At 37.3% G+C, this 64057-nt stretch overlaps 1 protein-coding gene and 2 long non-coding RNA genes across 6 annotated transcripts; all 3 read right to left on the reverse strand.

The window, feature by feature from the left end:
- Window positions 1-8038: 8038 nt before the first annotated feature.
- Window positions 8039-9597, reverse strand: LOC147523685 (uncharacterized). 3 transcript variants are annotated; one of them, XR_015196749.1, is made up of 4 exons: window positions 9556-9597; window positions 8641-8673; window positions 8403-8507; window positions 8039-8185 (listed from the first exon to the last, which is right to left on the reverse strand). It is a non-coding gene; the product is annotated as an uncharacterized LOC147523685 (long non-coding RNA). The 3 variants fall into 3 exon arrangements; XR_015196747.1 differs by having other exon boundaries at window positions 8040-8185; window positions 8641-8670; XR_015196746.1 differs by lacking the exon at window positions 9556-9597 and having other exon boundaries at window positions 8045-8185; window positions 8641-8916.
- A 5176-nt stretch (window positions 9598-14773) lies between these two features.
- LOC147523686 (secreted RxLR effector protein 161-like) lies at window positions 14774-15139 on the reverse strand. Its single transcript, XM_086571992.1, has one exon. It carries the CDS (start codon window positions 15137-15139, stop codon window positions 14774-14776), a length of 366 nt encoding a protein of 121 aa, XP_086428118.1.
- A 34446-nt stretch (window positions 15140-49585) lies between these two features.
- Window positions 49586-59886, reverse strand: LOC147523687 (uncharacterized). 2 transcript variants are annotated; one of them, XR_015196751.1, is made up of 3 exons: window positions 59260-59886; window positions 50277-50441; window positions 49586-50113 (listed from the first exon to the last, which is right to left on the reverse strand). It is a non-coding gene; the product is annotated as an uncharacterized LOC147523687 (long non-coding RNA). The 2 variants fall into 2 exon arrangements; XR_015196750.1 differs by having other exon boundaries at window positions 49586-50441.
- Window positions 59887-64057: the final 4171 nt, after the last annotated feature.

Genomic DNA, 64057 nt, shown 5'->3' on the forward strand with positions numbered 1-64057 from the left:
ATTATACTAGAAAGCAATAAAACTAACTATGATGCAACTATACTAAGAATGAAATAAAAAGAATGAAGATTTGACTAACCTGGATGGTAGATCTTGTCTTTGAGATGTCCTTCAAGCTTCTTTCTTTCTTAAAATGATGGATGATGCGGCTAAAATTACCTCAAGATCCAAAGTTCTAATCTTGAAAGAAAACGTTAAACATAAACAACTTAAAGCGGCAGCGGCGCCATTTGACAGTCGCTTCTTTTGTGTGTGTAGATGGTGTAGATGGATAATGTAGATAGATGATGATCGTTGAACAAATAGAAGCGTATCAAAACCTAATTATCCCTCAATAAGTAAAGGATGAGTAGGGTATCGTTCCACTTTTAAGTGTATATTATGTGAAGGACAGGATTGGAAAGGGCGTTTGAGAGATTAAAAACTAATATTGTAGAGATTGTAGATTCTAATGCTAAACTAAACTAAACTATTGAGAATTTATAAGAGAGGGAATTCAAGAGATTAGAATCCACCAATACTTTTGATCTATGACCTTCTGCTTCATGGTTGTTCTTACAAGTAGACTACAATTAGGTAATCGAGCAAGTGTCGATGCCCTCTTGGACGAAACATCGTTAACAATTAACTCTACTTAAAGTTGTTCCTATGTTTATGCTATTAATATCTTCTTTCCATTTATGTAAGCTCGGGCAGCCATTCAATGTATTACCGAGAGCAACATCAAGGAGTACTTCCTAATAGGGCGGCCATTCAATGAATCACCACTTAAGGCAAACACAAAGAATACTTCTCCTAGGCAGCCACTCCCTGAGCTACCTCTTCTAAGGCAACACAAAAAATACTTCCCTAACTCTAAAGAACTATACTACTAAAAGAAAAGTAAATAACACTAGCATGATATTAATATTGCAAAACATAAACCCTATTCTATACTTCCATCCCCTGGTGTGGGCAATGGAACTAATAACTAAAAACATAAAGAACTAACCCGATTGAAGAACACCATGAACCGGAAGAATCATTAAACCTTAAGCATCGGGTTTCATCTCCTCCTTGAAGGAGAAGATTAGCCTTCCATATAGAAGGAAGAACACGAAGAACGAGAAGAAGAAGAAGTCGAAGAACATAAGACTAGAAAGACTAATTTATTAAGATTCAGCTAGTTAAAACCGATCTTTTATTATTAATCTCTCTTTGCCTCAAGTTCTAGAGACAAGAATATAAGTGAATTGGAAAATTACATGAGGCACTTAGGTCCTCTATTTATAGGGGTTACAATGAGCTCTAGAAGCATTCCAAACCGTCATTTGTTTCCTAATACAAATAGACTTCTTCCAGAGTCCGACTTCGTCTTCAAAACTGAGAAGGAATTGGCTGCAATGTCGATTCATGCGTCCCGGACTTAATCAATGCGTTTGGACGCTCGATCCATGCGTCCCAAACTTGATCAATGCGTTTGGATGCTCGATCCATGCGTCCCAGATGCGTAAGTCTATTTTGTCTCTCCTGCTCTATCCTTTTATCCTCTTTTGCGGGCTTTGGTCCAAGCAACGAATCATTTGGCATTGGGCTTCCAAATAGGCTTTAAAATAGGTCAAAGTCGCATCTTTAATAGCTTCAATTCCTTGGCCTTTTCCATGATTGTCCACGGGCTTCCCATGTGATCTTTAATGCTCCGTATTGCTCTGTTTTACCCATTTTTCTCTAATATTCTACAAAACTCTCTTTTTCACCTGTAGAATCTTAAAACATAACTTACAAACACTATTAGCCTACTAAGATGGCTAAACAAGAGGCATAATCGAGGGTTAAATTGCACTTTTTGAGCACTTATCAGCGTGTAATAAGGATATTGTTACTTTTAGCAATTCTGGCATTTTTGCCTAAACTATCATGAAAAGTTAAGTCCCAAGGATCTAATTACCACTTTTCCAATTTAAAGCTTAGTTGTTTCCATTTATGTATATATATATATATATATATATATATATATATATATATATATATATATATATATAGGTATGCAGGAACACCACATTCAATATATTAATTAGATACTCAGATAGAAACAGGAAACTCCATTATAAACAAACTTCATAACTTAGACAGCTCATGATTTGAAAAGCTGCTCTAATGTTTTTAGTTTCCTCGACAATCTCTCTCAGCCGATCAGGCCCAAAAAAAAACAATTATTACAAGTGTGTCATTGGTCTCAAAAAATCTTTTAAAAAATAATTATTATAAGTATGCCATTGGTCTAAAAAAAGTTGGATTCGAAAACCCCAAATTTAAACAACCTGGCTAGCTCGTTTGGACTAAGTCAGCAAGTCTCTCAAAGTTCTATCAACTGCCTCAAAAGAATTTCTATGGTTTAAAGGAGCTTCATCCCATATTATGAGGCTAGCTTTCTGTATTAGGCGAGATAATTGTGATTTAATTGGAATGTCGCAACATGAATCGTCATCAGTTATGGCTGGAATTTTAAACCTTGAATGTGCAATTCTCCCCCCATGTAATAGAAGATAAGCTATCCCCGAGGACGCCACCACCAAAACTATTTTTCCTTCAGAACGTAACCTTGATATTATTGTCTTCCACAAATAAGTTTTTCCCGTTCCTCCACTCCCATAGACAAAAAAAACGTCTCCCTTTTTTTAATGAATGACTTCAACGACAGCATCGAAAACAATATTTTGTTGAATATTTAACCCATTGTGCAATTTAGAAAATTTAGAAGCAAGAAGATCTTTGTCAAAACTTAGTTCCTCTCTTAACAATCTATTACGTGGTTGTTGATAGGATGAAGAATCCGGTGATGGCATGCAGAAGTCCTTCAACTTTCTTCCATGGCCGCTTAGAATTCTCTCAATATCTATCAATGCTAAATTCTTAATTCAACCTCACTAAGTTGCAAAGTAAGATCCCCCGATTCCCTCCATTCTCTATGCAAAATATCATCTAACAACAACTCCCAATGCCTACTCCAAAGTTCAAGTGGATTTGTGACTTCACAAAATAACAAAAGCGTGACAAACAATTCACGCAAAGAACTTCCTGTAGACCAACCCGCTTCGACCAAAGTTTCATCCCATTCTTGATCATCTTCTAACAATCCCAAAGCTAAGCAAGCCAGTTTAAAATCAGGATATGTGACACCACTTACTTTCCGAATATCTTCATAGCACCATGGACCTCTAACATAACAACATTTAATAACAAACTAAGATAATCTTTCTCCGAATGTTGGATGGGCATAATATAATCTTCCATTTTTCTCCCACATTCCCTTCTTGTCCATATTTTCTCATCCTTGTGCCAAACGCTACTATGATTTATTCTCATAAACTCAAGTGGGGTTAACAAATTTCTTATGAACCTCAATTTCACAATTACCATGTCATATGTTATTTCAATACTACAAACTCATAGTTTCAAATTCAATCACTTAATTTAGAAAACATCTTTTTAAAACCAAATATCTATGGAATGAGGGAAAGAGCCATAACAATTGTGCATGACGGAAGCCAAATAATTGGAAAAAATTATGGAAGCTTACCATGGTTCACTTGTCGTATCCTTAATCTCTTTGGCAGATATGGATTATCGCTTTGCTGCATTTAATCACATGAAGCATAGCCTAAATCAATTCATTCCCCTTGTCAGGCCAAGTATTAAAAAACATTGATATCAAATAAAAAATGTTGTTCACATCAAACGAAAACAAAGATTAAGGAAAACAAAATGCAATTGACTACTCACCTGGAATATTTTCGTTCAAAATCTTTAAGAACTTACCTTTAGAATATTCACTGCTATCATTTATTTGACCTCGCATTGCATCGAGGAAAAATGGATCAAAAAGCAAACTATGATACTGGAATTGATTAAGGGTCTATTTAGATGATAAAATTATGGCGCGCATTTTAAAATTTTAGAATCTGTTTTCTGATAACCAAAATAGATATAATTTTAAATTTGAATATGTGGAATCCATGATCATTATTAGAGCTTATTGGGAGTAGAAACTCTGCAAGTACACTATCAAGGGGTTACACAGGTAGGCACATGAACACTATATATCGAAATAAAACTATACAGTTAAGTATGAAAATATGGAACTCACAGAAACAACACAACCCAATTTAACAAAATGCAAAATTTCGAAAGCCCAATATAGTGAAAGATGTAATTACGAAATATGCAATTGGAATTAAAGGGACACCCTTCATCAGAATTGAATCGTCTGCATATGGGAATTGGTACACCACCTTCATTGCCTATTTGATTTCGGTTTGCCCGAGAATTACTTTTTTCCTCAGAATGAAATCTCTTATGTTGAGGAAGCTCCTTAATTACCTATTTGATTTTGGTTTGCCTGATAATTACTTTTTTCAGAATGACAAATAGCATAAACTATTATTAACCACATTACACCAACAAAGAAACATCCATTAAAATAATTCCTCAACACAAACCATAACAAACGGACAATAAGGAAAAACTTTGATACATAACATACCCTTGCAATATAAAATCAAGTATCAACAACAGGTAACTAATTTCAATGGGCAACAATATTTGTTAAAAACATGAAAAGTAGAAATAGTAAAAAATTACCGAAATGTGATAATCAAATTCTCAGAAGTTCAAATGCAATGACAAAAAGCGCAAAAAGAATTTAAAAGTAAAACTACTAAAATCAGTATTCCATTTAGTGGGCTTGTTGGTGTGCGTGTGTTAAGGACCAATCTATTGTACTCGGTATTCTCCAACAGTTGCAACTTAGCAACTCAACTGTTTTCAAATATAATTTGAAGTTTTATCTACTTAGAATGACCTAGAAACAATTTGTCATTAAACCAGTATACACCATCTACTTCTGCTAGAGTAATAATTCCTTTTCTATTATTAGTGCCTTAAGAGTAAGTCATGTCTTTGACAACTCTGAACAACTCTCCTACTCCATACCCTGCCCATATGAGGAAGACCCAATGCTGCAATTAAAGAACAACCATTCTCGTTTTGAATTCTGGGTCTTCATCCAGAACTCCGTTAGTGTTGTGGGCATGAGCTTGAAGAGGCAACACCATCATCATCATCTACTGCACACTGCTGCTACTTCGGGATGGAGATTTGATGAAGGGTTTTATTATTATCATTTGTTTTGGTTATTAGGTATCTTATTATACGCGCCCAATACAAAAAAACAAATGTAATTATTGACTATCCACTCCTCTTTGGGGATACCATCTACAACTTAATAATTTAAAATACCTAATATTTTTCTATTACTAAATGTCAGTACCTTTTTTCCTGGTTTCACTAATCTCAGCTCAATGCAACTTCAGCAGTAGTGTTGGTAGCCACAATGCCTTCCCATTATCGGTCAATCCAAAATACATAAGTGTGAGGTACTATAGCAATGAATCCATCAATGTACACCCCATATCTCTGAAAACAACTCAAATCCATTACCAGTAAAATAATTAAAGAATAATAATTCAAATTAATGGGTATTAAACACTTACATCTTCAAAACATCCCTAGCTACCAAAACAGAATCATTGCTAGCAAGCGGAGAAAAGTGACATAAGGTATTGTTCACGGAGAAAAATGTCACTCCCCTCTCTCAATCTTTTTCTTAACATTCATGTACACATTTCCAGTTTGCCTATATCAACAAAACAAATTCTAACCATGAATGTATTCAACATGGAGCAAGCCACTATTTAAACTTGATCACACAAATCCAATCCAATTAAAATGAGCTTTCATTGTTCTACAGTCTGATACTAATCTTACACTAATGCTCAAATGACAATAACATTAAAATAAAAACATGGAAAAGATTGAAGCTTACTCTGATAAATGAATCATTTTTTTCACATAAATCGACGATTGATGTTATCTTGTAAATGAGATTGGAGGATCACCATAGCTACTTAGATCGACCAATGCACGTCAAAAGGAAAAGGGCACACATTTCGAATAGCTCTGCTTTGACAATGGATTTGTGTCAAACTCATCCCACAAAAAAGTATTTGGATATACATAAATCAACCAAACATCAACACTAGTTTTCAGAAAAATACTGAATGGATGTCAGCCTATTTCATACACACCTATGCCTATCACAACGTGTCATACCAAGTTTACGACTTAACAAATAAGTTGGACAACATTAGGTAGGTTTGGGACAAATAATACAATCTCTATGGTGAAGATGATCGTCAATGCACAACAACAAGACTTTAGAAAACCCAAGTGGCATGTGTAAAGTGCATGGGGGTATTGGGGTGGCCAAGTGGTTAGAGACTCTGCGGCCTTTTTTGGATTATATAGGAGACCCATCGCCTCTACCAACATGTTTGGTGCCTAATTGATTCGTCTGGGAAAATCCAAGGCAACTTCGCATGTCGGATACCTGTCAATATGAACTCTTACTAACATCCCATGAGTAAAAAGAAAAGACCCGAATTTTCATTTCTAAAACCATAAAAACTTTTAAATATGTAACATAATGAAAATAAAAATTTGGCGGTTTCTAAAGTCCTTGTCCTTACATTACAAAAATTTCTAATCTCAATAACTACAGCTAAAATTCTTCCAATTTCAACAGTCTCACCACAATATTCTACGATTTAGCTACTTAGTGATATCCGGTTGCCCCAAAATACTGCTTGAGAACTATAGTACATCAATCGAGAAAAACTTAAAGGCGGGAAACAAACTATTCAATATAGAAATGGGTACAACATTGAATGTTTCTCCAAATACTAATCCTCACTCCTTCACCCGACAAATAAAATTAAAATCCATAGCTGGAAGTAATAAATCTATGCTCGGAAAAGGAATTTGGTGGTGTTTACACTGAAACAAAACTTAAATAAATCTATATGAAAAAAATATATCTATAATAAGTTTCAACCCGGTACACCTTAGAGGTATGCGTAGTGCATGGATCAATTGAAACAGGTTAAGTACCATTAGTAATTGTGCATGCTTTCGTCTACGGATGACATCAAGGTCGTTGGGCATGGCTTTACTTTAAAGACAATTATAAAAAGCGAAATATAGAAACAATTTATAAATAAACAGCTAATTGCAAATAAGAGAGAGCACTAAGACGTAAAGCATAGCTTGTAGGTTTAAACATCGTTGACATACATAGTTCAACCAAAACCTTATAAACCATAGCTTATAATATGCAATTTTATAGTATAGAATATCAACCATTTCTTAGTATATATATCTAAATAAAATCAACGCTTGAAGAGAACCTGTTGGAGGAAATCTAAATCTAACTAATAGTAAATCCTTCCGGTGAACTGTGGTGATTGAGTGTGTCAAAGCGTGCGAACAATAGATGTTATGCCTCAGGTTCAGTTTGGATACATCCTTAAGCTATGGTTGGGGTCTCTCCAAACATACACAAAGACACAATGTTGTCAAAGTAGGGGGGGCTATCACAGGTATGCTTCCAAACTTTCATAAGTTATTTGAATAGACAATATTGTAACACAGTACATCAAAAGCACACAAAAAAATCTAATCAAAATTAAGAAGAAACTGTTGTGCAAGTTCACGAAGGCTACCTGAGTCGAAGAAACAAACTTTTAATTCATATCATTATAAGTCTACTTAGAATTTCAATCATGGAACTTAAGTCTTAAATAAATTCCAAAATGACATGAATATGGGACTGTCACCCATGCACATTGATAGCAAGGTAAAGGAATAAATTGGAAAGGAAAAACAGTTTCAGACCAAGATATTATAATCCAAATAGGTGGTGCATTCAATGAAAATGCAATCTCCCTAAAGCCTGAAGATACAAATGATCGAAAATCTATGCCTAGGAAATTGCTTATGTCATGATGGTTTGTTATTCTGCTTAATGCATGTGAATAACATCATGAGAATATGTGTAAAACTATAAAGTCGATCTTAGACTCCAACTATAAGCTCAAATAATTAGTATGAAAATCTTTTGATAGCGGTAAATAATGATCAATCTATTTAGCTCATTGACATGCTAATAGCAAATGAGAAACATAGATATTTATGGAGGGGCTTAATTCTTACCAAAAGTACTCTGACTTTTCTAACAAAACGATAAGTCTGAAGTCCTAAATACAGCGGCAACACATGCATGCATTCACTGTTTTGGTTGGCAGATTCCCTGGTCCATATATTAACACCGGTTGATCATCTAAGTACACATGATGATCAAATAACAACATAACTTCTAAATTTAGTATTACTTATTTATTGGGTTGTAGACCTGCATATATACTCGGAGATATATATGTCAAATTAGTCTACAACAAAATGCACGTCGTGTCCTTTTTTGCCTTTAGGTTGCAAACAATACTCAATCAATTATTGAATTTTGTTACCTTTAATGTTGCAGAGAATTACTCTTCGTCCTTTGCTAGAATAGCAGCAATGTTGCTTTTCGAGTTGTCATAGCTGCGGTTCACCCGTAGCATTGGAAAAGCAATCTGCGATATCAATACCGAAAATAAAACAAGATTGGAAATATATTCATACAAAAGTAATACACATACCAACATCTACAACTTCTAAAAAAAAAGCAAATCAATGGTAATAACAAGATTGTTTCAAGTATCATACCTGAGCAAAAAATATTGACTTTCCACCATGCTACTGTCATTGAAATTACAGAAACATTATTAAGTAGGAGGAGGTAACAATAATGCTATTAATAGGGAATAAATTTATATTTTCATTTGAAGCAGGCTTTTCGCGTTGTACACAAAAAAAAACGTAACATGTTATAAGACTTGGTCAACGCCCGATCCTAAACTTGGCAGGTCTTCGGTAGAATTTGTATAAGAAAAGTTAGGTTTCCGGTAGAATTTGTATAAGGTTTATTTAATTTGTTTTTTTTTTTTTAAAAATTGAGGAGACCATAGAAAATTAAGAATAGATTAGGGAGATTTAAACAAATATGGGGAGGTGTTTCTAATTATTAGGACCTCTTCTTTTCTAGGAACCACTAATATTGCTTGGGTTGGAAAATAAAGCGATATGGTGAGGAGAGAGAATATCTTGAGAGCTTTATATATATATATATATATATATATATATATATATATATATATATATATATATAGACCTAATTCTCATTAACCATTGCAAGTAAAGTTGAAGTGCCTCTGAAATTCGCATGCGAAAAGATCCTACGCAAATATGGCACATTTCTATATAGAATGATAAAATTCTACGGGAGGAATAGTGTCGCCAACAGATTGATAAACATAAACACACCTTTTATAAAAAATAAGTAAGTAAACATAAATGCACCACATGAAAGTAATTCTACAGAAAACCAGTAAATCAAAGTCGAACAACATAAATGTAATAGGAACTCAAAATCAATCAGTTGATATAATTTTTTTTCATATTTTGACCATTATAGTTTAACAATCTCTTACAAGGGCAAAACTATGAAAACCACAACTGATTAAAAGTTTACTTGAAAAAAAACATTAAATATCCATAAATAACATAAATGCACCACCTCACCATCTTCGATGAACTACAACGACAACAAGAAACTCCCATCTCGATTCTGACATGAAAACTTAAATCCCATTCAAGTAAAGAACCATTCCTTGTGACCTTCAAACCTAGGACACATAAAGCTTCTTCTCCCTTTTGCAATTTTCTCTGCATCTTCTTATCATTTTTCCTCTCGGCCAATATTCCCGGACCTTTTAAGCAGTTTTTCAATCCTAACTTTATCTCTACTCTCAACCTGTCACCTTCCTAAACACTTTTTGTCATTCTTTATTTACTTTTTCGCATTAATAATTAGTATTGGAAGAAGCGGTTGTTAACTGAATTTAAGCTATCAAGAAGCATTTCAATAAGCTGGAGTCTTTGTTAAGCTATATAACCTGTGAGAAGTCTATTCAGAAAAATTCTCAATGTTCAATTTGCGGTATCCTTGAGACCATTCGAATTGAGTGAATTCAATCACCCATTTCCTTAAGCTCTGTGTAGAACCACGACCTCACCGGAGATGTCTAAATAGTATGCTACCTTAAGCAATATTAAGAAATGCATATATATGAAATAAATCCGGACAAATCATGGAAATGGATGGAAGCTAGCAATTATGATCTTAGGATGGGGTTGAAAGCTAAAGTCGACCAATAAATCCTCAATCTTAGCCTCTCACAATATTCCATTATTCCAATATTGTTATGCTCTTCTTTGAACCTAAATGTCCTTTCCCCAAGCAAAGATAATCTAAGTATACCTTGGCTCTTCCGGAAAAAATGGTAGTCATGCAAAACAAACCTGATTCCAACCCCCAACTTCATCACGGTGTCTGCAAAACAAAAGCCAAGAAAATCGTTTGTTCAGCCTATACAAATCTTCAACTTCTTGGCAATGGCTGGAGTTTGGGATCTGATACAGTGGTAACATATGGCAATTATTATATCTCGAACATCTGCCCAATCTAGGACTCGGCTTTCTGAAACTCCCCAAATTTGAACTTTCCGTCGATAGAGCCACTGATAAAGTAGCCATCATTAACAAGGTTGAATTGAATGCACGTCACTATAAACAAAAGCACCCTACATTAGAAGCAAGTCCGATTTGAGGGTTTTTTTTTTTTTTTTTTTTGAGAGAGTTTGGGGCGATTTTCTTTATTTTTTGGGTTCTCCGGACGTGTAAAATATGTTTTTTTTTTATTATTCAATCTGAGGAGACCATACTAAATTAAGAATAGAATAGGGAGAATTAAACAAATACAGGGAGGTGTTTCTAATTATTAGTAACTCCTTTTTTGACCCTTTGTATATATACATAGAAAAGTAATGATAGCGAGTAAAATCTATTGACTTTAGCTCTACTTTGTTGACTTTAGCTCAACTTTTAAAAGGATAGGGAGTCATTGGACTCTGCCTTAGACCATCTACATACATTTACATATGTACAAAGAAAATTAATATCAACCTACTTCTAGTCAAACCAATTAATATCTTAGTGATAAACACGTATAATTTGTTGACTAGGTTATTAAAGAAGTTTAAGCTTAGGGATTTTCCTCCTAAGAAAAACTAGCATGCAACTCAAGGCAAGAATATCACCATATAATCAAACCAAAAGAATTGCAAAGAGTGAAAGAATACGATACCTAACCGATTGAAAAACCGGATTACCATATTTTCCTCATTCTAGAAAAAATAGTTCCAAAGAACTGTAATTATGAACCAGCTCAAGACCAATTGGGTATCAAGCCTTATACCACTGAAAAACTCTTTGAATCAGCTATCCAACACAAGAAGCGGATTGCAAAACCGAGCTCTGAGCTGAAAGTTACAACAGTTTTCGTAACGAGTGACGCAGCTGTCAAAAAGACGAACTTTGACGTTTTTCTTGATAGAAATCTCATATTTGACTCCCACAAACGTAGGAGAAAAGTCTACAACCATATAGGGTTTGATAAACCACAAAAGATCAATAAATATTCAATCTTTAATTGGTTCCCCTAACAAAAACGAAATTATTAGAAAATTTCTAAAGTTATAACCCAATAACACAAACAATAACTCAAAGTAAAAGACTTATCTTTTGATTGCCATATTAAAGCACTCTCCTTTGTTCTACTACGAAATTCTTTCCTTAAGATTGTTAGAATATTTTTATTAAAACAACAACTAAAGAAGAACGAAAAGAAAAAAAAAATAGTAGCAATGAAAGAGACAAGGACAAAGAATGGCGGGAATAACCAAAGGCGGATTAGGTCATCCTTAAGGAAAGATTTTGCCCCTTCCAGTGGTGCAGAAAGGCAGCAGTGGTGTCTTCCTCAAAGGATTCAATAGTTAACAGCAGTCTGACTTTGCATTAGAACAGACTACCCTCTAGAACAACAATATAACTCTCTCTGGCGGCTACAGGAAGAAGAGAAGAAGAAAAGGACCGGTTTGAGTTTCTGTTTCTCTGAGTTGAGTTTCTGATCAAGTCTCTTCTCTCTATGAACTCACAGTCCTATTTATAGAGAGTAGGTCGGTCTCCTAAACAGATAAGGAAGAGAGACCAACTCCTAATAGAACACTGAAACTTGCTGGTCAAACCACTACCCACAATAGTAAGCCCAAACCCAAGCCCAAACCCTACCCGATGTGGTGGATAACCAATGTGGGACTATCTACTATGCACTAAAGTGGAGAGAACACCCTTTGTTCATCTCCTCCACTTTGCACACACACACTAGTATTTAAAAATGCACAAAAGATTCCAACATAAACTACAACAAAATCACACATCCCCTAAATGATTCTTGGCGGTCCATTTGGGATGTCTCTTGGTTTAACTTTTATGACTAGTACCATAATACAGATTTCTTAACACGAAAAATAAAGTGATAGGATAACCATCGAAAACCAAGCAACCAACATAACCACATTTGGAAGAGGAACCAGCCAAACAGAGTCACAGCCATTGTTGACAGGTATTTGCATATCTCTTGTGAGGGTGTGAGGCAGTCGACACTTAAAAAAAACCAATACACGAGAAGAGCTATCAGTTTTACTAATATGTATTACATCAACTCAAAGGGTTTTCTTCAAGAACTCGAGAAGAAAAGCAAGGGTCTGTAGCTTGTTGCAAAAGCACCCCATTAGAAAATGGAACACCATGGCAGGTTCCAAAGAAGAAAAGAGGTAGCCCACTAACTTAGACTAGTCTTCAGTCTCCACCACCAGTTCAGACCAGATCACAAGCTATCTATGGTACTACTCATCCAACTACTTCTTAATGAAGCTGATTATAGGGTTTTTACTGATATCTCATGCATGATTCCTACGATATGTATAATTACACTATACCACATGCATAAAATAGCACAGCAGAAACAGAAGATCGTACCTTGGTCACAGCTTTCAATTGAAGTTCCAAGCTTTGATCTATAGGATAAGATGATGTTCTTGGCACACTCAAGATCTTCTTCTTCTCAACTTAGCTAGAGTCAAGTTCCAACCACGAACGGGAAGCAACCTTTGTTCACGAACCAAGAACCAAGAACTGACAATGGCTAGCAATGGAGGTTACCACCTATGGAATCTCCACGAAAAACTAGTTTCTTCTTTAGAAAGCGTTGGAGGCCACCATTAAAGGGAGAGAGAGCTTTTCTTGTTTTTGGGATGATCAATATGTGAGGGGTGGGGGGTCTATTTATAGAGCTCTCCCACCTCCTCAATATTGGATAGGATAGAGTCTCATACTTATCCAAAATCGGCTAAGGATAGAGTCCTATACTCATCTAATATTGGCTAGGATAGAGTCCTACACTCATCCCAATACCTGGTGGTTATCCTTATCTTGGTGGTTTATCCTTATCTTGGTGGGCGTTTATCCAGCCTTATTTCCAACATCTCCCACTCGCCCACATTGGCGAAGAAAGTTTCTAAGAGAAGTGTTTAAGTAGAATGCTCAGCCATTTGTGTGTCTCACACGGCAAATGGTTCGTGTGACCCTAGCACACGTATCATGATATCTGTGAAGTAGCAAGTCGCAATGAAAAGCACGACACAGTGATCTTAAAGAAGACGAATACGGAAACCTAATATCCAAAGAGTGTGTGTATACCCCAAGATCTGTTTGTTTTATCACTTTGACAAATAGCACTCATCCCTATGAGTCCATACCATAAAGTCAAAAATGTATCACATGATTAACAATTATCATGAATTGTCCTGGCCAGGTAGAATCCCAGTGATTGTGTGATAAACTTTCAGTTCTTTTACCCTTTGCACGCAAGTCATTGTCGTCAGAATTCTACCAACTTCCCAATATGCATCCAGTCAGCCTTTTAGTAAGAGCTTGTGGGGAGCAAACCAAAGTTACGAGTAGTCCTCTTATTTTCTTGACAAGGTCAAAAGTTCAAGGAGGGTACCATTCGATATGTCTTAAACAAAAAACATATCAATAGAGCTCATATAGCAAGAATTTTTTAGGGATATTTATTTTCTTGCTCTCAGGTGGTCAACTATACACATGTTGTGTGAAAACATGTCATGGCAAGAGTATATAATTTTTTTACTCAGCAATAGATATCTGTATGTCCACTCATACCATGCAAGTGTTGTCATCCCTAATGACAATTCCAAGGATACTTTGCTCCCACTTGGCAACAACCGTTTGTAGGTTTAGACATTATCTTCCCTATGAAGCCTGTTTCTTCTTATCTAATTATAAGAAGGGGTATGACTCAACACTAGGTCCACCCTTCCCATAAGGTTTAGTGACTTGTCAAGCTAAACTCCCATCATAAAATGGAAGTATTTGTTCATGTGAGTGAACCAGTCAACCCTACTGACATACATATGAGATGATAAACAGTATAATGAGAATGCAATCGATCTGGAAAGAATGCACGTTTATTCATTAAACCATCAAAGTGTTCTTAGCATAATCACATCCTCTTTAACCCAAGCATTTTTACATATGCAAGGAAGAGTTCCTTTGGAATAGGTTTGGTCAGTGGATCCACAACCATCTGATTAGTGGATATATGTTGTAGAACCACTTTCTTCTTCAGTATCATTTGTCGTATGTAGTGGTACTTTAACTTTATATGATTGGTTCTTCCTTGGTATTTTGGATCTTTAGCATATGCAAGAGCAACCATGCAGTCAGTCCAGATGTGAAGTGGTTCAGCAGCTCTTGAGAACACTGACAAGTGTTTGATGAATTGTCTGAGCCACACAGCCTCCTGTGTGGCAGAGCATCATGCAATATACTCAGCTTCAATAGTCGAAAGTGCTATGGAAGTTTGCTTCTTGCTACTCCAGGATATAGCACCTCCATTCATTATGTAGGTATATCCTGAAGTTGACTTTCTCTCATCAAGGTCTCTAGCCCAGTCGGCATCGGAGTACCCAATCAGCTTAAGATCTTTCCCTTGGTAGACAAGCGAGTAGTCCATGGTGCCTTTGAGATACCTCATTATCTTCTTGACAGCCTTCCAGTGTGCGACCCCAGGATTTGTTTGGAACCTTGATACTAACCCAACTGCATAGCAGATGTTTGGCCTTGTACACAATATTGCATACATAAGGTTTCCGACAGCGCTTGAGTATGGTACATTTTTCATAGCCTGAGTTTCAGTAGGATTCTTGGGAGATATTTTAGAACTCAAAGACTCTCCTAGACTTACTGGGAGATCCACTTGCTTGCAATCAGTCATGTTGAATCTTTCCAAAACCGTTTGGGCCGATCCCGAGTTATTTTAACTTCTAAGACATAACTAGCTTCATCCATGTCCTTCATTTCGAAGTTTAATGACAACCACTCCTTAGTGGAATTTATCAATGCCTTGTTGTTACCTGCTAACAAAATGTCATCCACATATAGAGATAGAATCACAAAACCATTTTTAGATGTCTTGACATATATGCAATGGTCCTCATTTACCATTTTGAATTTGTCTTGAAGCATAGCTTCATGGAATCTTATATTTCACTATCTAGAGGCCTATTTTAAACCATATATGGATCTGTTCAGTTTACACACTTTGTGTTCCTGACCCTTGATTGAAAAACCGGTGGGTTGATCCATATAGATTTCCTCTTGCAATTCTCCATTGAGAAAAGCAGTTTTGACATCCATCTGGTAAAGTTCTAAATCTAAGTGGGCAACCATTGACAAGAGGAGACGTATGGAGGCAAATCTCACTACTAGAGAAGGTGTCCTCATAGTCTATTCCTTCTTTTTGGGTGTAACATTTTGCAACAAGCCTGGCTTTGACTTTGTCTATGTTCCCTTCCGTATTTTTCTTGATCTTGAGAACCCACCTGTTCCCAATAGATCTCCTGTTTGGAGGTAGATGAACTAAGTCCCATACTTTGTTTTTCTTCATTGACTCCAATTCTTCCTTCATAGCTTCCATCCACTTACTTGTATTGGACCCATAAATAGCCTCCTTGAACGTTTTAGGTTCATCAGATATTTCTGTAAGTGCATTGGTCATATTTATCTCCCTTTCAATCTCAAACCGACATTTGGGGATATGGCCTCTAGCACTCTTATGAGGTTGGGATTGATCAATCAGTTGACCAATGCCATTGTCACTGGAATCAGGGTTGATGAAAGTTTCATCTTCGCCTTGTTCAACAACAGTTATAAGGTTGTGAACTTCGTAAAGTTGTAGATCCTTATCAACCTCACCCCTCATTGAATATTGATCCTCTAAGAATCTGACGTTACGTGCTTCTATTTTTGTGACATGCCCTTGAGTATCCTCCCCTAGGAAGACATACCCCTTAGAAGTCTCACTGTATCTTATAAAGACACACTTCTTTCCAGGAGCACTCAACTTCCCAAATTCTCGATTTTGAGAAGTGACAAAGGCTGCACACCCCCATGGTCTAAGGTAGTTCAAAACGGGTTGTCTACCAGTCCATAGTTCATAGGGTGTTTTGTCAACAGATTTTGAAGGAACTAGGTTAAGTATGTGCGCAGCCATTAACAATGCATCACCCCATAATGAGATGGGCAAGTTAGCCTGAGCCATCATAGATCTAACCATGCCTAGCAGGATTCTATTCCTTCTCTCAGAGACACCATTCTGCTGAGGGGTATAAGGAATAGTTAGCTGTCTGGCTATACCCTTATTTTCACAGAGTTTCTTAAACTCATCCGAAAGATACTCACGTCCGCGGTTAGTTCTTAAGGCCTTTATTGTCCTATCAAGTTGATTCTCAACAAGGTTCTTGTACTTTTTAAAACAGTCCAAGGCATCTGATTTGTGAGACATCAAGTACACGGTCCCATAACGTGTATAGTCATCTGTGAAGGTAATGAAATACAAAGCCCCATGCATTGCTGTTACATTCATTGGTCCACATATGTCAAAGTGAATAAGTTGTAAATGATAAGTTGCCCTTTGGGCTTTCCCAAAAGATTTCTTGGTGGCCTTTCCAGCAAGACAACTTTCACAGGTTTCCATTTTAACAGAGGTTAAGTTACCTAACAACCCTCCCCTTGCTAAGCGGTCGATCCTACTGTGTCCAATATGTCCTAGTCTAGCATGCCACAATTGGCAACCAACCATTTTAGACATAAAAACTTCAGTTTGTGCTAAGTGTAATGTCATAAAAGAATTCATTAAATAAGCATGACCTATCAAACTGTTATTTAAAGATATCTCAAACGAGTTTTGGAAAAAATTAAACACATAGGATTCTTGAAGTAATTTCAAAACTGATAAAAGATTTCTCCTAATTGAGGGTACAAAAAGTACTTCTGCAATAAGGATGGATCTCCCACTCGCAAAATCCAACCTACAAGTGCCTGTGCCCAAAACATCAGCTACACTTTGGTTTCCCATGTGGACTCTCCAAGTTCCTTGTGGAAGTTTCCTGAAATCTTCAAATAGGGACCTATCTCGACTTAGTCACTACTGAATCTACAATCCAATATTGTGATGAATCAGACAGCATGACAATACTTAAAGTAAAACTTGCCTCAAGAGAAGGACATGCCCTAGCATAGTATCCCATCTGATGACAATGGAAGCATTCAACACTAGTCATGCCTATCAACTTCCTAGGTTTCTTTTGCTATGAGTCAGGTTTGGCCTTTTCCTTGCCTTTCCCTTTTCCACTTTTCTTGTTCCAAGGAGCCTTCCTCTTTTTGGAGTTGATAACATTTGCTTCAATTTGAATAGCAGGCTTTTCATTGAGAAGCCTTTGTTCCTCAAGCTCACATTTCCTCTGCACCTGTGCAAAGTTTGTGATACTGTTGTCATGCATCAAGATAAGACAAAATTGTTCCCAAGTTTTAGGTAAAGACCTAATGACAGCTTGAATTTGTTGTTCATTTGACACGACCTGTCCTACTTGGGCTAACTCAGCAACCATGTTCCTCACCATCGTGCAATGTTGTGTCATAAAGGTATGGGGTAGCTTGATAAATTTATCAAAGCTCATTTGTAGCCTCCTCAGTTGTGTAGTAGTCGTACCCCCAAGGTCCGCCTTTACTGCTTCCTATAGCTCTTTAGCCGATCCAAGGCCATCATACCGCATCATGAAGTCATTCCTCATGGTGCCAAGTATGGCAATTCGGGCAACATTATCTCTACTTGTATACTCATTATACTTTTTAAGTGCAGCAGTATAAGCAGCTTGTGTTAATCCTTCAGCGGTAGGTTCTGCTATTGTCTCAGTTATTATGTCAATGACCTTCCTATCTACTAGAATTAGCCTAACTTTCCTATACCAAAGTTCGTAATTCTTATCGTTTAACAAGTCCTTTTCAGGTAGCATGGTAAACGGGAATTTTCCATCGGGTGCCATTCTATCAAGTTTGAATTCCAAAAATAAGATACTACGAATAAGAATCATCTCTTAAAATAAATCGAAGTAATCCACATTTTTACATATGAGATGATCATGATAATCTACTAGCATGATTCTAGCCATTAAATAAAATCAATGCATTTGACTATTAATAACATAGAATATGCAAAAAAATCTACTACTTAAATTTCCATTTAATAAAACATACAATTTTATTTACATGCAATAGTAAAAATCCAGATTTAAATAATTAATGCATGGTAAAAATAAACATCCTAATGTTAATTTTTAATCGTGAAAAAATACATGTGAAAAATTCTAAAATTTCTAGAGAAAATAATCTCAGAAAATAAATTTTCGTGTAAAAATTTCTAAGGAAAAAAAAATCTTAGAAAAAATTTCCACAAATTATTTCCCATAAATAATTTATTTTGCAAAAAAAAAAAAAAAAATTTCTAATTAATTATAAACAACCTAATTATTTAAAAATTAATTAAAAGATTTTGAAAAAACATAGTTTTTCAAAAAAAAATTGTAGATCACAAGATCAAAACTACAAACAAAAATATGCAAACCATGGAAAACCTGGCTCTGATACCAATGTAGGGTTTTTACCGATATCTCATGCATGATTCCTACGATATGTACAATTACGCTATACCACATGCATAAAATAAATAGTGAAAACAAAGATCGTTACCTTGGTCACAACTTTCAATTTGAAGTTCCAAGCTTTGATCTACAGGAGAAGATGATGTTCTTGGCACACTCAAGATCTTCTTCTTCTCAACTTAGCTAGAGTCAAGTTCCAACCACGAACGGGAAGCAACCTTTGTTCACGAACCAAGAACCAAGAACTGACAATGGCTAGCAATGGAAGTTACCACCTATGGAATCTCCACGAAAAACTAGTTTCTCCTTTAGAAAGCGTTGGAGGCCACCATTAAAGGGAGAGAGAGCTTTTCTTGTTTTTGGGATGATCAATATGTGAGGGGTGGGGGGGGTCTATTTATAGAGCTCTCCCACCTCCTCAATATTGGATAGGATAGAGTCTCATACTTATCCAAAATCGGCTAAGGATAGAGTCCTATACTCATCTAATATTGGCTAGGATAGAGTCCTACACTCATCCCAATACCTGGTGGTTATCCTTATCCTAGTGGTTTATCCTTATCTTGGTGGGCGTTTATCCAGCCTTATTTCCAACATCTCCCACTCGCCCACATCGGCGAAGAAAGTTTCTAAGAGAAGCGTTTAAGTAGAATGCTCAGCCATTTGTGTGTCTCACACGGCAAATGGTTCGTGTGACCATAGCACACGTATCATGATATCTGTGAAGTAGCTCTAAAATACAGCATATAATACATATACATACACAATCCAGAAGGCAGTTAGTTCCTCCACCGAGGCGCCTTAACTTCCAACAACTAATACGACATTCTTAAGTACAATAAGTAAGGCAGGTAGTTCCTCCACTGAGGCGCCTTAACTTTCCACTAACCACACAACAAACCATACGCATAATAAAAAGGCATTTAGTTCCTCCACGAGGCGCCTTAGGTTCTAACTAAACTAATAACCAGCCAAGCATATTCTATACTTACCTCATTTCATGCTCAATTACAGAGTGGGTCGTCTCTGCACAAGTAATTAGTTTGACCCACCCTTCTGTAAAACCATATACAATCATCTATCTAAAGATATATCACTAACCAACATATTACCATAATTATATTAATTAAGGCTTTCTTTGCGTGTCCTTAAAATCACGTCGTATCTATGTCTTACCTAGTTTCCCTGGCTACCACAATCGCTTCCCAACGCCGAACATGTACATCCACATGCCTCCCTTCACATAATGAACCACTCCGTGCGTAACACCCTGAGCGGGATGCCACACACCAGGTAACCCTCACACGAAAGCCATTATGTGAGTACTGCTACTATTCGGCATAAAATATCGCACGTCTCGTGCTAATTTTGCGAACGGAATAATCAAGCCACCATTCGCTACGCCAGAAGGGCCATTCAGATTCACTGAAACGCCCGAAGGGCCAATCATATCACATACACCCATCTCAAGGGCCAAATCACATGAGTTGTGGTAGCTAGGTTCTAGGATTTTCGTTACGTAATTTATTCAAGTGTCATACATTTATATCTCAGAATAATTCTTATTCTATCTCATTCCAGTGCTCAACGTTTCTCATTATAATACAATCCACATTATCACGTGCCAATACTATTCATTGCACGATATCCAAGCATCTCTATATCAAAACTCAAATATATTTTTATTTCACGTGCCAATCCTATATTGCACTACCCCATATGGAATATTTCCAGCCTTCGTAAATACTACGATTCATTTAAGTAGCAACTCGTAATAATAATCAATCATGAAATGTATTCGTTCAATATATTTATGTGAACTCAATTCACCATCAAAGCCTAATACTAAAGTCCATGAATCTAAGTCCGTATATAATTTAATACTCATAAAAACATATATATCTAAGTCTTATTATCAGAATTCCCCTCTTGTTATGTGCCAATATTTATATGTTTTACATACTACTTAGGTCAAATCTTAATTAGATAATGACAAACAAGGTTATACAATTTTCGACAACATTTTATTATTACAATTGTCCATATTCTTAAATATGTGAAAAACTGGAAAAAGTCAACATTCCACAGTCAACAGTCAAAGTCAAAGTCAACATGTCATTGTCAATGTCAACCTGTCGTTTCCATGTTCAACAGGTTCAGGGTTACAGCCTTGGTTCATGGCTAAGGTCAAAAGTGCATGGCTCATGGGCTCATGACTAAGGAAATGGTTCGGACCTAACTAGCCAAACCCAAAAGTCTAAATGTTGAAAGACCCATTTGGATCTCTATTAAGTCCTATGGACTGGCCCCAAACAATATTAGAAACTGGCCCAAAAACTTAAACTGAACTGGCCCAAAACACAAATGGATTCGGCCCAAAAAATTGAACTGAAACCGGCCCAAAAACTTTAAACTGAACTGGCCCAAAACTAAATAATAGAATCTGGCCCATCTACTAACTCATGTTTAGGCCCAAAATAATAGGAATGAATCTAGCCAAACTAACAAAACCAAAAGGCTTTGGCCCAAAGCCCAAGCCCAGCTGGTCATCTCCCTCACCAGCTCTCTTCCTCCACCACCAGACACCACTAATCAGCCACCCTCAAAATTCCAAACCTAACCGAAAATGATCAAGGGAAAAACCCCAACCACTTTAACAAAAGCGAAAACTTCAATTCTTGAATTCCCAATCTTCACCAAAACTAGATCTGGGAAATTTCTGGCCGCCATTAATGGCTTCTACAACCTCCGACAGCCCCCACCCAATCCAGCAATTCAATCAAACATCAACAACCAGCAATGTAAAAATCAACACAACCCACAAAATCAACCGAATCACAGTTTGAATTATTTTACTGGAGGACGTCTGGGCGTGCCGCCATTAATGGACCTTCGAGCTTCAACAGCACCTCCCCACTCTCCAGCACTCAATCCCTCGTGACAACCAACCATACCACAACAAAACAATAAGAGTTCAAACAATAATCCGGATTTCTTGCAACGCCATTAATGCCCTCTCAAGCTACAACATCACACCCACATTTCAATCTCGACATCCATTACCGCCTATTCCAAGTTTTTTCTAAGCTTTAACAACCACCCTATCCAACCGACTAACAACCAATATCGAACATTTAACCCCCGACGTCACCCAACAAATAACACAGTTCCAATAAAATAGCCACACCACCACAGTATTACAGTTCGACAGTTCCATTTCAATATCCGAGTTTCACGATAGTTCAACAAGTTTTATCCATGACATTTTAACAAGTTCTAACAATGACAGGACGAACAATAATGACAGAAGAATGAGTGAAAACTTTGAACAATAAAATTATACGTGAAATAGAAAAACTAATCTACTCACCTTAATTAACAGCTCGACGAATTCATCATAGTTCAAATTGTCGCGCTCTAACACTCTAGCAATCCCGCTTCTATCTCTGCCTCTATTTTTATTTTATTTTATTATCTAAGAACCCTATTATCTGGAAAAGTGTGAATATATACTTGGGTTCGAAACCTAAGCCCAATACAGACTCGGGCCCAAAAATCAGGCCCACATATCCCAAATCCAATCCAGCGAATTTTAAAATAAATAATTAAATAAATTAATTAATAAATAAATAAATTATTTTAAATACGGGCGTTACACATACTTGGCCTTAATCACATCATACCACAACGATCCATCGTCAGTTACAAACCTCCATAGCCATCGACCAAGAGGAAATTGGTTCATAACTTTCAACATCCAGAAGCCAAAACCCAACAAATTGTAGTTCTTGTGCTCCTCATTAAAGCCCCATAGGAAGTCTCTAATTAGTCGCTCAATTACTGAACCAACACCGCATGAGATTGTGAATAAGGACACAAAGTAGATAGGCGAGCTTGAGAGCACACTGGTTGGTTATGAGGATCACTCTTAACCCTTAGCTTTAGACATTAGCTTCATTCTCCAGCCACCGTGTCTTCCTCACACCGTCTCTATTACAGGCTCCAAAACCTTCTTGTTCTTGTAGCTAGCACCTAGGGGCAATCCTAAGTACTGGCAGGGTAAGCTCCCAACACATCACCGGTTTAATCTCCCTGCTACTTAAATGGTTGCACAAAAACCCCTTGTAAGTGAACAAATGCATAAAACCTCCCTATTATTTAAAACATAACATCAAAGCCAAAATAGACCAAAATACCCCTGTAAAAATTCTGAGCTGACGTCATCAATCTTTACTTATAATTTCGGCTTAAGGACAAACGGGCTGACGTCATCAATCTTTACTTATAATTTCTGCTTAAGGACAAACCGGGCAGACGTCATCCTATGTAAATTTGTATTTCCATATGACAATATAAAATTACACAGTCTTCTTAACCTATTTAAATTTAAATTTTTATATGAAATTTTTTTTCATAAAAAAATTTAAATTTATATTCTGTCTGGTGTCGTCGGAAAATTTTCAATCCCAAAAGTTACTATGTAAATTTAAGTTTTCATAGCTCTAATGACTATATAAATATAGTTTTACATATATATGACTATGTAAAAATATATTTACATATATTCTGTCAGGTGTCGGGAAATTTTCAATCCCAAAACTTACTATGTAAATTTAAGTTTTTATAGCTCCAATGAAATATATATAAATATAGTTTTATATATATATATATATATATATATATATATATATATATATATATATATATATATATGTGCATATATATACTAACCATAAAGAACATCTCTACAAAAATTTAATTCTTTGATATCCTCTAACTTAGATAAAATTGTTTTCCACTTTTGAAAATCCATAAAAGCCAAAATGTATAGTTTTTGCAATTATCTTTTGTCAATGTTAAAAATTGTCAAACGAGTTGAATTTTTGTAGAGATGTTCTTTAATTCAGATCATATGCACAAAAGATTAGGTTAAAATTTTTGTAGGTAAAGTTGTGGGTGTTTTAGATTTGGTATTTTCAAAATTTAAATCTGCCACTGTTATTTCAAAATCCTAAAAAATTTCACGATAAAAATTTTTCAAAAATTTTTCAAAAAAAACACTAAAATTTTCAAAATCACGAAATTAGAGAACTGTCTCTCTCTCTCGGTTTCTTCTTCTCCACTCCCAACCAAGCTTCTGGATTAAGGTTTGATTTTCGTTTAATTAGTTTGGGTTTTGTCAAATATCGTATTCTTCAATAATATTTGATAAATCTTCATCAGTAACAACTTAATTAAAATCATTGCATCTGTTTTGATAATTTTTTGAATATAATATATGATAAATTTTTGTTTTTAGCACTACTTGATAAAATCATTGCATCTGTTTTGTAATTTATTGTATAAAACACTGTATAAAGAAGGAAGAACACTAATATCATGGTGGTTTGTAATTTATTTAAGAGAGCTCTGAAAACTGTTTGTTTCTAGCTTATTGCGCTTTGGCAAAGACGTGCTCTAGTGTTTTCATCAAATGTTGTTGTTACTCTCTTGAACCCAATTCCTATTTTTCATACTTACTCTTTTTCTTGTTTTCTAAAGTCTGTATTGGTAAGTTATTTGCAAAGGTGATAGAGAGTTAGAGAGATGCTTGTGGTTTGTATAGGAGAAATGGAGAACTGAATGAATGAATATGAAAGGCTTTTTTACGATGGAATGTATCAGAAATTAATCCCAAAAAAGTATTGCGCGCGTTTTGAACTCTGTCAGAGTGTCTGTTTAAGTAGAATATTCGATGAACTATGTCAGAGTTTTGAATTCTGTCAGAGTTCGGTGAACTCTGTCGAGTTTTCATCGAACTTCATGAAGTAGATATTCGTGAACTCTATTTTGAACTCATGTTTTGAACTCTATCAGAGTTTTGAACTCTGTCAGAGTTCGGTGAAGTAGCATATTCGGTGAACTCTGTCAGAGTTTGGTAAAGTAGCATATTCGGTGAACTCTATCAGAGTTTTGAACTCTTTTAGAGTTTTGATGTTTAAGTTATTTACACTGTTTATGTACATTGGGATTTTTGACTGTTTAAGTTATTTATATTTTTAATTTTTTCGATTTATAGAAATGAAAACAGAGACATCAATCAATATCGAAGAAAACGTAGTTGGGTCTTCGTCTACTAAAGCCCATGTTCAAGGCACGCAAACATTAGCTGCTCCTTATATAGGAATGACTTTTACAAGTGTTGACGAGGAAAATACTTATTACAAAGAGTATGGTCAACAAGAGGGATTTGAGACTCGTGTTCGGATGACTTCCAAGCAACAAAATCAGGTGGATTTGGTTAGTGGTTGTTTACTGGTTTGCTCACGTGAAGGGGTTAACAAGAGAGATGAAGTCCGATCAAGAAATACATCAACTATCCGATGTGGTTGCCAAGCTAGAATTCGTATTAAGAAAAGAATGCATGAAGAGATATATGAGGTCGGCGTTGCTCATAATGACCATAGTCACGGTCTGGTGACCCCATCGAAGAGAATTTGCATGAAAACTAACAAACATATACCTGAAGCAGCGAAGTGCTTGACCGAGATATTTAGTGATAACAGTTTATCTGTTGGGAAAGTGGCATATGTTTTCCATGGAGAGGAAGTTGGGTTTACACAAAAAGATTGTTGGAACCATTATTATGGTTTGACCAGAAAGATGCCTAAAGAAGGTGATGTAACTGCCGTGCTGCAATATTTTATGCAGAAGAGTGCCGAGGATCCTCGGTTCTACTACGCTATTGATTTAGATAAAAATGGGACTGCGGTGAACTTTTTATGGGTTCATGGGAGGTCTCGATGACAGTATGACTATTTCGGGGATGTTGTGTCTTTTGATACCACATATCGTACCAATGCATATTCCATGCCTTTTGCCCTTTTTACTGGAGTCAACCATCATTATCAGTTGATTCAGTTTGGTTGCGCATTGTTGCTTGATAAGACAGAAGATACATTCATATGGCTATTTAAGGCCTGGCTTGCAGCCATGGGTGGTCGTGCGCCAACTACAATCATCACTGACCAGGATAGAGCGATGACTGCAGCCATTGCCAAAGTGTTCCCTAGTACTCGTCATCGTTACTGTCTTTGGCATATTATGCAGAAATTCCAAGAGAAGATGTCATTTACCAAATTTGAGACATTGGTAACTGAGTTGAAGAACACTATTTCTTTTTCGTATAGGATTGTTGATTTTGAGAGAAGATGGTGTACAATCATTGAGAAGTATGAGTTGTATGAAAATCTTTGGTTGAAATGGGTTCCTTGTTATCTCAGTGGCACCTTTTTTGCTGGTATGCACACGACTGGTCGAAGTGAATCGATGAATGCTCATTATGACCAGTTTGTCAATTCGGCGACTCACGCTTTATGTAGTTTGTACATGGTAATGAGAAGTCTTTGGCTTTGCTTGCTAGGAAAGAAAGAGATTCGATTACCGCACCGGCATAGTTCACGCGGATTGTGCCTAACGATGCTTTCCTCCTTATGCATGCCGAAGGTCTATCACGATCTCAATATTCAATAAATTTAAAGAGCAACTAGAAAAGGCAAAGATGGAGTACAAAATTGATGGGGAAATAGATTGATAGGTATGGAACCGGAAGCTACATGGTGAAATGGAGAGACCCGCTGAAGAATTCTGTTTGGAGAGTGAGTTTCGATAGAGGAACCTTAAAGGGAGACTGCGAATGCAAGTACTTTCAATTTATGGGGTTGCTTTGTGGTCATATCTTAAAGGTTTTATCGCTTCTGAGATTGAAGAGATTCCAAACCATTTTAGATTGACGCGGTGAATGCAAAAGGCTAACACTTATAGAGCGGAGTTTGATACTGGATTTGTGGTCGGGAATGTCTCAAATGAACCTTTGAGAGTGGCTCATTCTATCAAGGTTGTTTCTCAAGTGGCTTACGATGCGTTGCATACTTTTGAGGGTTATTCATATTTTATTGAAAAGATTGGTGAAATGGCTATTGGAATTTCAAAGTTTATTGAGACTTCCTACGAAGGAGACGCAGATGATGAAGAGCCTCTAGTTGCAGAGCCTTCGATACCTTCGGTTAATACATAACAAGTTTTTTTTATTTGAATGTTTAATTTGATATAAATTTAGTGTTTAATTTGGTGTTTAATTTGATATAAATATTTATTTTAATTCGGTCTTTATTTCAGCTATTGATTTTGAATCCCAACATTTCTCAAACAAAAGGGAGGGGGAAGAAGAAAGTGGATAGATGGAAATCCCCCAAAGAGATAGCCCTAAACAATTCAGGAAGAAAGTCTCACAAATGTGGACAGATTGCTAACCATGACTCGAGAAATTGTTCGGAGAAAAATAATACGTAATCTGTCGATTGTAAGTATAGCTTTATTCAAAACTTTTTGATTCATTTGTTCACTAGTTCTAATGATATTTTATCTGCGCGTCGAATATTTGATTCTATATTGGTCCCAGATGTTGTGTCATGGACTTCATTGATGTCTGGACTTGTTAAGAGTGGTTTAGATATGGCAGCCTTATTAGAGTTTTATCAAGTGTTGTTAAGTAGAACTGTGTCGAGGGTTGTGTTCTATTGCATCATTATGTCCATTGGATAGTATCTAATGTTGCCTTTTAGGCTCTAGATAGGAAACAGCATAATGATAAAAGTTTGTTTTTTTTTATAACTTCTTTCTCCCTTTTTATTTTCAAAGTTCAATATTGCTGGTTTAGGTTACTTTTGGGGAGTTTAATTAGATTGAGTTCTAATCTCATTGATGTTGTAGAAAAGAGAAGTATGGCTCAAGGAGAAATGGAGAATCTGGAGGCAAAGCTTTGCTTTAGGTAAAAATACTGCCTACTCATATGTTCGTTTCCAGCCCCTCGACTTTGCATCAGTCGATCTTCAGTCTTTTCATCATTCTCTGCGGTTATGTTTCTGACTGCTACAGTTCCACAAGATGCCACAGTATCACTACCACCTTGACTGTGCACCATTCGAGATTCAAAAGATGATTCTGCCATACCTTTTCCTCTGTTTGGTTGTTCTGCAAAACACATGCATGTACCTTCTGATGTGTTTGTAATGGCTAGTGGCAGATTTGCTGGTTTCAAGTTCTTCTCGTCCCCGACTCTCTTCTTTGTTTATTGCTGCTATGTACTTGAAAGTTAATAACTTGCCTCCAGAAAAGAAGGTTTGGTTTTGCTAGTTTTAGTTCAAAGATTACTGCACTTGTTGATGTGTCTGTGAAAAAACTGTTTTGGGGCTCCTTAGTATTGCATTTTGATCTTTTGTTGAGTCAGGCACATTTCTGCCACTATGGTTATGTAGTTGGAAATCGTTTTAAGTTGAAACTAGCTTATTAAAAAGAAGATTAATAGAAGTGGTTGTTTCTTGTTTTATATTAATATCATTTTTTTCACAAGTGGTATCAATCATAAAATCTGGTTGAATTTTTTTACGTACTGTGAAATGTGCTTTGTGTGCTTCAACGTTTGTGCGATAGTTTCTTATCTGATTTAATAGGAATTCTAGTAACAACGGCTTTTTTTATCTGTTGCAATTCAATTACACGTGAGAAAACAGAATTAGGCTTGATGTTGTATATAGTAAAACAGCTGTCAGAGTTTTGAAATGTAGCATGTCAGAGTTTTGAAATGCAGCTGGGTTTTGTAGGTGAAAGATGATCGATTATAATGTTACCAACTGAGATTTTTACTTGAGTATGTGCACATGTATCATGTTTGCTATAATCCTTCCTATACTGTTGTGTTTTAATAAAGTGATCTTTCTGCAAACTGTGAGCTTTCTGCAAGACCAGCAAGAAGATTATTTAGTATGGATTTTCTAGGAAATCCTTCCATCTCCTTATACTGTTGGTATAACTTCCATGCATTCTACAATGGCATTTTCTAATTCCACACTTAGGCGAGATGGGTCACGAGCCTGCACTAATATCGTTTAAGCCATGGTCGAAATTGTTGCGAAAAGAGCGAGAGAAGAAGCAGAAGTGTTGAAAGAAGGTGGAGAAGTTGAAGAGAGCTGAAACTTGGAGTGGAAGGCTTGAACAAGCCAAAGCTAGGTGCAGGCAGGCTATAGTTGTTGCTAATTCATTCTGATGTACTTAAATGTTGTAATACAGAACAATAATATTTGGGATTGCATAAAGCATTTTGATGTGCTTATTATAAATGTTACTGTTGTTACACAAGCGCGCGCCCACTTGCAATTTTGTTCCGTAAGTTGATATGATGCATTGATGCAGATACTATACCACCAGTATAATGCCAACGTTTGTCAACAACAAATTTACCTCAACTCATATGATCATCAATCAACATCAACAAAATTTAGCTCAACTAATAAATTGCCAAAACACGAAACATCTTTTTTTTTGCCTCTTGACCGGTGTGGCCACACCGGTCAAGAGGCAAAAAATAGACAAGCTCATTTTCATCCAAGTTCAAATCCAAACGATATGGCCACACCGTTTGGAATTAGTCCCAAACGGTGTGGCCATGCCGTTTGGGACTAAGTCCAAAAGGTGTGGCCATATCGTTTGGATTTGAACTTGATCAAAATGGCGATAATGCGTTTTTGCCCCTTGACCGGTGTTGTAGCCACACCGTTTGGACTTAGTCCCAAACGACATGGCCACACAAACGGTGTGGTCACACCGGTCAAGGGGCAAAAAAGCAGACACGTCATTTTTTTATCCAAGTTCAAATCCAAACGATATGGCACACCGTTCAAGAGGCAAAAAAACAGATCTTTTGTGTTTTGGCAAAAACATTGCGTACTGCATTAGATTTTTGTGTTTTGGCAAATAACATTGGGATTTTTGTTGATAACATTGGGATTTTTGTGTTCTGCATTAGATTATTAATAGAGATACTTCGCTGTGACAAATTAAAATGCGCAAGTTGTCGAAGAGCCATTGAATGGATATAAACTGAGATCTAAGCAAAGCACAGACGCGCAGCCCTGGTAAGTAGTATAACTGTTTACTCCACTGACAGCAGACGTCCTATTAAATTCAATGCCTGCTAATAACAGAAACATAACCAAAGGACATTCTTTGGCATGCCGTTTTACTAGATCTTGCACCAAAAAACCCTAGGATCTTAGGTGAACATCAAAAGAATGACAAGTACAAAGCAAGATCACTATCATTTCATATTTCAACAATGTGACACCATGTGAAATACATTGTCTGAATTACTAAACATAAAGCTAAGTTGCTACATATCAACAACTTGCACTTACAAAAGAGTCCTAACATAACATTTTTTTACTACAAAGAGATTTCCAATCTAACTTTTTGACTTTAGTTGTATATCTAACTCTTTGTTCTTTATCTCCTTCCTGCAAAACAAAAAAATTAAATAAACAGATCAGTCAATCAAAGTTAAATCAAACTGCTTTATTAAGGTCTGACAGAAAAACTAACCTCTCCACTTGCTTCCTCAGGTTCACCATCTTCCTCCACCACCATTTGCCTAATTAACCCCCAATAAAAACACATGAATCAATATAAATACTACCACATATGTCAAATCCAACACCAAATCTAGAAACCTCATTGATTGGAAAACTCTTGAACTTAAGTCATGATCAACTCTCAAAAGAACAAAGAAAGACAAATTCCAATAAACACTCCCCGCATCATCTCAAACAAGAAGTATACAACTCTGTAGCACTCCCCGCATCATCTCAACTAACACAAACTGAAAAGTAAAGCAAAACCTGCATCATCTCAAATGCCAATAAACACTCCCCGCATCATCTCAACTAACACAAACTAAAAAGTAAAGAAAAACCCACCAAAAAACAAACACAAATTCCAACTAAAATGATCTCCTAACTCTTTCTTTAGCTCCAAGACACACAAGATTACACTTACAACTCTCACCAAAAAGAATCGAGTTAAGAAAGAAAGAATCTTGGAATCAATACCCCTCATTTCCAGTGCGCACAATAACTCTGTAGCACTGTGCACAATGCATGAGCATTTTTATCTACCAGACAAAAAACAAAACCACCCTCACTTCCCACTTCCCCACTTAAAACTCTAAAAAAATAATACAAGAACTAATAAACACTATTGAGAACTGATAAACACTATTGAGAAATGATAAACCATTGACAACTGACAAACAAACCATTTCCATTTCCAACACTCGTCCCAACACAAGATAAAAGGAGGTAAACTAACCAAACTAACCACTAAACTCTAAACTAACTAAACTCAACATACCTAAATCCTATGCTCCTTCACGATATATCGTCCATGAATGAACTTGCACGGGTCAAATTGTATGCCTCCATGAACTTCGTTCGTGGCATCGTCTGGAATCGCAGTCCCACCCAATTGCAGGCCTTGATTGAGCAAGCGAGAAATTTCATCGACAACGGGGTGCTATCAAAATTAAAACGAAAAACTACATTTACATTTATAAAATACCAAAACAAAACAAAACAAAAATTAACGTTGTAAGATATTAACTCACCAGATTATGATATGGAAGACTCTGTAGAGAGTAGTGACTAAGATGATCAGGGTTTATCATTCGAATATGACTATTGTTTTCGTACCAACTCATGTATTTACTAACATACTCCCATGGATAAGACGGAATGGGTCCTCGTTGTTCAAGTTGAATCAAGTGATTCTGCCATTTACTCCAGTAGGAAGACGCAATATTAAATTTCACATCATACCCGCGTCCGGAAGTAGTTCACGTCGAGGTCTTTGGTCTTGGGGGATCTGAGGGTACAAACTGCATATGACCCAATTGACGCACAACCCTCGAAATATTGTACTGCTCGACATTATCAAGAAAGCATATAAATCCCTCGAAAAATGTTATTTCATCCACCGGCCGTCTAGCTTCGGACTTCAACATAGGGATACCATTCAACCTGTCAAATAGCATATGATCGAGGAAATTAATCATTAACCACATACTAATAATATCAATTAATAAATAAAACTATTTACATACAAAAATGCTTACATCGGTACAAGTTATATTATTAATGGTGGCTCGGGTATGCTTCAATGCAGCTATTGTGCTAGCATAAAAAGACTGAGTAACTGAGTACCTATGAGCACGGGACATGCTCAACTGATAGTCTTCATTTGGGTATGGCCTGAACACCGGGAAGTACTCATAAATCCATGCCTACATTAATATAGACACCCAGTTAATATTGTAATAGATAGATAAAATTGACATTGAAAAGAAAAACAAAAAAACTAATACCTGTAGGAGAGTGAAATAGCCTGAAACACCCTTCACCTTGGCACTTGTGGCAGTCCCAAGACCCCTTTACAAGTAAGCCAGTAAGGCTGCACCCCACGCGTAGTCTCTGATCTCGGCAAATTTCGAAAGTAGTCTCAGATAACAAATGGGAATTGCAGTTCCAAACTTGTCGGTGAAGGCGGTACATCCAAAGAAAAATAACAGATAAGCTCTCACAGCAAACTGCACCTCTTTTTGGGTTGACGCCTTCTTCACAACAACCCCATTTTCATCACGTAAATCTTCATCTGTTACCTTCCTAGAAAACTACTTCATCAAGAAATCCATCCTAACTTTGGAAGTGAACTTATTGGATTTCATCTCCGCATCTATCTTATCCATGGGTATGCCAAGATATTTGTGGAGGAGTCTTTTTGTCTGTTCCAAGGTCAAATCGGTGTCCCTATCCAACGCTTTGCCTCGATCGAACTCCTAAGAGTTAGGAAACATCGTCTAACATGATTGTCATCTAACCTCCACGGCATATGAAGCGTGTTTGGTCTCGGATGCCACCTATCCACAAACGCAGAGACCAACACAGGATCCTGATGCCTGTATACACCTAAGACCAGAGCACATAAGCCGGTCCTTTGAAGCTCCACGTGAAAAATAGAACAGTTTGAACACTCTCCGATGATATCCCATTGTACCAACTTGTTTAGGTGCCCATGGCACTTCAACACCCCTCGCTCTGCCTAAAACAACAAAAACTTAGTATTAATGTATGCACAAGTTTCGTAATACAAAATTTAAATACTAATAGACACTATAAGATAATATTACCTGCCCCTCCCAAACATCGCGAGCCACGTGCACTGCATAGTCATACAACAGATGTGACACACAAGGGCCACCTCTATAAACACCTCTCTTGAACTCCAAGTCATTGTTAGACTTTCTCACAATATTCACTGGAGGTACAGGTACATGGACTTCCTCGTCATCCTTGTCATCCTCCTCCTCCTCCTCCGCGTCCTCTTCCTCCTCGACCGTCTCCTCTTCTGCATCATCAACACCCTTTTCTTCACTATCAGCATGACTTAGAACTACACTCTTCCCACGATCCATATTTATGTCATCGTCATCTACATCTAAATCTAAATCTAAATCTAAATCTACATCTACATCTACATCACTCAGAACTGTCCCCTTTCTTCTTTTTGATTTCCTAACTCTACACCACTTACAACATTACTGGGATCATCCGCTTTCCGATCCCCTCTACGAACTGATGTCGAAGTGGTTGTTCTCCTTCCTCTTTTTTTCTCAGGCTCCTCATCGCGACCCGAACTACTACTCCCCCCACCTAACAACTTCTTAGCACCCGTGAAAACACTTTTTGCTGCATTCTTCACATTCACATTCTTTGTTCGAGGCATTGCTACAAAATAAATAGGAGTTAAAAATAAGACATTCAACTAATTCAAATTGTTGTAATACCAACGTGAAAAAACAAAGAACGAAATAAGGCGGTGTGCATGCCAATCTATATCTAAGGTGTGCATGCTATCTAGGCAAACTATACTCCTCTATTAAATCCCCCCTCCACACACTAACAAAAAAAACCCAATCTAATTCAAGCATGCAAAATCGACTAGGAAAACTTTGCAAGAACGACTCATGTAAAACTTTAAAGCCGCCATGGAGATAATGAACATCGAAAAAAGAAGCACATTTGTAAAACGAAAATAGTCGACCCAGCATAAGAGAAAGACAATATAAGAGCTGGAGCTCGATGGGGAAAATGAAAGGGCCATAATCTCACGAGTGGAGGAACGAAGAAAGACCAACATCAAAGGGGAACAACTGTCGATACTCGATCTTAAGTCTCTAACTAAAAAACTAATGAATATGAACTGAGTGTAGAAGCTATTAAAGTCACAGTTGTATACATAGCACATCAAGATCAAGAAGTCAGAGAAAACTGTAGAGTCGAATGCATCTACTTTGCACATATATATATAGCAGGAGGCATTATAGAAAAATTGCTATTAGTTATTAAGTTGGATTTGAGCCTATGGCATAGATGCAAGTTAAATGCAGCCACGTGGTCTTGAGTTTGAGGCAAGCATAGTGTCGGCGATACACATTAATGAATTTTGGCGTCTCTCTTGCTAGTTTGGGACATCCAACATAAACTAAAATGTCAAAAACTTTTAATCTTTTGTACTTGCATGATCTTCATGGCAAATTCTTAGTTGGAAAGAAGCCTTACGACCATGCACGAGAGTACCAGGGTAGGACGGTAGGTAGTCGGGACCTTAATTAGTTTAGTTAAGCGTCACACTCCTACTATGATTTGCATATACAAAATGGGTGTCTAGAATTCAAAAGAATTGAATCAAACATAACATTATATAAAAAAAATAAAAAAATAAAAAATAAAAAATAAAAAAAAAATAAAAAAAAAATAGAAAGATAGAATAGCACGAAGCGAGCTATATATTTATTTTGAATCAAGCAAGCAGTACTCCAGTCGATATGGCCTCAAATAAAAATCTAGTGATATCAACAGGAGAGACAATAAGTTCATAACTTCATTGCTTGATTTAATGATTTATTTATTTTGAACTTGGATAAACATAACATTAATGTCTCTGTCTCCATTTCTATAAATCGAAAAAAATTAAATATATAAATAACTTAAACAGTCAAAAATCCCAATGTACATAAACAGTGTAAATAACTTAAACATCAAAACTCTGATAGAGTTCATCGAACTCTGACAGAGTTCAAAACTCTGAAAAAGTTCAAAACTCTGATAGAGTTCACCGAATATGCTACTTCACCGAACTCTGACAGAGTTTTGAACTCTGATAGAGTTCACCGAATATGCTACTTCACTGAACTCTGACAGAGTTCAAAACTTTGAAAGAGTTCAAAACTCTGATAGAGTTCACCAAATATCCTACGAGTTCACCAAATATCGACAGAGTTCACCAAACTCTGAAAGAGTTCAAAACTCTGAGAGAGTTCACCGAACTCTGACAGAGTTCAAAACTCTGAAAGAGTTCAAAACTCTGATAGAGTTCACCGAATATGCTACTTAAAATGCACACTCGGCAGAGTTCAAAACGCTAATACTTTTTTTTTTTTGATTAATTTCTGATACATTCCATCGTAAAAAAAGCCTTTCATATTCATTCATTCAGTTCTCCCTTTCTCCTATACAAACCACAAGCATCTCTCTAACTCTCTATCACCTTTGCAAATAACTTACCAATACAGACTTTAGAAAACAAGAAAAAGAGTAAGTATGAAAAATAGGAATTGGGTTCAAGAGAGTAACAGTAACATTTGATGAAAACGCTAGAGCACGTCTTTGCCAAAGCACAATAAGCTAGAAACAAACAGTTTTCAGAGCTCTCTTAAATAAATTACAAACCACCATGATATTAGTGTTCTTCCTTCTTTATACAGTGTTTTATACAGTAAATTACAAAACAGATGTAATGATTTTATCAAGTAGTGCTAAAAACGAAAATTTATCATATAGCATATTCAAAAAATTATCAAAACAGATGCAATGATTTTAATTAAGTTGTTACTGATGAAGATTTATCAAATATTATTGAAGAATACGATATTTGACAAAACCCAAACTAATTAAATGAAAATCAAACCTTAATCCAAAAGCTTGGTTGGGAGTGGAGAAGAAGAAGCCGAGAGAGAGAGACAATTCTCCAATTTCGCGATTTTGAAAATTTTCATGTTTTTTGGATTTTGAAAATTTTCGTGTTTTTTGGATTTTGAAATAACACGAAATTTTGAAATATCATAAATTTTGGGTGAATTAGATCATCAGATCTTGAGGTGGATCGGACGGCTGAGAAGAAGAGTGAGATAAGAGTGGCAGATTTAGAGTGGCACTCTAGACAAACCGTATATATATATATATATATATATATATATATATATATATATATATATATATATATATATATATGACTATGTAAAAATACATTTACATATAGTCGGAAAATTTTCAATTCCAAAAGTGTAAAAAAGGAAATAAGATAAAATGAAAAATAAAAACAGACCAGATTTTATCTCTTTTTTGGAAAACAGGGATGTTATTTAACAAGACCTAAATAATAGGGAGGTTATGTGATATGGGTGGATGGGAAGGAGTTTATACTCAACCGAATTAGAACCAAGGGACTGAGCCTCATTTCTTGGTTCTTGGTTTGTACGAGATCATCCATATTATCAACCTGCCCAACAGCGACCAGACATGGCTTGGAACATAAGAAGAATGGACTTGACCACCAATAATTGTGACACTAAGGCTTCCAATATGAACGGGGTGTCATCTGCAAATTGTAGGACAGCCACTTCAGCACCATTAATTGCAGATTTAAAACCTTTTATAAATTCAAGATTGACTCCTTTCAATACCAACTTAGTGAGAGGTTCCATGACGACCTTGAATAGAAAAGGGGCTATCGGGTCTCCCTGTAGCAAACCTCTTGGACTACTAAAATAACTCGCTGGTGATCCGTCCACGAGCACTGAAAGTAAGTGTATATAGACATATAACTGATCCACTTCCTATACCTCTCGCCGATACCCATTCGCTTTGACAAGTAATCCAAGAACTCTTAATTAACATCATCGTACGCCTACGATATGGCCGCTTTACATAAAATGCCATTCTCCCTATTCCTCATACGACCGTCCATGCACTTATTTGAATAGGGCTGTCCAGAATCTGCCTACCTCCTAGAAAAGCACTTTGTTAGTAAGAGATAGCTGCAGGTAAAATACCATGTAATCTGGTAGCCAGAACTTTGGATATGACTTTATAAATGCCTCCAACCAAGCAAATTGGTCTAAAGTCCTTCAAATACAGAGCCCCAAGCTTCTTAGGTATTAGAGTAATGAAAAATACAATTTTTTCTCCTGTCCATAGGATTTTGTTCGTGAAACTCCTTCACAACATCATTCTTACCAAAGTGCCAACATCTTTTCAATACCCCCATCAGAAAACCGTCCTGTCCGGTGCCCGATTCCTTCCTAACTCACCGATTTCAGCCAAAACCTCTTCCTTCGTAGATTTTGTTTCAATACCAGTTGCTTGTTCTTCCGAAAATCACATTGAAATCAAGCCATCCAATTCCGGTCTCACCAAAGGATCTTCAAGTAAAGGGACTAATAATAGTTGACAATATGGTTTTTGATGCACTCTTTTTCCCTGACTTCAACTCCACCGATAAGTAAGCTATTGATGCTATTAACTTTACTTCTTGCATTCGCCGACTTGTGAAAGAAACTTGTGATGTTCTCCCCTACTTTAAAATATCAGGTTCTAGAATTTCTGCCGCCAAGAGTATCTTCCTTCCTCATGTGTTACAAACATTTGATAATGTAAGCCTCTCAGTAGGCCTTGTGAGGATCTCATTCACTTGTATGTACTATGTGTTTTGCACAAGTTCATCAATAAAGATTACTTATCAAAAAAAATAAAAAAAAATGGTCCCTATATATAACCCCACTCCCCTATGTAGTTTTTAAAACACCATTAGTTATTGTTGATTTTTTATTTTTTATTATTATTTTTTCCCTGAAACTGAAGAACGACAAGGCTTCTTAGGACTTGCAGCACATCTGGATCGCATCTATGAGGTATATATGTAACTTTAAAAGAACGTTGAAGATGCTTTCGACATGAAGTGACAACTCCAGTGTGCAGATGATAACTACTCTTTAGTTTGGAACTCAATGCAGTATATTGCACTACCTTGCAGATGATCACTGAAGCGTTAGAGCATAGATAATGCTTCATTAGACAGGTTTGCACTAGATATGATATAGGGTAGTCGCCTTGAAGACAATTAGAACAAAATTAATCGGGTTTAACTGCAACTTATTTGTTTTGTATAACACAAAATTTCATATTTCCACAATAGAGTTTTTTGGTCAAAGGGTAATAATGTTTTAAATTTTGGAGAAGAAACACTCATTTATCATGGCATCGCCTATTGTATATATAAAGTTGTAGAGAAAAAAAGACGTTTTTTCTCTCTGGTGTGAAGGGCGACCCGCACTCTATTTATGCCTGGACAAGGCGCGACCCGCGCTCATGCCTTTGGCAACCTCCAGTACTTTTGGCATGACCAAGGCGCAACCTGCGCTCGACTTTGCCTGGTTGAGGGCGCGACCCGCGCTCCACCGTTTTCAACACGAAATTCACTTTTTCGGAAGATTTTTGAAACAGTATAAATATATGTTTTTTCTGTAGAAACCTAATTTAACCAAAACCAAGAAAGAGATAAATTATAAGAGAGCAATTATGTGTGAGTTAAGTGTTCATTCTTTATGAATGAATTGAGAGACTTGTAATCTGTTACTCTGGACATCAAAGAAAACTTGGAACTCGCAGTGTGGACGTAGGCAAATTGCCGAACCACGATATATCTTTGTCTTGTGGTTTGTTCTCCTTTTACATTAATTGTTTTACTTTATATATGCTTGTTATTTGATATTGAGAAGTGTTGGGATATTACTTAGAAGGTGTTCTAGAGATAATGATCAATCATTGTGTAGGATTGATCTATTTGTTGTGGGTAACGTTGTTTCCACATTATACTATTCCCAACAATTGGTATTAGAGCATAGGTATGCGACTTAGGATTTTGAGTTTTGGTAAATAACCATAGTGCTCAAAATTTGTGTAGACAAGGTGTTCAATAAAATTCCGAAGTAAAATTGTTTTTTGGGTTATTGTGTGTAACTTGGGAAATGGATCCCAAGATGTCAAATGCTAAGTTTGAAGTAAAGAAGTTTAATAGGAAGAATAACTTTGGGATTTGGAGAGTCCAAGTCAGGGACATCCTCATCCAACAAGGTTTGCATAAGGCCTTAAAGGGGAAACAAGCAAAGGCGGCGAGTATGAGTGATGATGATTAGGAAGAGTTCGATCTACAGGTTTGTTCATCAATCCGGTTGTGTCTTGCTAATGAGGTCATGTATAGTGTGATGGGAGAAGATACCGCTACCAGTATTTGGCTCAAGCTAGAGTTTATGTATATATATAACCAAGAGCATGACGAACAAGATGTACCTTAAGAAGCGTCTTTATCGGTATATGATGGTGGATGGTTCAACGATACAAGAACACGTTAGTGAGTTCCGTCGACGCCTAGCGGATTATTTGAATGTTGGTATGCAGATTGATGATGAAGATCAAGCGGCATGTTTAATATTCTCTTTGTCTGAAAGCTATGAGCATCTAATGACCACATTTATGAACAGAGAAGATGTTGATCTTGACGAAATTCAAAGTGTGTTACTTTCTTATGACTTGATGAAAAAGACAAGAGTTGAGAATAGCATTGATGTAGGTCAGGGGCTAGTGGCAAAAAGGAAGGTCGCATGAAAAGGCTTCTACAAACAATGAGAAGTCTAGGTCCAAGTCAAAGAAGCCTTTGACGCATGTGAAGTGCTACAATTGTGATGAAAAGGGACATTATGCAAGTAACTATCCTCACCCGAAGAAAGAGAACAAGAGAGATGGTAAAAAGAAAGGTAAGGCAAAAATTGAGGCAAGTTATGCTTCAGGCTCTGAAGGGGACGAGTTGAGTCTCTGTGTGTCCACACAAGACTATATGGCCGAAAGGTGGATTCTTGATTCCGGATGTTCCTACCATATGTGCCCGAATAGAAAGTGGTTTACTTCATATGAGAGCATTGATGGTGGTTCTGTTTTGATGGGTAATGACGTTGTTTGTAAAATGGTAGGGATTGGAACTATACGGGTCAAGATGCATGATGGTGTAGTGAGGACTTTAACTGATGTGAGGCATGTTCCTGAGCTAAAGAAAAATCTTATTTCTCTTGGTACCTTGGATTCCAAAGGCCACAAGTTTGTGGGCAAAGGTGGAGTCCTAAAGATTGTCAGTGGCTCTTTAGTTATAATGAAGGGTCAAAGACATGGAACCTTATATACTTTGATAGGTAGTGCGGTGATAGGCAATATAGCAGTGGTTGCATGTAGTGATGATTCTGAGTGCACTAAGATATGGCATATGCGACTAGGGCATATGAGTGAAAAGGGTTTGTCTGAGTTGTGCAAGCGAGGGTTCTTAAAGGACTTGAAGAAGCCAAGTATGGGGTTCTGTGAGCATTGCGTCTATGGGAAGTAGTGCAGAGTCAAGTTCAAGTCAAGCAAGCACACGACAACATGCACCCTTGACTATGTGTATACGGATGTTTGGGGATCCTCCAGAGTGGCTTCAAAAGGAAGTAACCACTATTATGTCTCATTCATTGATGATCATACCCGCTATGTGTGGGTGTATATGATGAAAACAAAAGATAAAGTGTTTGAGACATTTAAGGAATGGAAGGCAAGGGTTGAGAATTGCACAGATAGGAAGGTAAAGACACTACGGTCTGACAATGGTACTGAATATACCTATCGGCCTTTCCAAGAGTTTTGTGCGCAACAGGGAATTGTCAGACACTAGACAATCAAGGGCACGCCTCAGCAGAATGGAATGGCAGAGAGGATGAATAGAACCTTGCTTGAAAGAGTGAGATGTTTGTTATCTAATGCCAGTCTTGGCAAAGAGTATTGGGCAGATGTAGTGTCCATGGCATGTTACCTGTACAATAGGTCACCAGTTCCAGCTATAGATTGCAAGACACCTTATGAGGTGTGGTCATGTAACCCAGCTGATTATAGTATTTTGTGAGTGTTTGGATCGACTGCTTACTACTATGTGGGGGAAAGCAAGCTACATCCTAGAGCTAAGAAAGTCATATTCTTAGGCTTCGCAAATGGGGTAAAGGGATATAGATTGTGGTGTCAAGAAGACCACAAGTTCCTGGTCAGCAGAGATGTTACCTTTGATGAGACTTCCGTGTTATCTTTCAGTAAGCCGGAAAGAGCTGGGCAGAATGGTGAGTCTATAGAAATTTAAGCTACTGAGCTTGAGTTGTCTGATGCAACAGATGACTGGTTTGTTCATGATGAGGTACCAAATCATGGAACCACACAGCAACAGGAAGAAGAGCATGAGCATTCGCAACTTGTATTGGCTAACCCTAGGCCAAAGAGACAAGTTAAAGAAGTGCACAAGTATGGGCACGAGAAGCCGGTGAAACACTATGGTCAGGTGGATTTAGTGGCATATGCACTGAATATCGAAGTTGATGAGCCAGATAGCTTCAAGGAAGTTGTTATAGATGCTCATTATAGAGATTGGTTGGTAGCTATGCAAGAAGAGATCGAGTCTTTTGATAAAAATCACACATGGGACCTAGTTTTATTGCCAAAGGGCAAAAGAACTATCGACAGTAAATGGGTGTTCAGAAAGAAAGAGGTCCTTCCTGAGTCCGACAGTTTTGGGTACAAGGCAAGAGTGTTAGCAAAGGGTTTTTCACAGAAGGAAGGAGTCGACTACAATAAGGTATTTTCCCCGATGGTCAAACATACTTCCATTCGTGTGTTATTGAGTTTAGTTGCTCACTTTGACTTGGAGTTAGAGCAACTTGATGTGAAAATTGCTTTCTTGCATGGGGGCTTGGAGGAAGAGATCTATATGAGACAACTTTGAAGGGTTTTGTTGTTCTTGAAAAGAAGATCATGTATGCAAATTGAATCGGCCACTGTATGGGTTAAAGCAATCTCCCAGGCAATGGTACAAGCGCTTTGACACATTCATGATGTAACATGAGTACACCCGAAGTAAGTATGATTATTGTGTCTACTTTCGTAGGCTTCGTGGTAATGACTTCATCTATCTCCTGCTTTATGCGGATGACATGCTTATTGCTTCCAAAAGTATGGTGGAGATAGACAAGTTGAAATCTCAACTTAGCTATGAGTTTGAGATGAAAGACTTAGGTGGAGCCAAGAAGATATTGGGCATGGAGATTGACAGAGATAGGAAGAAGCGACGGATAGTTGTATCTAAGAAGAAATACCTTCATAAAGTAATTTCTCGTTTTGGTATGGAGAATGCAAAGTTGGTTTCTACACCTTTAGTTGGGCATTTTAGGCTTTCAGCTAAGTTCTCTCCTAGTTCGGTGGAGGAACAAAAGCATATGGAAAATGTTACTTATGCAAGTGTCGTGGGCAGTTTGATGTATGTTATGGTGTACACACGTCCAGACATTTCACAAGCAATTAGTGTTGTAAGCAGGTATATGGCAAATCCTGGGAAACATCACTGGGAGGCAGTGAAATGGGTACTAAGGTACTTGAAGGGTACCTTGGATGTGGGATTAGTTTATGGTGGAGGCACTTGTTATGTTAGTGAGTATGTGGACTCAGATTATGCAGGTGATCTAGATAGACGACGATCGACTACTGGTTATGTGTTTATGATGCATGGTGCACCGGTTAGTTGGAGGTCTATGCTACAGGCTATAGTTGCTCTATCTACTACTGATGCAGAGTATATGGTAGTGGCAGAGGCAGTTAAAGAGGCAATATGGCTTCGAGGTCTTCTAGATGATATGGGTATTGAGCAGAACAGTGTTGCTTTGTTTTGTGGTAGTCAGAGTGCTATTCATTTGGCGGAGAATCATGTTCATCATGCTCGGACCAAGCATATTGATGTCCATTATCACTTTATATGGGATGTCGTTAAGGATGGTGATGTAGCACTTGAGAAAGTGGACACCCATGACAATCCTGCTGATATGTTGATAAAGGTTGTCACCAGAGTTAAGTTCCAACACTATTTGGACTTGCTCCAAATCCTACATGCTTGAATCAGCCCTTTGTGGGCATAGCCCTTTAGGGCGGTTGACTACGAGTTCTGGATGGATGTGTTCTTGTTGGATGTGTTCGGTTCGGTTTTATGTGTTAAAACCTAACCGAGGTGGAGAATGTAAAGAAAAAATGTTTTTTTCTCTCTGGTGTGAAGGGCGCGACCCGCGCTCTATTTATGCCTGGACAAGGCGCGACTCGCGCTCATGCTTTTGGCAACCTCCAGTACTTTTGGCATGACCAAGGCGCGACCTGTGCTCAACTTTGCCTGGTCAAGGGCGCGACCCGCGCTCCACCGTTTTCAGCACGAAATTCACTATTTCGGAAGTTTTTTTAAACAGTATAAATATAGGTTTTTTCTGTAGAAACCTAACTTAACCAAAACCAAAAAATAGATAGATTATAAGAGAGTAATTCTGTGTGAGTTGAGTGTTCATTCTTTGTGAGTGAATTGAGAGACTTGTAATCTGTTACTTCGGACATCAAGGAAAGCTTGGAACTCGCAGTGTGGACGTAGGCAAATTGCCGAACCACGATATATCTTTATCTTGTGGTTTGTTCCCCTTTTACATTAATTGTTTTACTTTATATATGCTTGTTATTTGATATTGAGAAGTGTTGGGATATTACTTGGAGGGTGTTGAAGTCTTATCTAGAGAGAAAGATCGGTCCTTGTGTAGGATTGATCTATTTGTTGTAGGTAACGTTGTTTCCGTATTGTACTATTCACAATAATTGGTATCAGAGCGTAAGTATATGACCTAGGATTTTGAGTTTTGGTAAATAACCATAGTGCTCGAAATTTGTGCAGACAAGGTGTTCGATAAAATTCCGAAGTGAAATTGTTTTTTGGGTTATTGTGTGCAACTTGGTCATAGAATAACGCCGAAGTAGATCAACGATGTACTTGGTCTGTGACAGATGAAGACCAGAGGTAGTGAAGGTGATCTCAATTCCCAAGAAGTATGAGAGAGTGCCAAGGTCTTTCATCTCAAATTCTGTGCCAAGAATAGAGATGAAGGAGGATAACAGAGATGGAACATTTCCAGTCAGAATAATGTCATCAACATACAGGAGCAGAATCATTATTTCTGATGAGCGACAAAAAACAAACATGGACGGATCTGCACGACTTTGAAGAAACTCATAATGAAGAAGAAAGGTGCTGAGATGCTGAAACCAAGCTCGAGGAGCTTGCTTAAGACCATAAATAGCTTTATGAAGTCGGCATACATGATCAGGACGAATAGGATCAACAAAGCCAGATGGTTGTCACATAAAAACTATAGTATCAAGAAAACCATGGAGAAAGGCATTCTTGACATCTAGCTGTCACAAGGACCAGCCATAAGATACAGCCAGACTCAATATTGTCCGAATAGTAGTAGGTTTGACAACTGGACTGAATGTCTTGTCATAATTAATTCCAGGTTGTTGATGAAAACCTTTAGCCAATAACCGAGCCTTAGGGCGCTCAATGGAACTATCCGATTTCAGCTTAAGTTTGAACGCCCATTTGTTCGGTACAACAAGCTCACCTCTAGGAGGAGGGACAAGAGTCCATGTTTTGTTCTTCAAAAGTACATTAAACTCGTCAGTCATTGCCTGATGCCATTCAGGAAATCAAACTGCATGTGAATAACAAGTAGGTTCCTCGATAGAGGAGGTAAGCTGGGCAGCTAAAGCATGAGGGAGGGGGTACCGAACTGTTCTATCAGTGCGCACTAAAGGTCGATGAATGCCATCTCTGTGACGAGTGACCATAGTATGTCCGACAGGAGGAGGTCCTGACACTAGATCAGATGAGTACCCATCCGTATCTGTAGGGGCAGTGGGTGATTGAGAAGAGCTTGGATCAATAATCGGAGAAGGCTCTGGTGGGGGCACAACTACTATCGAAGGAACCTGAGCAACCACTGTAGGGGGCACACTCATTGTTAGGGGAACATGAGCTGGAGTATTGGTCAGAACCTGTTGAGAGAGCTGCTCAGAGTGTGGAGAAAGGACAGGAACCAAAACCCAATCTGTAGGAGAAATAGTGGAGCCTGAGGACGAAGACTTAAAGGGAAAAGTATGCTCATCAAAACAGACATGCCGAGAGATGTATACTCTGAGAGAAGAACGATCAAAACACTTGTACCCCTTATGTTGCATGTTGTAACCTAGAAAAACACACTCAGTAGTTCTTGGCAAAAGTTTGCTAGTCATATAAGCTCCTAAATGGGGGTAACAGGCACAACCAAAGACACGTAACTCAGAGTAAGTGGGGAACTTCCCATAGAGACAAGAAAAAGGGGACGACCACTGAATAGTAGGAGAAGGAAGACAGTTGATGAGATAGACAGCAGTGGAAACTGCATCAACCCAATGAATCAAGGGAACATGACTACTAAGGAGGAGAGTACGGGTCATGTCAGCAATATGGCGATGTTTTCGTTCTGCCAAGCCATTTTGTTCTGGAGTGTGTGGACAAGAAAAGCGGTGATGAATGCCATGAGTTGAACAAAGTTTCTTGAAGTTACCATTATCAAATTCCCCACCTCCATCACTTTGAAAGTTTTGAAGGGTAGAGGAAAATTAAGTTTTGATATAGGCAAGAAAATTTACAAAATGACTGAACACTTCAGATTTGTGTTTCATAAAATATAACCAGGTAAAACGAGTAAAGTCACCAGTAAATAACACATAGTATTTGTAGCCAGAATTAGATACAGTAGGAGACTGCCAAACATCAGAATGAACAAGTGTAAAAGGTGAAATTGTACTTATTTTATTGGAAATAGAAAAAGGAAGGTGTGTGGATTTACCCATGGCACAACCTTTACAAAAAGACTGATTAAACTTAAACTCTTTTGACAATAATTTATTCGACCCCAAGAAAGACATGACCTTACTGGAGGGATGACCTAACCTACTGTGCCACAAAGACGAAGACTGGTGAGATGCATGCAGAGCTAGAGAACGAGGCGGAAGCAGAGGTAATTTGTAAAGACCATCTCTACATTGACCCTGAAAAGAGGAGACATCCATTAGATTTATCAAAGATAAAGAAGTGAAAAGAATCAAATGCACACAAGACATTGTCATCACAACAAAACTGAGCAATAGATAGTAAGTTTTTACGCATTGCAGGGATAACATAGACATTATTAAGACGAAACTGAGAGGAACCAACAGGAAGTGCCATGTTACCCGTGTAAGTAATGGGAAGCTTATCACCATTGCCAAGAAGTACAGAGTCAGGGCCAGTGTAAGGCGTACGCTGGTGAAGATAAGTCGGGTCGCCAATCATGTGAGTAGAGGCTCCTGTATCCAAGTAGTAAGCAGGATCATATGATTGTTGTGCAGTATAACCAAATGGACTTCCAGAATAAGAAGGCTGCTGAAGAGCAGAAGGAGGAATCTGTAAACCAGCAAAGGTAAAGTGCAAGGAGCCAGGACTTGAGGTTTAGCAAAACGACACAACATGGGACAAGTAGCATCAAGATGCCCAGTGCCATGACAGAACTGGCAAGAACCAGCAATAGGAGGCACTCCAAGAATTCCCGGTGCATCTGTACGGTGTTGTTGAGGGCCCCGATAGTTCTGAACATCAGTTGCATCTGTTCGGTACTAAGAAGGACCCTTATGGGTCGTTTTACCTTTCTTACCCTTATAAGAATTTTGGGAAGAGGCATGAGACGCCAACAGTGCTGAAGGCCCCAAAGGAGGGGATGAACGGTGACGAGACTCATAATTGAGGAGCCGAGAGTCGAAGTGCCGAGAACTGTGGCAAGGTCTCAAGACTCTCAAGAGCAATAACCAACATCTCATATTCAGAACCTAGGCCGCGGAGTGTGGCATTAACCAAGTTAGTGTTTTTGACCGGTTCACCAATAGCAGATAAAGCATCAGCATATGTTTTGGCCTCCTGAAGATATTCAGAGACAGTGCGAGTACCACGAGATATGTCGTTCAAATTTCTCCTAATCTGGGAGGAATTGGCAATAGATTTATGAGAAAATACTCATGTAAGCGAGAAGGAAATCATACCAGAGAAGGAAATAGACACGTTCACTTTGTCTGTAATAACGAAATCACTGCGAGAAGGAAATCATACCAGAGAAAAAGTCTGCGTGAGTGCCTCCGTTTGAGAGAAAAAGGCTCTTGATTGTAAAGTAGAATAGGCCAAAATAAATGGTTGCTGAGACAAGACAAGTGCTTCGTTGCTGGTGCACAATACAAATGTGGAACCTTTAAATACTAAACTTTGTCTTCAGTTACAAAACCAAAGTCAGGTTGAATAATGAAGCCAATCAAGGGAAGTCAAATTGAACTTTGTATTGAATGCAGCAAGGGCTCCACCTTTGTATAACCACAATATTCTTTCTCACAAGTCACAACTAATTGAGCCCGAGACTATCAGAGAGAAAGCAATATACCAACTTGAGAATGAGAGGGAAAAAGAAGTGATTGGAAGGTGACGGCTAGGGTTTATGGGGGATCAAACCTAATCTGATACCATGCTCTGATACCATGAAGAGAATAATATCCGAGTGTTTATTCTTCTCATCAAGGAGGTATAAGTAGAGAATTATAAGGGTATAATGGTAATTACACTAATACAATCCTAATTAGAGTATGTAGAATAAACACTAGAATATTATTGATTGTCTAGTGTCTGGCAATTTCCTGTTGCGCACAAAACTCTTAGAAAGGCCTATAGGTATACTTCGTACCATTGTCAGACCGTAGTGTCTTTACCTTCCTATCTGTGCGATTTTCAACCCTTGTCTTCCACTTCTTAAATGTCTCAAACACTTCATCTTTCGTTTTCATCATATACACCCACACATAGCGGGTATGATCATCAATGAATGAGACATAATAGCGGTTACCTCCTTTTGAAGCCACTCTGGAGGGTCCCCAAACATCCGTATGCACATAGTCAAGGATGCCTGTTGTCGTGTGCTTGTTTGACTAGAACTTGACTCTGCACTGCTTCCCATTGACGCAATGCTCACAGAACCCCATACTTGGCTTCTTCAAGTCCTTCAAGAACCCTCGCTTGCACAACTTAGACAAACCCTTTTCACTCATATGCTCTAGTCGCATATGCCACATCTTAGTGCACTCATAATCATCACTATATACAACCACTGCTACATCGCCTATCACAGTACTACCTGTCAAAGTATACAAGGTTTCATGTCTTTGACCCTTCATTATAACTAAAGAGCCACTGACAATCTTTAGGACTCCACCTTCGCCCACAAACTTGTGGCCTTTGGAATCCAAGATACCAAGAGAAATAAGGTTTTTCTTTAGCTCAGGAACATGCCTCACATCAGTTAAAGTCATCACTACACCATCATGCATCTTGACCCGTATAGTTCCAATCCTTACCGTCTTACAAGCAACGTCATTACCCATCAAAACAGAACCATCATTAATGTTCTCATAAGAAGTAAACCACTTTCTATTCGGGCACATATGGTAGGAACATTCGGAATCAAGAAAAGTCTTCTTGAGCTTCACCAAAGTATGCAACTTATGTCCATGTCAAGTATGTGTTCACTGTGGAACAGAACACCTATTGTTGCAGAAGATCCACTCTTCCCTGATACGTTGTGATCAACTCTTAACATTCTTCCAAACTAGGGGAGATGGATCTAATTAACTGGCTTCCAGAAGCCGCCATGGTTTAAAAGACGGATTAATACCGCGTGTGAACCATAAGGTTCATGTACTTGTATAAAGGGCATATCTTAGTCTAAAATACTGGTGTCGGGCACTGAACAACATTAAAAACTTGGAAATGTTATTGCAGCTCTAAGTTTGGTGCAGGCTGAAGCTGCAAAACTATAAGAAGCAGTGGATCCCACCAGTGCTCGGAGTTGCAATGGTAAGTTGTCATGAGTGAGAATCTCAGGTATACAAGTGCAGGTATGATTGTCACACACAGCGATGCAGAGTGCATGGAGTGTATGCTCATGGGTTTTTGGAGTGATTACTGACTTTGATACAGAGTGCAGTACTTAGTTATGGAAATTGAGCAGACTGCATTCTGGAACTGCGTTCCTCCAGGAACTAGTAAGCTATATCCAGTACTATCCGCAGCAGGCAGGAGACAAGGGGAAGAAGGGAATTGAAGAGGCTATGAGTGGAAGTTGACTCCGCGGCAGCTGTTAGTCTTCTTTATCCCTGAACACCGAAGATCGAGGGCATGCAAAAACATTTGAATAACAAGATGACACACACAAGGCCTATAGCAAATTTTGTGCATATTTAGCAGCGAGATTTGGGGCAATATTAGATAATGAGGGGCCCTTTTTGGTACGGCGTCAAGCCAATTGTTGAAGTTTTGTGCCATTGCAGAAGGGTAAGCATATTTCATGTAATTAAGTGTTATACCCTGTAAGACGATGGTTCTTAACCCGCAAGTAAACAAACAGAATTTGTGCAAAAAAATATTGTTCTTGCCATGATTAATAAAATCTCTCATTGCTAAAATTAAAGATATGATCTCAGTTCTAATCTCAACTGCAATGTCATTACCTTAGCACCAAACCCTACTAACTAAGAGCATCATAAGCATAAGGTCAACACAACAAGAAAGCAGAAAACAAAGTCTTCTTTAGAAGTTTTACTCGAGAGAGAAAACAAAAGGGGTTCAACAAAATTATAATTCTGTTACCATTAAGACCAGTAGTTCCGAAAAAGAAAAACCAAAATACAATTCCATCAAGAAAAAAAAAGATGATCAACCTTAATGCCTGACGGAGCTACGCAGATGATGCAAACCACACAAAACAGGTAATCCGTGTTATATTACAATCCAACATTCAAGAGATCAATGCTTATATGGCCCAGAAACCAAAAATGAGAAGAAATCTCGATCAGTAGGCCCTTCTTTCGAAAAGTATTTTGACACTTGAAGAGGCTTTGGGAACAGATTGTAACCTCTCACGAGCTTCTGTAATTTTTTTCTCTTTATCCCAAGAAAAGGGTTTTGGGAAGGTAACCTCTCACCGCTTGAGTCAGTATGAATTCAAGTAACTTCAGTACTTCCATATCAGAACATAGGAAAGTTTGGACCTTTACACACTTGAGGTGGCAAAAGATGTCGTCCAAGTATAGCTCCTTTTTCCAGTTGTACTCTTCATATGTTGTATGGTTTAAGGATAGCTAATCAAAACAAAAGAATGAAATAGTGAAATTCTTACAACGGAGATGATCTAACATATATGCAAACGAAACTATCTGAAGCACTCAGGGTTCAAGTACAATTCATCACAAACGCAAGGAATTGCATTTAAGATATCAAGATATGATAGGCCAAACTCAGTACCGGTGCATTATCCAAAAAAAGTTCTTCTACATACGGACTGCGCTTTAATAATTCTACAATAGCTCGAATGCAGGAATCACTATTCACTCCGATCAGTTTTAAACACCTTAAATTGGGAAATGGATTGAGCAGATGTCCCACCATACCTTCAGAGCCAGGAGAAACCTTCAAAAAATAAAATAAAAAGATGAAATATTATTAATAGTAATTTTATCTCAAACAATAAAATGCCATACATTCATCTGGCATAAAACTGTAGGGGTTACATGTGCACTTCTGTTTTTGTTGCATTCTACATACCAACAAAAGGGAAAATAGGAGAAATTATAGTTAAAATATTCAATGTAGGTTCAGGGTCAATCTTAGCAGCCTTGGTTGTCATGCATCAAATCCTAACTTCAAGTGGCGAGTGAAAATGAGCAATGAAGAGGTAAAAGTGCCAACAAGAAACTCAAAATAGCTGGTGAGTTATGTTGGAATCTCCAAGAGTATTTCAAAATACTTGTGTGTGTGTGCAAAGTGGAGGAGATGAACTATGTGTGTTCTCTCCACTTTAGTGCACTGTGTTTAGTCCCACATTGGTGAACCACCACTAGCAAGTGAGGTATATGAGGAATTCCTCTACCATAAGGGCGTGCCATTAGGGTACAAAAGCTTTTGTGTTAGGAGGGAGGACTCACCCAAAGACACACTCTCACCCGCCCACACCGAGTCAGGTCGGGCTTGGGCTTGGGCTTAGTGGATTATCGGGCTTGGGCTTAGTGGATTACCAATACAGAGAAACACTTCCTGTCAGCCCCCTCGCAACTTACCCAATGTGTCAAAGATTGAAAGATTGAATCCTTCAACGATTCACACTTCAAGCGATGGAGAGATTGATGTTCACAGCCCTAGATGTACTCAACTATGCAAATTATCTCACTAATAGCGATGGAGAGAAAGGGTGTTCACAGCCCTAAATGTACTCAACTATGCAAATTATCTCACTAATACAGCACCCGTGGAAGGTTCTAATGATTTCGAAAGAAATCAAGCTACTTGGCTCAATGGGAATAAGGTATGTCGTCATGCTATTTTGAGTACCTTGTCCAATGAAATTTTTGATATTTATTATTCAAATAAGAATGCACATGATATATGGGAGAGTTTGAACAAAAAATACATAATAGAGGATGCTGGTACTCAGAAATATGCTATTGGGACTTTTCTAAAGTTCCATATGAGAGAGGATAGAGATGTAACGTCTCAAATCCATGATTTTCATGTGCTGATTAATGATTTGAAAACTAAGGATATTAATTTACCCGAAACCTTTGTTGCTGGATGTTTGATTAAGAAACTCCCCGAGTCTTGGAAACACTATAAAAATAGTATGAAACATAAGCGAAAGCAGATGACTCTTGAGTGTGATCATTCACAATCACATAGAGGAAAAGAACAAGACTCGGGATGATGTGTTGTCTAAGGAATTCCATTCTAAAGCCAATATCATTGAAGGTAATCCCAGCAAATCTAACAAAACTTTTAAAAAACAGAAGTACAACAAAAATAAGAATTTCAAGGTCAAAGGCACTTCTTTTAAAAGGAGTGGTACTGGCAATGTAAATTGTTATGTTTGTGGTAAACCTGGACATAGGGCTTTTCAGTGCAGGCACAAGAAAGACACTGATGATCCTCCCAATGCTAATATAGTTGAGAGAGATGATATTATTGCTGCTGTGGTGTCACAAGTGTTCATGGCCACTGGGAAGAAGAACTTGGTACTAGATTCTGGTGCCACCCGCCACGTCTGTGGTGATGTTGAAGCTTTCTCAGACTACATACTAGTGAAAGATGAAAAGGTCTATATGGGTGACTCTAGGTCTGTTCCTGTTGAGGGAATAGGCAAGATTCTTCTGAAGTTAACTTCAGGGAAAACCCTTTCACTTAGTAATGTTCTTCATGTTCCTGAGATTCGTCAGAATTTGATTTCTGTGTCCTTACTGGGATAAGCTGGCGTCAAGGTGACTTTTGAGAGTGACAAGTTCTTTTTTGACAAAGAATGAAGGTTTTGTTGGTAAAGGTTATTGTAATAGCAGTGGTCTTTTCATGTTGAATGTACCTGACAACATTATTATTAATAAGAATGAATCTGCTTCTGCTTACTTGCTTAACTCTTTTAATATATGGCATGGTAGACTAGGACATGTGAATGTTTAGTATATGAAAAGGATGAAAGCATGTGGTTTATTGTATGATATTTCAGATTTTTCTAATGATAAATGTGAGATATGTGCTGAGACTAAAGCTACAAAGAAACCCTGCAGAACTGTTTCTAGAGATAAAACTGGATTACTAACTCTTATTCATACGGATTTGGGTGAATTCAGAAGTACCATGTCTAGAGGGGGGGAAGTTTTATTATATTACATTCATAGATGACTTCTCTAGGTACACCATGGTATATTTACTTAGAAACAAGCATGAGGCAGCTGAGATGTTTCTCAAGTACAAAGCTAAAGTTGAAAACCAGCTTAACTGTAAGATTAAAAGACTTCGGTCTGATAGGGGTGGAGAATATGAGTCTAACCCATTCCAGGACTTTTGTGACAAGAATGGCATTATTCATGAGACTACTCCACCATACTCTCATAAGTCTAATGGAGTAGCCGAACGGAAAAATAGAACACTAAAAAAGATGATGAATGCTATGCTTGTAAGTTCTGGAGCTTCCCTGAACTTGTGGGGGGAAGCAATCCTATCTGCTTGCCATATACAGAATAGGATACCCAACAAGAAAACAGGGACTATGGTAAAACAGTGTCATGCATATGGGTCACCACCCCCCACAGTTCAATGGTTACTCAACCTAATCAAACTTACATGCAAAACACATTATACCACTACAAACATTAAAAAAAAAAAAAAAAACAACAACAACAACAACAACAACAACAACAACAATAATATGCACTCTTATGACAAGAATATACTTTACTCAAGTCTATGATTATTGATCATATTAAAATATAGTCATATTATGTTCATGCTATCTATATGAAAGAAAATTCACAAGTGATTCAAATGAATTTTAAAGAATATAAGAATTAGATGAAAAAGGTTTTACCCAAGATAATATCATTATCATTCTTCTTTTCATTATTCAACATTCCAACTTACATAGAGAGACAATTCACGTACTTGTACATTACCTTGGTTATTTATTCATAGTCATAGGAGGATAATATCTAATAAGACAATCCACAAGCGTTACATCTCCTTGTCTAAAATAGTCACTGGAGGATATTGTCTACGAAGATAATCCATAACCTTACATCTCCTTGACTAAATTAGGTTTAGGAGGATATTGATTATTTCCCATATTGTTTCCTCTCGTAGACAATGATGCTCATTACTTAATAATATATGACATGGTTAAGCTTCATGCCAATGTTAAATAATGCATCCATGCCAAATATGGTTAATATCATATCATAGGTTCAGGAAAAGTAAACTTTAACTGTACCCCTCACAACAAAAAGTATACGATATTTAAGCAAATCTAGCCACTGAATATGCAAAACAACTGAGGACTCCACCTCCTCTTTTTACATGAGCTCAAGTAAGATAGAATACCCAATCAACAAGACCTCAAGTACTACCACAACATCTAATGGCTCAACCCATTATAATGTCTTCAACTAGAAAAATTTACCAATAAACTATCATCAAGTTTAAAGTAAATCCACGATGATTAATATCCAAAACTAGCATGCTACACAACTTTAACATATGTTATATTGGATATAATCTACAAGTTACTTCATCTAACATGTATTTTCACAACAGTACAATTATAATCATCGTCTAACAACACGTTCACTCAATAAAGGTAAGCAATTATGCATTGAATACATTATAATTACTATCCAAGATTTGAGTGTGGTTGATATTAACTATCTTAAGGTCTCTCTTAGACCATCTACATACATCTACATATGTACAAATAAAATTAATATCAAACTACTTCTAGTCAAACCAATTAATATCTTAGTGATAAACACGTATAATTTGTTGACTAGATTATTAAAGAAGTTTAAGTTTAGGGATTTTCCTCCTAAGAAAAACTAGTATGCAACTCAAGGCAAGAATATCACTATATAATCAAACCAAAAGAATTGCAAAGAGTGAAAGAATACGATACATAACCGATTGAAAAACCGGATTACCATATTTTTCTCCTTCTAGAAAAATAGTTCAAAAGAACTGTAATTCTGAACTAGCTCAGGACCAATTGGGTATCAAGCCTTATACCACTGGAAAGCTCTTTGAATCAGCTATCCAACACAAGAAGGAGCTCTGAGCTGAAGGTTACAGCAGTTTTAGTAACTAGTGACACAGCTGTCAAAAAGACGAACTTTGACATTTTTCTTGATAGAAATCTCATATTTGACTCCCACAAACGTAGGAGAAAGTTCTACAACCATATAGGGTTTGATAAACCACAAAAGATCAATAAATATTCAATCTTTAATTGGTTTCCCTAACAAAAACGAAATTATTAGAAAATTTCTAAAGTCATAACCCAATAACACAAACAATAACTCAAAGTAAAAAACTTATCTTTTGATTGTCGTATTAAAGCACTCTCCTTTGTTCTACTACGAAACTCTTTTCTTAAGATTGTTAGAATATCTGTATGAACAAAGCAACTAAAGTAGAACAGAAGGAACAGTAGACATCAGTAGCAATGAAGAGACAAGGACAGCAGTAACTGGGAATAACCAAGGCGCGGATTAGGCTGTCCTTAAGGAAAGATTTCACCCTTCCAGTGGTGTAGAAAGGCAGTAGTGGCGTCTTTCTCATAGGATTCAATGGTTAACAGCAGTCTAACTTTGCACTAGAACAGACTACCCTCTAGAACAGCAATATAACTCTCTCTGGTGGCTATATGAAGAAGAGAAGAAGAATAGGATAAGTTATAGTTTCTGTTTATCTGAGATGGGTTTCTAATGAAGTCTGTCCCCTCTATGGACTCACAGTCCTATTTATAGAGGTTAGGTCAGTCTCCTAAACAGATAAGGAAGAGAGACCAACTCCTAATAGAACATCGAAACTTGCTGCTCAAGAAAAAAGCAAAACAAGTTTAGGCTATTGGTCAAACCACTACCCACAACAGTAAGCCCAAGCCCAAGCCCGAACCCTACTCGATGTGGTGGATAACCAATGTGGGACTATCTATTATGCACTAAAGTGGAGAGAACACCCTTTGTTCATCTCCTCCACTTTGCACACACACACAAGTATTTCAAAATATACTTAGAGATTCCAACAATCTAGTCAAACCAATTAATTCCTCATGTACCTAACCTGACATACTTCAAAATGTGGGGGTGTCTTGCAAAGGTTCTTGTGAACGAACCTAAAAAGAGAAAATTGGGACCTAAAACTGTTGATTGTATGTTCATTGGTTATGCTCATAATAGTGCTGCATATAGATTTTTAGTAGTAAAATCTGATAATAACCTTGTTGATGCTAACACTATTATAGAGAGTAAAAATGTTGATTTCTTTGAGAATTTGTTTCCTTTGAAAATTGGCGTTGAGAGGTTGGTTGCTCCTAGTGAACAACAATCAATGATCCCACGAAATTTCTTAACAAGAAATTCGGAAGAGTAAAAGAGACGTAAAAATCCACCAATTTTGGTGATGACTTTTACACGTTTCTTCTTAATGATGATCCCGTGGACGATAATGAGGCAATCGGGTTCTCGAGATGCACCTTTACGGAATGATGCTATACACTCGAACTAGATTCGATTATAGCTAATCACACATGGGAGATAGTTGATCTACCTCCCCGGGGTGAAACCTATAATGTTACAAGTGGATCTTCAAAAAGAAATTGAAACTAGATGGTTCCATTGAGAAATACAAGGCTAGACTTGTAGTCAAGGGATTCTCCCAGAAAAAAGGCATTGACTATTTTGATACTTATGCTCCTGTAACTAAGATTTCTTCAATAAGAGTTCTAATGGCTCTCGCTGCTATTCATAATTTATTTATTCATCAAATGGATGTAAAAACTGCATTTTTGAATGGTGATCTTGATGAAGAAATATATATGATGCAGCCAGAAGGTACGATAGTACCAGGGAATGAGCAAAAAGTATGCAAATTGGTTAAGTCTTTATATGGGTTGAAACAAGTGCCAAAACAATGGCATAAAAAGTTTGATAGTGTCATGATGTCTAATGGATATCACATAAATGATGCTGATAAATGTATTTACTTTAAATCTTTTGATGTGAATACATATGTGATTATATGTATATATGTGGATGACATGTTAATCATGAGTCCTAGCCTTGATGTTGTGAGAAACACCAAGATGTTTTTATCCTCCCAATTTGAAATGAAGGATTTGGGAGAAGCTGATGTGATTCTTGGAATCAAAATCATCAGAAACTGTGATGGCTATACGCTTTCACAAAAGCATTATGTTGAGAAGTTTTTGAAGAAGTTTAACTTTTATGATAGTAAGCATGTGTCAACACCTTATGAGGCAACTAGTGAACTTCAGAAAAATGCTCAACATAGTGTCCTTCAGTCTAGATATGCTCAAATTATTGGTAGTCTCATGTACTTGATGAATTGCACTAGACCTGACATTGTTTATGCAGTTAGCAGGTTAAGCGGATACACTTATTGTCCTAGCCAGGAACATTGGAGTGCGTTAGAGAGACTAGCCAAGTACTTGAGACTGTTGAGAGGAACAATGAATTATGGCATACGGTTTAGACAAACTCCACCTGTGATAGAGGGTTATTGTGATGCAAACTGGATATCTGATTCTCATGATATCAAGTCCACTAGTGGTTATATTTTCACCCTAGGTGGAGGTGCAGTCGCTTGAAAATCTTCTAAGCAGACCTTGATAGCTCGTTCAACCATGGAGTCCGAGCTTATTGCTTTAGATAAAGCAAGTCTTTGGTTGAAAGTGGCTTAGAAACCTCTTGGCAGATCTTCCTATTGGTACAAAACCACCTCCAGCTGTACCTATGCATTGTGACTGTCAGGCCGCGATAACAAAGGCAAAGAGCAAATTGTATAATGGGAAAAGTAGACATATTCATCTGAGACTACAGTCTATAAAGCAGCTGCTGGAATCTGGAGTTGTGGCTCTAGATTATGTGAGGTCAGAGTTAAATTTGGCCGATCCTCTGACAAAACCACTTAACAAGAGACAAGTGGTTGACACGTTGAGGGGGATGGGACTTTTGCCTTAGATAGAGGGCGACACTGACGGCAACCCCACCTATGTGATTGGAGATCCCATGAAGTAGGTTCAAAGGGAAAAACAAGTCACCTCGTCGCTCTGGTATGCTATTGTCTTTCTTTAAGACATCCCACCCCATGACTAGATAACATTTTTGTATACTTTGTATAACTTGAATTGCAATGAGAAAGGATGAGTTATTTTACTCTTAATGGAATCCATAGTCCATTTTTTATGAGATAGTGTATTCTAACTGCTATGTACACTTGATGGATATCCACCTACATGAATGTAGAACTGGGTCGGTTTTTATGAGTATTCAGGCAAGTACTCTAGAGCATTCATGGAACACAGGCAGCGCAAGGGCCAAAAAGCGCAACACCGCAGAACAGGCATATAATGAAAGAACAATGTGGGTGCATGTGCTCTATTTTACTACAAGGGAATGTTGGTTCAAAGATTTTTTTAATCCACCACTTTCACGTATTATAAAACATGTTACCCTATAACTGGTTCAAGCCCGAAAAGCACCAGTATCTTATGCATTGTTTTTTCGATTCTCTCTGGCATTTTGTTAACCCATTTCTTTTGTAATATCCTATTCCAAAATAGTGGGGGACTATTAGTATTTTGAAATAGTGGGGAATTGTTGGAATCTCCAAGAGTATTTCAAAATACTTGTGTGTGTGTGCAAAGTGGAAGAGATGAACTATGTGTGTTCTCTCCACTTTAGTGCATTGTGTTTAGTCCCACATTGGTGAACCACCACTAGCAAGTGAGGTATATGAGGAATTCCTCTACCATAAGGGCGTGCCTTTAGGGTACAAAGGCTTTTGTGTTAGGAGGGAGGACTCACCCAAAGCCACACACGCGCGCGCGCACCGAACATAGCCGAGTCGGGTTAGGCTTAGGCTTACTGTCTAGTGTGTAGTGGATTACCAATTGCCTAAACTTGTTTTGCTTTTGCAGCAAGTTTCGGCTGGAGTCTTACTTCGAGTTGGTTTCTGTCTCATAGCTGTTTTGTGAAACCGACTTTGAGGAGTCCTTCTCCCATCTGGTAACCGGCTGCTACCTCTATTTAAACACTGCTGTGTGCGTCCATAGAGGGGCATCCATTACAGACGTAGAGAGAGATAGAACTCGAGTACACCCGAATCCAGTCCAGACGCATAGAGAGAGACAGAACTCATCTAGACTAGACAACCTTCTCTCCACCCTATACAGAGAAACAGAAACCATTACTTGTCTTATTCTTCTTCTATTCTTCCTGTCACCCGCCAGAGAGAGTTATATTGTTGTTCTAGAGGGTAGTCTATTCTAGTGCAAAGTCAGGCTGTTGTTAACCATTGAATCCTGTGAGGAAGACGCCACTGTTGCCTTTCTGCACCATTGGAAGGGGATAAATCTTTCCTTAAGGACAGCCTAATCCGCGCCTTGGTTATTACCTGTTATTCTGTCCTTGTCTTCTATTGTTTTCTTTTATCTGCATACAACAAGTTAGCAAGTGAATGTACAGATCACATCCACTTACCATAAGACCAAGCTATAACAGGGGTGAAGGGCAATGGGGCTGTCTTTGGAAATCTAAGGAAATAGTAACATATGGAAACTAGCCAGGTTTTCCTAATCTGTTGCATTGCTCATGATAGTATAATGAAAACGTAAAAAATATATAACACTTTGCAGGCAGACAGAAAAAAGTAAAAGAGGAAAAAGAACTTTTACCTCAAAACACGCTATAATAACAAGAGTTGTCACATTGTAAAGACGATTAAGAGCACCAATCACACGACTAGCATGCAACGGCCTATTCCATCCTCCAATTGAACAGTATAGTAAAGAGTACAGGTTTTCCATAGAAAAATGCTCCAAAGACTCACCAGACAATTCTAGTGACGTGAGACTCGGACCACATATCTTGATCTCAAGTGAAGTTTTAATCGTATGGCATTTATAAATCTTCAATTTCCTTAGCTGAAGAGCATATATATGTAGAAGCTTGAGATCATTATGGTGGAATTACGTCATGATCAAACTTTCCAGAACAGGACAGCTCAAGACAACTTCTTTATAGGAATTTCCATGAGGAAGTTGAACATGTGCTAGTTCTAATGTTTTCAGTTGGGGAGCTAAACACATGGAATTTGGAAGTTCAACTTTGGCGTAAGATTCAAGCATCAACTTAAAGACTTTAATTCCTAAGGTAAACAACTCTGGAGGCAATAGATAGTGTTTATTATCAGCTTGAGGAAGTACTTTGATATTGACTTCTTGAACATGCCATGTACTTGCATAAACCAACCACTTTGGTAGCCTACCAACATCAAACCAATAATGACAAGTTATATGTAATTCTTGTATATTTAAGGCCGCGGGGAAGTGGAATTCGAAAACCCCGTCAACAAAGTTGATATACTCATCTTGACTATTGACATAAGAGTGAGTTTATTTTTTCCATAACTCCCGATCAAAGTTTAAAACAGGAATAAAAGCCCACATGTTCCTCCATCTCCAAAAAAGCAAACTGGTCATCACAACTTCCTTCATATCAAGAAACAAAAGATGTGCTCTACAACTCAATTAGGTAATGAACTAATTCTATCATCTCCAGCACTGCCTGACTCTGTTGTCCTCATCATCTTCTTCTGGTTGGACAGACTCGATGAGGCAGTTTCTTCCATGGTAACTTTTTAGCAAAAAGTTTAAACCTGCAACAAATTACAAGAATGCATATTATTCTTCCTCAAATGATCATTAGTGGGAACATCGAACAATTAAATTTCTAAGAAGAACCTCGACATATACTGATACACAAACTTGTTTCACGACAAATGGAAGAAATCACAGAGTAGAGTATAATCCACAAGAATTCCACAACTATCGATATATCAAAGATATCATACAACATTTATACCCAGAGTAACTGGCAGTGAAAAAAATATAATTAGAACCCTTCACTTTTTCTGAAACAATAAAACAAACTTGAAACTAAATGCCCAACTTGGAACCTAATGTGGCTGGATATAATGGTACAAATCAAACACCCTGGTATAAAGAAAAAACGACCCACGCATTACTATAAAACCCTTATAACCTGAAAGAAACAAGTACACATTTTGAACTGAAAAATAGACATAATTTAAAGTAGAGATAAGCAATACCTGAAAAAAGAATCACTCAGTGGAACTAAAAAGAGAAAGACATTTGTATCTGAACTAAAAAGAAACACTCGTTGGAGCTTCGAACAAACATTTGGACGAGTGACGAGGGACGCTAACCCTGTATACTAGGGGTGGCAGTTTTGAGTTTTGGACAGGACCCGCTAATTAAGCTAGGAGGACGCAACCAAAAACTAAATGATGCTCTTAAATATGACAATGCGTCATTTCTCACTTAAGTTAACTCATTTACTTAGTTTGTAATGGCAGGCCTAAAACCTTGACTTAATACGTGGGCATCAGTTCTAAAAATAAATGATACTCTTAAATATGGTTAATCATAGCCATACTTTTTGTCAGCTAAATAATACGTGGAACGTGGGCATTAATGTTTTTTTTTTGCTGCATCCTATTAATTTTTTTTTGTTATGGTATTTAAGGGTGGGAATTTGGCCCTAACCCTAACCCGGCTCTGACCGACCCGACCCTAAGCCCTATAAAGCCCTCACAACTAAAGCCATCATAGAGTTTAGGGCAGGGCCGGCCCAACCCTAATGCCTTCTAGGGCAAGGCTAGGGCTAAGGTTTTGAAACATAGGCCCGACCCTAATTCAGCCCTAACCAAGCCCTAGTTATAGTTTCACATTTTCACTATAAATACATGTACCATAATTGTTCAACTCTTTGTTAAATATTTTCAATTAAAATAACATTTCATTTTGTAATTTGTCACTTACACCCAAGGGTATTTTCAATAACTTGACTTATATAACAAAAACTTGTCAACTTATCTAGCAGCCATGAAGAATAATGAGCACTAGCCTAATAAAAAATAAGACTTTATTCATTTGATCATCAAATCAAAGTCTAGAACTTATTATTCTCAATTTATTTTCCCACTTACTTCTTATAAATTATATTTTTATTCACATCCAAACCAAGTCTAGAACTAAAGATTTTCGTCCACATCATTAAAGCGAAATACAGAGTAGGCATTTGTAACACAGAAACCAAAAAACAACCTTTGTCTGAAAAATGGCATTTGTAAAAAGAATAAAATATATAGGGCCGGCCCTAAAACCCGGCCCTAATCCGGCCCTAAAGCCTTTAAAAATGGCTTAGGGTAGGATCAGGGCATGAGATTTAGACTTGTGACCCAGCCCAGCCCGACCCTATGTTGACTTCAGGGCCGGGCCGACCCGACCTTAATATCTGAAGGGCTTTTAAATATTTAGGGCCGGGCTAACCCGACCCAGCCTATTGCCCACCCCTAATGGTATTGCATCCTATTCATCATTCCTTATTATTAGTTTCTAATTCATTGTATTTAGTTGTGGAGTTTTTTTATTTTTTATTAGAGTCACTATAAAGTGGAGTTAGTATAACTATCCCCATTAAAAAGATAGATAGATAGATAGATATAGATTCTCATTCTAATTCTGATTATAAAATTTCAGTGAAAGATTTTATTTATTATCAAAAAAATGAGGGAGCTGATTCTAATTTTAGTAAACATTGTCAGGGGGAGGTGGTTCTAAATTGTAAAATTGGATAGGGCGAGGGGAGTTTCGAGAAGTCCGGCTATCGTATGGTACAAGTATGTGAACCATGCTACGCATCGGTGTTTTTTTAAGTCTTTAAACCTGTCGCTCTAATAACATCTCTCGAATAGTATGATTTTTTAAATTCTAGTTGTAATCTAAAAAATAATATAAAAACATTAGGAGGGGTTGAATATAATTTGTGAGTGAGGTTTTCTAAATTATTTTAAATAATATGAAACTATTTCTAATTTCAATAAAGTGAGTGAGTTTTTTGTAAATTATTTAAAAATGAGGGAGCTGATTAGAATAATGAAGGAAGGTGGTTATAAAATCTTAAAATAGAGAGATTAGAAATACATGGTTCGCTTGAGAAGTGTGCCTCCTAAAGACCCGGCTATCATCTCTACTACTAGTATAGCCTATAATGATCGTTAAATTCATCCGGGTCTTTTTCTGACGCATTATACCCTTGATGAATAATAAAATCAGATGCTTACATATTTATTAATGAGGACTACTTTGTCTTTTTATGTCTTTATAAATTTTCAGTACCGATATTGTCCTTAAATTAAAGTATTACTTAACACTTCAAATAAGAGGAATCGATCATTTTACATGTGATGATGAATTAAAAAACCAAATCCACGCCTCATTTTGAGTTGTACGCCACTATAAATGCAACTAATTGCTTATTAAATGACATTTAATTAGGCGGTTAAAGAAAAAAATGAAAAGACCAGAGAGAGAGTACGAAACCCAAACTCTCTTTCTTATCTCCTTCTCAATCAAGACCTATACCAAATTCGATCCAGATTATCCAATCCTCTCTCTCTATCTTCTCTTTATTTTTTTGTTCCATTCCTGATTCGCAGAGAAGACCTATATGAAGCTTTTCTTTATCTTAAAAAAATCAAAATATTTATTAGCACTCTGATCGGTTATTTTCCAAACTTCAACTAAAGATTGGTTCAATCTCAGAATTGAAGTCCATCGAAGGTTCGTCGGTTTGTCCTGTCGATCATTCTTCATGTTTGTTGATTTATTCTTTCAATCTTCTGATTTTTTTTTTAATTATTATTTATGAGAATCCCTCTTGAGGTTATGCGGATTTTTTTTGGAGTTGGTAGGTATTAACTTGACGGATCTTTATTTGTTTTGTTGTGGATAATTGTCGACCGAGCTATATTCTTTCAAATAAAATACAAGCAAATTGTTGGATGCTTATCGAAGTCATATATGGTTTAGTCAATAACTTTAGGAACTTGAGAAAAATGAAAGAAAAATTATTAATGTAGTCTCTTGACCTATTGTTCATTCTTGGGCTTTTCATTCAACCTTTTTTATTTTACAAAGTTGGTAACTTAATATACTGATTCACCGCATTGGATCTTTTATCGATGAAGTATTAAGTATTAATTGAGTCTCAAATTTACTCGGATAGATCTTGAGGAGAATGTGCTCGAAAGTGATGCTTTGAGATGAGTATGGTCTCACCGGGGCAGATAATGGTACGTAATCGGTACATTGTCCAAGAGATTGTTGATGAGGATAATTCGGTGAGTGAACCGACACCGTGAGAGTGTCGAGAGAGAATGTAGATGAACGAGAAAATGATTCCTTCGATGACTGGAAGGCTGTAGATGACCAACAAGATTCCTTGGAAGACCGGAAGGTCAGTGGATGATCAAGAGAATGATTCCTCCGAGGGCTTGAAGACTGATAATAACACACAAGGCGAAGTTCTCCGGCGATAATGTGTTGGATGCTAATTTACTTTGTCAAGATGTTAAACCGCTGAAACCTCTCTGTTATTATGGGGATC

Source organism: Coptis chinensis, chromosome 1 (genome assembly GCF_015680905.1).
Source record: "Coptis chinensis isolate HL-2020 chromosome 1, ASM1568090v1, whole genome shotgun sequence".
Lineage (NCBI taxonomy): Eukaryota > Viridiplantae > Streptophyta > Magnoliopsida > Ranunculales > Ranunculaceae > Coptis > Coptis chinensis.

Bases quoted from the DNA above. Each gene is read 5' to 3' on its own strand.
- LOC147523686 (XM_086571992.1), bottom strand. From the start codon at position 15,139: ATGAAAAATGTACCATACTCAAGCGCTGTCGGAAACCTTATGTATGCA.